Raw genomic sequence first — 72,089 nt, 5'->3', positions numbered from 1 at the left:
ATTCTCCTGCAGACCAGACCAGCTGCTCACCTTATTATTATTATTATTATTATTATTATTATTATTATGTAGCATAATGACACTTCATTGGTGATCATTTAAAATTCAATCTATAGTTTGATCAGAGGAGGATGGGTCCCCTTTGTGAGTCTTGGTTCCTCCCAAGGTTTCTTCCTCCAGCCTCGAGGGAGTTTTTCCTTGCCACTGTCGCCTTCGGCTTGCTTGCATTGGGCTTTTATTTAAATGTTCTGTTTTGAAACTGTGAAGCTGCTTTGTGACAACGTCAGTTGTAAAAAGCGCTATACAAATAAATTTGATTTGATTTGATTTGATTTGTTACATTTAGGACAGTAGAATCTAGTTTTGCATAAAGTTTGATCGTTGTTTGAATCGATCACTGCTTTGTTTATAATAACAATACTGTGATCTACAAACCCTTAGACAATCTTTGCCCATGTCCAACCTATCGTTTTAGGTTGTTTAGGACAGTCTTTGTCAAGACACACGTTGCAATGAAAATCACATTTGTGATATTGTTAAACCCAGTGGAACAGTAAGGGCAGACATGGGATGTACCTAACACCCCTTTAAGATTTTTTACCCCATAATAATGGTGTTCATGCAAGAACAACTAAACTAGGCATGTTGGTGTTCTGAAACAAATACCCCTTCTTTTCATCACTTCGGTACAACACTATGATTTTGCAGTTCAAATGTTGCTCAAAGCGTGCAATGTGTGCAAAGCTAACCATTTCATTTGTGGATAAACCTACATCATGTTGCAATTGCCTCACTATTTGTTCTACTTGAAAAATGCTTTTATCAGGATTCTATATTTGAGAATATTTATTCTTATTATTATGCCTTATTTGCATAAGGCAAAACAGATGTTATCTTTGTGAAAAACATACAGGTGTTTCAACTTTTTCTGAACAAATTCTGTGTTGAAGATACCAATAGATTTTTTTTCCCTCCACCCTGAAGATCGTGCACAATCCAAATAACTAATTGTTTCATCGGAAAGTATTTCAAATTTATTCTGAATGGCGTTTTCAAACAACAACAGAAAGTAATTCAAGTCGATACCCCCATCATTTATCTGAACATGTGACAAAACATTGAGCCAATTTCAACAAATACAGCATCACTTGGACCCCCCATTTCATCATTAGCAACATTGAGCATTTCATTTAAAATCTCAAGAACATAATTGTAAAATTCAGCAAAACTATCAACATTGTCTAGTGAGGAAAAGTTTATCCTTCTAATTTCTGTGGTGTTGAATCTGTCTAAGCTATTTATATTGATATTTGGGTCAATACCATTTTCGCATTTGTACATCAGATTTGTACATCCACATTTGTCAGTTGGAGGAAAAATGTCATTCAGTTTATCCTCTCTTTCAACATTAGGTGAATGTTCGTTACTTGGATCATCATCATGATCAGGACTGGTTAATGAGTTTTGTGAGACTTGACTTAAGTTTATCAGATTATTGTTTAATCTCAAAAGACTTTGATTTAGTTCAAAGAAAGTCAGACAAAGTTTAAGGTTTATTTGGTAAAGGTTTATACTGAGGTATTAACAGGAGATGTTAAACAATCAAAGTTTGGGCTATGATTAGGAGGTTCTGACAATCTGTCATTAAGTTGGTTTACAGCGTCTAATAGAAAATTATTCAGAGTTGTACACGTACTGTGTTCAATTAATGTAGTTTGTACTTTTGAAAGACTTTGATTTAGGTCAAAGAAAAAATCACGCAAACTTTCAGGTGTAATTTCTACAGTATTGTTAGGAGATGTTAAACATTCAAAGTTTGGGGTGTGATTATGAGTTTCTGACAAACTGTGATTAAGCTGGTTTACAGCGTCTAATAGAAAAGGATTCAGAGTTGTACACGTATTGTGTTCCTTCAATGCAGTTTATAATTTTGAAAGACTTTGGTTTAATTCACTGATTATCTGAGTGCTAATTAAAGCATGTGAAAAAGGACTGATGTTAGACTTCTTAGCGTCATTGTTAGGGCCTTTCTGTGCCATTTGACTAATAAAATATTTAATATACAATAACACAATGAATAAATAAACATTAAAATAAAATATGTATTACATTCTTCAGTCAGCAATCAATGGCTCTTCACAGATAACAGCATTCGTAGAGAGTAGCATCCTAATAGTGCAATAATGTTTTTACTGAAATCTAAAGATGAAAAAAAAAATTTCAATTAGGACTGGGAAATACACAAAATTATAAATTACACAATATATTAAGTAATATAATATATTTTACTTAAAGGGGAAGAGCTTCATCATAAGTGGATGTGTTCAAGTAGGAGGAGTCTTCAGTTCATAACTGATTAGGACACATGACTGAAGAGATATAAATATTTTCATGTATAACATTATGAAATATATATTTACTTACTCTAGGACTTAGTCTTGGATCAGAAATCTGTATCATTTTTCTTAATCTAAAAAAAAAATAAAATAAAATAATTATTTTTAAATGAAATATAAAATAATATTCCTAAATTAAACTTATTGGTGGTCATGACCGTGGTGACTGTTATAAAACAGTGTGTGCGTGTGTAAATAAATGTATGGAGTGTTATCTATTTGTGTGGGTATGTGTTTGTTTATGTGACAAACGTTTGATATCTATATAAGTATGTATGTGTGTGTGCGAATAATCAATAAATGTTTCTTATTGGTTAAGGGGAAAGGGCGGGAATTCCGGTTAAGATACACGTTTATGATTGGTCGAGGGGAGGGCAGGAATTCCAGTTACAATTCTCGCTTATGATTGGTCGAAGCGAGGGTCGGACTTTTGGTCAAATAGATGCTTCTGATTGAGCAGGAATTCCGGTCAAATAGACGCTTCTGATTGGCAGAGGGGGCGGGACTTCCATACCAAAAGGGGACGGAGCATGATGACGTGGCAAACTGATTGGTCCAAATGACCTGTAAAAGTTACGTATAGTGCCTCATTCTCTCTCTAACAGTCATTGGGATTGTCAATATGTTAAAGTCGCCAGCAATAACAAAATGGTCAAAGTCGAATGTAGAAATAAAAGACAGCATCTCCGTAAATTCATCAATAAAATTAGCACTGTACTTCGGCAACCTGTAGACAATTACAAGTAATATCCGACTCCGTTGACACCACATTCATTTAGTCTCAGTTAAAAATATAAAATCAAAATCATTAAGTGTGATTTGTTTGTGAGAGATCTGATATTAAAAGAGCTTAGTAACTTGTGCACTTTGCCACAGAATCTCTGTCTCACATTTATATATGCTGTAGATTGGTGACATTCACAAAATCTGACCTGAACTCCCTGTTCTTTCTCTCTCTGATAAGTACTGGAATGGGAGAGATAACGGGCACCAAGGGACCAAGCTTGTTTGGAAAACGTGTTACTGCTGACATCATCACTGCAGCAGCTAGGACCAAGAAACATCATTTTTCCTCGCCCTTATCAGCTGACGAAGCTGTGTGGAGGTCCTGCTGGCGATGGGGCCGTGAGAGAAGCTGAGATGGAGGATTCCTCTTGGGGTTTTGGTGTCTCTGGCAGCTGATAGAATTGGTCATTGCTACTCAAGTCCAGTGTCTGCTGCTCCCTCAAGTCGTCCTCAGTGTGGGGAGGATGTCCAGGCTCTGACATGGTGTCATCAGCTTGTACAGGAGAGTTCCTGGACGTTGGTGCTGATGTGCCACCACCCAGAGAAGGGGATAAATTGCACACTGAGAAAATGATGTTGTCTGTCAGAAGTTTAACACCCCTCTTTTTGTGTCAGGTCCATCTCTCCTAAAAGTTCTCTCTTCCCAAAGAACAAGTTAAAGTTGTCAATGAAGTTCAGTCCATTTGACCTGCAACTGTTCTGTAGCCAGGTGTTTAATCCCAGTAACCTTGAGAACATATTGGTGCTTCCTGAAGGTAGAGGTCCACTGATGACAAATTGTATATTGAACTTGCTGAGTGTGTTAAAGAGGTCATTAAAGGCTCTTTTTAAAACTTCAGACTCCTGTCAGTGTCATTCTTTCCCATGTGTACAACAATCCACTTCACATTCTGTACTCTCTTCTGTGCCAGTTCAGGGACTGTGATGTTTGGCTCACATCGCTCTGTGAGTTTTGGGTTTGTTCCCCATTAACAGTGTCATCTCCAAAGATCAGGGTGTCTGCTGTAGGTTTGTTAGGGTTTTGTGACCTTGTGGCACTGCGTTGTGTTCACTGCGTTTGTGATTGCATGCCCTTCATGAAAGTGGTTCAAATCTGTTTTTCAGCTGAAGTGAATAAGACTGATATTCTGGTCTGGGTCTGTGCTGTGCTCTCTCAGCAGCAGTGTGAGGTTTAGCAGCTGAATTTCCTGGACCAGCTGTGGTATCAGGAGTAGAAGACAAGATTACAGAGCTATACAAAGCCTTGTGTTTGGATCTAGCTGCAATCTTTACCCGTCTCTAGCTGTACTCACGGCAGTGTTGCCATCCACTCGATCCTCTGGTCTGGATCTGTGTCCCTCCACTTTCCGCTGCTCTGTTACCCGCTGTCGGCGGCCCGTACTCCCACTCACTGTTACTCCTCGCGCAGCTCCAAATGCCAGTCCTTAAACTCTGATAGCAGGTTCAGAAAATCCCTTTTCAAAGATGACATTCTCTGTAGAAGTCCGTAACAATTCTGACAGCACATGATGAAGCGTTTCACAAATTTCTTCTACTGTAGCCTGTTGAAACTGTCCTGGTTGTTGGAACAGTCCTGGTTCCTAGAGCAATCACACTACTTTAAAAAGTACCAAAAGCAGAAAATATCCAGCTTAGACATCGTCGTGCTGCTGACATGTGTATATTTAAAAGCTCAGATACTCTATCACAGAAAAACAAGTTGGTTTTGAAGAAAGAAATAAAAGGTAGCAGAGCTAAGCAGCAAGTGTCTGAACGGCAAGGAAGCAGGAAGCAATACATAATTCTGTGCTCTACAAATCCTTAGACAGTCTTTACATTGTACAGGGCTTTTAGGATGTTTGGAACTTTGTTGGTCTTTGATTAGCATTATGATTTTTAGCATTAGCATTATGATTTGATTATTATGCAATGGGAATCAGTTTTGTCATGGGGCATCTTGTTGTTCTGAAAGAGTAGCCTTTTTTTTCCAAGTGTGTAGGTCGTACAGTTTGACAAGTAGATGATTTTCTTCAGTTCTTGCTGTGGAAGTGTGTCAAAGGCCTCTAATCTTTCTTCTGTAGCCATCTTTTGTTCTTTATCAGCCATGACAGACTGGATTTAATAATGTTTTTTTATTTTTTGTCTACTTTTCAGTTTTGTTGTTGAAATAGTCTATAAAAGAATCCCTGGTGTGAATGGCTGGGATCTGTGGGTCAGTAGCTGCCTCATTTGTTTACAAGCTGGAGATCACACTAAAGGGTACTCTAGGATTGTCTTCTATATTCTATAAGGCTCTTTCCAGTCACAGTGAAATACTTCCAGTTTAGTTGACTGCCATTTCCACTCAAATTTCCTTTTTTTTTTTTAAGGTGAGTGTTTGTTAATTATACCATGGATTGAGTTCTTTTTCTGAGTCGTTATGCTTAAGTGGTGCTACACCTATCTAAAGTTGATCAAAGTATATTATCTAAATAGTCAGTTAGTCTGTCTAGTGCCAATGTGTCTAATGGGCCACTGACTGAGGCCAATTAATCTGTGATATTTTAAGTAAATTTAGTGGCCTGAGACTGAGGATGACTGAGGAAGTATAGATTTTTTTTTTTTTGCCCAGTGTAAGTGTGTGATTACAGTAATGTCTAGGGCCTGATACATTTTGGGTGAAAGCAGCAGTCTATGATGTGAATGCCTTTTTAGTGGATCATCACTTTTTCTCACAATTAATGACAACGCCTCCTACATTTATTACTTTATCACAGGACACTGCTAATTGGAGCCCTGGTGGTCTGTAACTATTGATTAAATAAAGTGTGTTCTTATTTGAGGCTGGGTTAGTTATGTTAATTTAAGGAAGTGAATGTGTAACCAAGTTTTTTTGGTAATATCTAAAGTATTTTTGCAAATTCTGTTGAAATGATTTGTGGTTATATTTGTGTCTACACCATTCCCCATTTGCACACCGTCATTGTGAGGTAAAGGAGAAAAATCATTCAGATCATCCTCTCTCATTCATTCATTCATTTTCTGTAACCCTTATCCAGTTCAGGGTCGCGGTGGGTCCAGAGCCTACCTGGAATCATTGGGCGCAAGGTGGGAATACACCCTGGAGGGGGCGCCAATCCTTCACAGGGCAACACACACTCACACACATCTATGGAAACTTTTGAGTCGCCAATCCACCAACTAATGTGTGTTTTTGGACTGTGGGAAGAAACCGGAGCACCCGGAGGAGACACAGGGAGAACACACCACACTCCTCACAGACAGTCACCCGGAGGAAACCCACGCAGACACAGGGAGAACACACCACACTCCTCACAGACAGTCACCCGGAGGAAACCCACACAGACACAGGGAGAACACACCACACTCCTCACAGACAGTCACCCGGAGCGGGAATTGCATTTATCATTGCATTTATTTTTTAGTTATGTGCACTTTCTTAAATGGTGACATTGATTATTCACTCATTCATTCATTATCTGTAACCCTTATCTAGGGTCGCGGTGGGTCCAGAGCCTACCTGGAATCACTGGGCGCAAGCCACGCAGACACAGGGAGAACACACCAAACTACTCACAAACAGTAACCCTGAGGAAACACACACAGACACAGGGAGAACACACCACTTTCTCCCCAGGTCCCTGGAGCGGTGTGACTGCGACACTCCATGCTGCTTCACCGTGCCGTCCCGGTGACACTGATTATTTTATTCAAAAAGAAAACCCTTTTTTTTTTTTCCCCTTCTGAAGATTCTGAAGAAATTCTGAAGATGTTTCCTCACCATTTGTCGCTCTCAGCACTATTTGTGTGTTCATAACTTGTCCTATTGTTTTACAAAGCCCTGTTGTCTGTAAATGGGTTAAAAACAAATAGATCTAATAATGCCTCTGTTTAGGAACCACTGATATAGTTTGTGGACTCTGGTGAATAAAAACATTTGAAGAAAAAAGTGAGTGAAAAATGCCATGTATCAGTCTTTCAAGGTCTCCACATTGGTTAGGATTTTGAAAATCTTGTAGCATGGGCCAGACGTTAGTGAGATTCCAGACAACCATCAAATAAAGAAGGTTTAGGAAACTGTATGAAGTGGATCCAGGTTCTATACTGTTATGGAGCATTATTGAAAACGAAGGAACACTGGACTGATTTTTTTTTTCTTTAGAGACACATTATCTAGCTCCTACTTGTTCTCATCTGTTACAACATCATGTGCCATTTGTTACATTTCCACTGTAGGCTCAAATCATCATGGAAGGAGAGTACTTGGACACCTGCCATTAAAGCTGCAGTACCTCAACAACTTCATCTGGACACTGTTTGGTCCAAGACTAAAAGGGGTCTAATAGAGAATAATAGAGTCCAGGACACATCTGCCAAACCGAACAATTTTCCGTCTTCTGTAGCTCATCATCATTAAGATGCCTCACCCCTTTCCCATGTTTCTTACCCAGAATCTCCACAGACAGGACACAAGCAGAGATGACTTCTTAAGAAACTAATATTTATCTTCAGATTCCTGCAGAGTAACAAAGTGCACAGTATAGCTGATGAACCCACCCTGGAGAGTTGATGCTTATTTACACAGTTGAATAAGCCCTGGATTGTGGTTCTTGACGTTGAATGATTATTTGTTCATTATTTGAGATGGAGCATGAACAAAACGGATTAAATTGGGTCATTTAACATGATCTTAACATGGTTAATTAACACTTCATTTTCAACCAAACATGAGAAGTCACTGGGATGCTAATCTCCTGCCACTCAGTCGCACAGTGACATCAGCTGTCACTCTGTATATTCAGGTTCCTACAACTGGACTTGAGCTGTATAAAAGGTGCTAGCTGGGAAATGTGAACAGGCATACAGTTACTTCAGACTTGACTTTTATTTGCATAGATTTTTGACTCTGTAAAGAGGCACACACTTTAATTTTGACTATATATCTGCCTCTGATGCTGGAATTTTGGTAGCCCTGTGGTCACAAAAATGACTGCATGACTAATTGGTTATTTAAGTTTTAATCATTATATCTCTGATGACAGAGCTTAGAAATATGGCTCAAACATTTCCCTACCAAAGATCACTTAGGTAAATGGGTCCTTGATGGCTGAAACAAGACTGTGGGTGTAAAAATGTAGCAGGACAAAGCTGAAAACGCTGTGTTAGATACTGTCCACTCTACAGTGTGGTAAAGATTCATCCAGATCACTTCTATAGTAAGATTAGCTTTAAAATGTTTTTCCACTACGTAGTTTTTTCAGTTTTGTTTTGTTAAAATTAATATAACATAGTGTCGCAGTCACACAGCTCCAGGGACCTGGAGGTTGTGGGTTCTAGTCCCACTCTGGGTGACTGTCTGTGAGGACTTTGGTGTGTGCTCATGGGTTTCCTCCGGGTGCTCCGGTTTCCTCCTATGGTCCAAAAAACACACATTGGTGACTCAAAAGTGTCCATAGGTGTGAATGTGTGAGTGTGTGTCACCCGTCGAAAGTCTTGGTGCCTCCTCAAGGGTGTGTTACTGCCTTGCGCCCAGTGAATCCGGGTAGGCTCTGGACCCACCGTGACTCTGAACTGGATAAGTGGTAACAGACGATGAATGAATGAATGTACACCATGTCCTAAACACAAGCGAGTATTTAAATGTAGTATTGCACAGCATCACAAAACCTTCAGTTTATTTATACCGCAAGCATCAGTTCTGTGCACCAGTTTAGACTCAGGAAGTCCTGTGACACTCACGTTCCGAGCTGAGGTTATCAATAGGGGAAGTTTGTGAGTAAATACTGAGCTTGTCGGATATGTTTGTCCATCTCCTCTTGGTGTGAAACTGACCAGTGCGCAGGATTGGCTTCTCACACTGTATCTGAGATACACATGGTGGCATGCAGAAGTAGTTTACTGTGGTGATAATTGCAGCAGCACTTTTAGATTTAGAAGCAAAGATAAAAGCTTAAGTGCCTAAGGGGTTTGATTCCTGCTGTGGAGGTCATGCTCTTTACACGTGCTTCTAAAAGTAAATTTAACAAGAAATAGAAGCCCAGAGGGGTTGCAACATAAGGAGTGTTAAAAACAACTGTTTTTCAATTTTTCAGGCCAAGAGCTAGAAGATAAGAAGGAGCTATTAAACGTTCAGCTCAGGTTTATATGAGATTCATATGTTGGACTGGATACTGTTCCTGAGAAACAGTTATGACAAGACAAGGGTAAAAAAGGCAAGAACTCTCTAAGGAAGATTAAGTGCTTGAGAGCTCCTACATCTGGTGTGTGTGTGTGTGTATGTGAATGTGTGAGAGAGAGAGAGGTTAGTGCTTTGTTAATCAATGTTTATACATCCATGGCTAAATACAAACAGTAGGAATGCGACTGTATTGTGTTTATGAAGTCTTGTTTATACAGACTGCTTCAAGAAGGCTTTATTTGTGGCATGTTGCTTGCATTCAGACTCCATCACATGGTCCAGCTGAGTGTCCTTAAACAGGCCATAGGCCAATATGCAGGAAAATGCAAGTAGGGAACACAGTGCTTACCCTTTACATTGTGGGGCTGTTTTATGGGGAATGTAGCAGCAGAAATGTAAGAGAATTATTATTATTATTATTATTATTAATAGAATCCCCAAAAAAGGTGAACACTTGTTTATCCTAAATCTCATGCTCATCCAAAACAGTCTCGCTGTTTACTCTAACAGTGCTTGCTGCTCAATGAGGAGACCACATAGAAGTGCCAGGTTTATGCTGTGGCTGCGTGCTATTCTGCGAGGCCACTGCAAGGTTGTAGGATCTGCTGTGCCGAGGCTGCAGAGACAGCGTGGTATGCTATGGGCCAAAGTGAGGCACGCTAGGAATGCTGTCCTTCTCACAGCAAAGCTTTCTAACAGAATATGGATATGGGGTCAAAGAAAGCAGCAGCAAACATGGATGATGATTTGGAATCGTTGTCTGTTAGAATCACACACACATGTGCACACACTCATGCAAAAATACCTTCTACAAATTCCTCGAACCACAAAAACAAATGGTAAAAGTCAGAACTGATGATCTCTTTAAGGATGTTCAGGAATTGAAGGCATCCTCGTCTATTCACAGTCAGAAATATAGGCCCTAAGACTTCATCTGTGGCCGGTCCGAATGCATTGAAAAACCAGGGCAAATGACATTGAGAGTGCCTGGATCACATGAAAACACTCAGCTAAAACAGATTACTTAATGTTCTTGCAGAAACAACATCAAACAAAAAGGGTACATGATGTAAAATCACAAGTGTCGGCCGCCAAAGTAAAGAAAAACACACTGACCAGCTAAAGCTCGTTGCAGATCTGATGTTTGTTTGACACCAGCTTTCTGAGAGTGATTGTCATTAATCGTATGCTGTACAAAGACAAAATAAGTGATCAAAAGCTTTCAAAGGTACAAACATTTGTCAGTGAATATATCTCGGATGTGGTGTGTTTGAAAAGACAACAATGAGGCACATCGGCAGGGAAATAAACAGATCCCGGATTAGCTTTCACCAACCCAATCAAAATGTGCAGTAGCAGTCTGATTTTAAGGTTTTCATGGAGTGTAGATGTTGTTTACACCATCCACTAAGGACTCATACACACCCTTAGATCACTTCTCCAGGAAAAAAAAAAATGCAGCTTTTAATATATGCTCTGATATTAGCCCTGATCTTTCAGCTCAGTCTAGCAGTAATGTAATTAGAAATGCAAATATATAGAGAGACAAATATTTTTAGAATATGTGATGAAAACTATATTAAAGAAAGCCGTCAGAAAGAAACACAAGAAACAATTGTCACTTCCTTTACACACAATTTCATATTAATCTTCAGAACACACTTTGAAAACTTAAGCAAAAAATATTGTCGTAATAAATTCAAAAGAGCCCGAACTAATACGAAGACCACGGCAAGGTATCAATGAATTCACAAATGTCACAAACATAGAAATAATCACTGTGGTCTTTGCTGACCTGTCTAAATCACTGAATGCAGTTAATCACAGCGTACTATTACAGAAATGACAGCTTTATGGTATACACAATATGGAGTTAGAATGGTTCAGTAGCTATTTATCACGTAGAAAATTGTGTATCAAGGCAGAGCTCCTGTTTCAAATCAGTAAACTATAATATTCAGCACTAATTCAAAGAAAACAAGTTAATAAAAACTTATCATCATAAGAATAATCATCATGTGATATTTAGTCCAAAAAATATGAAGGATATTAATTAACTTCCACCAGTGCATATGGTCAAACACGCTAAACCCATTTGTCCATTGTACAAAATCTTGGAATTGTCAAAGATTACAAATGGTGCTGGAGATAACACGTTACTGTAACTGCAAGCAAAATAGAAAAAAAAATGATTGGGTAATCAGAAGAGTAAAATTTTCCTGCTATCAATACTAATCAACCTGTATCTCTTCTCTCTTACTGTAATATGTGGGCCAGTACATTTAAAAAGTACATCAGTTTTTACATACGTACGTGTGTGTGTGTGTGTGTGTGTGTGTGTGTGTGTGTGTGAGAGTGAGAGAGAGACTTTATTAATGATTTAGTTATATAACACTTTCTCTATTTGATCCCTTTTGTTGTTGTGTTTTGTAGAGGGAAAACTACTTCATACAAAGCCCTCTGGGCTTTTCTGTGCATTCCCTGCCCATTATTTTTCTCATCACTGTTATGCAGTGACTATAGTTCCTTCTTTTGTATCCTGTGCAAACAAACTAATAAATACAAATCACAGCCACTGTGTATTTTATTTCTGTGGAAATGGACACACATGGGCAGCACTGTGGTGCAGCAGGTAGTGTCGCGGTCACACTGCTCCAGGGACCTGGAGGTTGTGGGTTCAAGTCTCGCTTCGGGTGACTGTCTGTGAGGAGTGTGGTGTGTTCTCCCTGTGTCTGCGTGGGTTTCCTCCGGGTGACTGTCTGTGAGGAGTGTGGTGTGTTCTCCCTGTGTCTGCGTGGGTTTCCTCCGGGTGACTGTCTGTGAGGAGTGTGGTGTGTTCTCCCTGTGTCTGCGTGGGTTTCCTCCGGGTGACTATCTGTGAGGAGTGTGGTGTGTTCTCCCTGTGTCTGCGTGGGTTTCGTCCGGGTGACTGTCTATGAGGAGTGTGGTGTGTTCTCCCTGTGTCTGCGTGGGTTTCCTCCGGGTGACTGTCTGTGAGGAGTGTAGTGTTCTCCCTGTGTCTGCGTGGGTTTCCTCCGGGTGACTGTCTGTGAGGAGTGTGGTGTGTTCTCCCTGTGCCTATGTGGGTTTCCTCCGGGTGACTGTCTGTGAGGAGTGTGGTGTTTCCTCCGGGTGACTGTCTGTGAGGAGTGTGGTGTGTTCTCTGTGTCGGCGTGGGTTCCCTCCCACAGTCCAAAAATACAGGTTGGTAGGTGGATTGGCGACTCAAAAGTGTCCGTAGGTGTGAGAGTGAATGTGTGAGTGTGTGTCGCCCTGTGAAGTACTGGCGCCCCCTCCAGGGTGTGTTCCCAATGATTCCAAGTAGGCTCCGGACCCACTGCGTCCCTGATCTGAATAAGTGGTTTCAGACAATGAATGAATAAATGGACACACTTTAATTTGTATTTGTTGTTCAGTGAAATTTCAAAAACTGCCTCAAAACTCATTTGCTTTGAGGTTCTTATTACCTATATATATCCTTGGGGAATCGCTGGGAAACACAAAAATACAGAGTAAGAAGAGCGAACATAAAAGGGCAGGAGTCTGAGGCTGTGCCAGACAGCACTAACTCTTCAGTCTGCGTATTACTCCAAGAATGCAAACACATCAACCTGAATAGATGAAGACTTCAAGCTGCTGTGTGAATTCAGGAACACAGCCTGTCCAAATATGTACAGACACTGAATGTAACTACTGAATTCTGCTACTTTAACTCTGCTTTACTGTGGACAGACTAGGACAAATGTTCACAGACAGCACATCTCATAAAAAAAAGCACTGCAATTAGTAAGAGATATATTCTGAAGCAGCTGTACATGAGTCTAAGGTCACCAAGCTGGAGAGATGGAAACCTCCCAACACTGGGCTGTGAAGCAGTGCAAATGGAGCTATGGGGATACATCCAGTCTTATTGGGATGAGCTTGAGTGGTGGTTTTGTTTCAGAACTATGTGAATATACGTGTTATATATATGCATATGTAGGCTATATATGTGGGTATTTGAGTAGCAGTGTAAGAGTGTGTGTTAGGCCAAACCACTGAGGAGTGGCTCCATGGGGCATTTAAGTTCCACTCAGATGAGACAGTGTGCTCCCCTCAAGCGTTGGGTGGGGCTCTCACTCTCTATATCTCTTTCTCTTTCCATGCATCTCTGTCTCTCTCTCTCTCTGTCTCCCACAGACTGACCACTGACCTGGGTGAGTATACTGACATTTAATATACGCTGCTATAGTATTTATTTACTTATTTACTTTGACAGTATTATGAAAGAATACAATGCATTCTTTTAACTTCATAAATAGTAAATATGATAACAATCATAATACCCATAATATCACATTTTAGGACAATGCTTATTGGTTGATTTGTAATTAAAATGCTACATTTTTAAAATCAAAAATGGGGAAAAATGAGATACAGAGGTTTTGTAGAGGTTAATATTTTTAATTTTATTTAGTTATGTGTCATGTTTCTATTGGTTTTAATTTATTTGTTTATTTTAATTAATTATTGTATTTTTTTAATAGTATTTGAATTGTACTATATTGTTATATATCAACATGAACTGCTTAAGAATGTATGTATGATCACTGTATCACTGTATGATATTTTCCATCCATGCAAAAGCATGTGCATTGATTTGTTCTGTTCTTGTGAAAATATCGTATCCAAAAGTATGTGTACGGTTTGGTTTAGACGGTTTTAAAGATGGTGATTTTGACGATGTTACATTCACAAATACTTTTTTAATACTGTATCCTGCCACTGTCGCCACGGTGACAATCACCTGGGACCTGGAATTCTGTACTGCTGCTTTGTGAGAAATTCAGTTAACTTCTCTGTATATAAACTTGAATGAAATGTAAATGAATTTATTCCAGGGCAGTAGGATTGACCAGAAGATGGGGGGGATTCATGGGTGGCTGCGGGTCTTGCTCATCTCATCGTGCTTTCTTCTCAGCCATGGCCAGGAAGTTGGTAAGAAGCAGTGCCAGTTATACGCTTGATCTATGGAATATGGAAATTAAATAATACAAATTATGTTCAGCATCCACATACATGATTAAAGCAGGGCTGTTTCCATTGACACCGGTCAAAATTGAAATGATCGACTTTAAGGTGAACTCATTGTCAACACACATTTTTCAGCTGTACATAGGCCTTGTATAATCTCCTTAGAAAATGGAATGCTCTGGAACAGCTGTGCACGACTTTAAGGACACCATGTGCGCTGCCAAGTGTTTGCTAGTAGGTTATACGCATTCTGTCCAACATTCTGTTCACTGCTCAATACCAGTGCAATAAACTCTACTGCAGATTTAATCATCCACCCTCAGAAACTGATTGGTTAATATTGATATTATGGCTAAATGTGATTAAATCTTCAAGATAAATACCAACAAGTAGAAGACTAACTATAGCAGAGAGAAAACAAACATCTTGTTAACACATTTAATTTAAAATTTGAGTTTTTGCCATTTGGTTTAAACTGTAAAAACACGTTCAAATATTTTAATTGATTAAAGCACAATTAAAATAGTATTTTTGCCTTTAATGTACAGTTTCAAAATAATTTTGATGCTCCACTGACCTGAAATAGTGAGATTAGAACCTTTGTTGTTACTATACCTGTGCTCAGCACTGCAGAAACTGCACTATGTAACCTTTATGTAAGTGTAATGAGTGAACCAGGGAAATGGAGCAAGTGAATATACAAGAGACTGTACAAGAATAAATTTACTGCTCAATGTAACTTACAGTGACTGCTGAATAAGAAGCTCTGGCTAGCCATTAGTGTGTGCTAAAATAAATGGAGGTACCCAGGCTAGTGGTTAGCGAGTGCTAATATCCACTGAGCGACCCAGGCTAAAGGCTAGCCAAAAATACCAGTTATTACCTAGCTCAATTGTCTTATTGTACCCTTTAACATACTGAGTAATTTGTCATTACAATCATTCATAAACCTTTCCGCCTTGCAGTTTGCAAACAGGAAGCCGTGGCTGATATAGTTTTCTTAGTGGATGGCTCGGCCAGCATTGGCCTTAAGAACTTCCAGGAGATCCGGGAATTCCTTTCCTCATTAGTGTCCAACTTTGACATCGCTCCTAATAAAGTGCAGATAGGAATGGTCCAGTACAGTGATACACCTCGTACTGAGTTCCTGCTCAACACGTTCGAGGAGAAGCATGATATTCTTGACTATATCAGTAGGTTACCATATAAAACAGGAGGCACCAACACTGGCCTAGGACTGGCCTTCCTACTAAAGGAACACTTTGTTGAGAAGGCTGGAAGTCGAGTCAAACAGAGGGTACCTCAGATTGCGGTTGTCATCACAGACGGACACTCTCAGGATGAAGTAGAGCCATATGTCGAGGAGCTGAGGCAGAAGGGGATCATTATCTATGCCATTGGAATCAAAGAGGCAGATGAGACATTTCTGAAAAACATAGCTACTGAGCCTTATGACCAGCATGTGTACAGCGTATCTGACTTTGCTGCCCTTAAGGGCATCTCCCAGAATGTTGTAAAGGAGCTATGCACCTCAGTGGAGAGGGAGATCCTGCTAATGCCACAAGGTAAGCACAGTCCACCCAGTTGATGCCTGCATGTCCCCTGGTATTCTTTTAGAGCCATGGTCCAGAACCTCTTGTGAATTTTTCGCAGCTTTCCCCATCCAAAATCTACATTGCAGGGCAAATGCCAGAGGCCATGCTTCAAAAACAGCAATTTAGTCAATTGCCTTTCCCACAGCTTCTAGTACACTACTTTTACCTCTTCAAGAACAACAGGGAATTTAACTGCCATTTTCTTCCTATGTTACAGATGCACCTCAATAAATTAGTATATCATCAAGTTCATTTATTTAAGTGATTCAATGCAAGAAGTAAAACTCATTTATTCATTACAAACTTTTGCAAGCATTTATTTCTTTTTAAATATTAATGATTATGGCTTACAAACAATGAACAGTGTTTTGTGTTGATTATTCTAATTTTCTGAGATAATGACTTTGGGGTTTTCATTGGCTGTAAGCCATAATCATCAACATGCTGTATATAATCGAAATATATCACTCTATTTGTAATGAATCTGTATAATATGAGATTCACTTTTATGGATCAAGAATGGATGTCAGGAATCCTCAGCAGTTAAGGCTAGGGACAGCTGTTTTTGAATAGCTCTAGAGTACTATTTATTTAATGCAGAAATCATTTGCTTGCGTTAGCAACACTACTGTGAATGTTCTACTGACTGCAAACCGAAGTGGAATTATATATTTTTTCTTTCCTCCTAGAATGCCGTGAGGTTGCACCCTCAGACATTGTGTTGCTTGTGGAGTCATCAGACGCCATTGGAGAATCCAACTTTGTGGAGATACAGCGATTTCTTCATGCCTTTGTGGAGAGACTGAATATAAAGCCTGACAAGGTGAGAGTTGGTCTTGTCCAGTACAGTGATAGTCCGCATCAGGAACTCCTGCTGGGTGAGTATGTGGACCAAGTCGATCTGGTGAGGAAGGTGGACAATCTCAGATACAGAAAAGGCAATGCAAACACTGGACTTGCCTTAGACTTTATTCGAGAGAACTACTCCAGCCAACTTCGAAAGAACGTGCCCCACATAGCCGTAGTGATCACAGATGGGGAGTCAGCAGACGCCGTAGAGGAACCTGCTCAAAAACTCAGAATGCAAGGAGTCATCACCTTTGTGGTCAAGACTGGAGAGGCTAATTTAATGCAAGTACACGCTATTGCTAATAGTCCCAATGAAGAATTCCTGTTCAGTTCTGACAGTTATCAAAAGCTGCAGGAACTGGCTGAAGACCTCCACAGAAAAGTATGCATTGCTGTCGATGACCAGCTGCGAGGTAAATATTTTTTTCTTTTGCCTTAATCCAGGTATATGGCTATCATAACAGATGCTCTTATCCAGAACAACATGCAGCTCTGATTACAGTAGTAGGTGAATTTCATTTGGAGTCTTGCTCTAGGACTCTTAATTTTTATGCACTTTCATGAGCAGGGAAGTGAAATCATGTGTTCTGCTTTAGCTGCTACACCAATACAATATTAGCTTAACAAAACTGTTCGGGCTAGCTGTAAACTCATCAGAGACTTAAAATAATGTTCTATAATAAATTTTTTGGGCGGCACAGTGGTGCAGCAGGTAGCGTCGCAGTCACACCTCTCCAGGGACCTGGAGGTTGTGGGTTCAAGACCCACTCCGGGTGACTGTTTGTGGGGAAATGTGGTGTGTTCGCCCCGTGTCCGCGTGGGTTTCCTCCCACAGTCCAAAAACACACGTTGGTAGGTGGACTGGCGACTCAAGTGTCAGAGTGTGTGAGTGAATGTGTGGGTGTTGCCCTGTGAAGGACTGGCGCCCCCTTGAGGGTGTATTCCTGCCTTGCACCCAATGATTCCAGGTAGGCTCTGGACCCACCGTGACCCTGAACTGGATAAGCGCTTACAGATAATGAATGAATAATATTTTTTTATACTTAGCACATTTATGGTTGCTTCACTGAGTAAATAATTGTACATTTTTCAGAAATTAATTTTCATTACTTGTTTTCTTATTTTATAAATGTAGCGTTTATAATAATGCCTCTGATAGTGACTTGTTAACTTTGTTGTAGATCTACAATTTATTCTATAATGATGTTTTCTTCCTTAAATATATCCTGTAAAAACAAAACAAAACAAACCAAAAAAAAAACAGCTATAGGTTACTGTGGAATTACGGCAATGGGCAGTATGTATTAATACATCGCACATTCAAAATAGTTGTATTTTCAGATGAAAATAGCAATTATATTTGCATAGGGATTAGTGTAAAATAAGGTAATGTAATATCATTTAATAAATTGCAATACTCTTTTCAAAATGATATGTAAACGCAGAAATCTTACTTATTTTTAAATTTAGATTACAAATTCAGTTGCTAAACATTTTGTAAATAAAATATTATGTAAATATAACACTTTATTAACTGACACATCTTTTACAGGGTAGGAAACTGATAAAAAATTAGTCAGAATATACCTCAATGCTGTCCAAAATGGTGACTTTACAGGAAGAGGAAAACGGTATATAGTGTAAATTCATGTAAAGTTTTATTTGATATAATTTAATTAGCATTTTAATTGATCTGTTTATCATTAAAGAGCAAAGGACAAATTATGTATTCAAATGTGGAAAGATTAAAAAAAGAAAACAAGTATATGTTTTTCTTCTCTAGGGAGTGATGATATTCAGTTTTGACTATAACTGTAAAATTCCTCTCTTTTCCCAAATTAGCGGTTTCCCTGAAGTATGCAGATGTCTTTTTCCTGGTCGACAGCACAGCGAATAAACAAGAGTCTCAACAGATCAGGACTATGTTGACCAGATTGGTCAATCAGCTGAATGTGGGGAAGAACACTAACCGTGTTGGCCTGGCACAGTTTGGTGAGGGTGTTCAAGAGGAGTTTCTGTTAAACACCAATAAGACTAAGACAGAGATTGTGTCGTCCATTCGGAATCTGCAGCTGAAACCTACAGGGTTACGGAAAATTGGGGATGCCATTGAACATGCTCGGAAGCACTTTTTCAACACTGCAGTGGGCAGCCGCATCACCCAGGGCTTTAAACAGTTCCTCCTGGTGGCAACTGTAGGCAAATCCGACGACAGTGTCATCCGTCCAGCCAGAACGCTCAAAAACGAGGCTGTAAACCTGATCGCTGTTGGAGGTGGTCAGTCGGAAATGGATGAACTTCAGGACATTGCCAGTCCCACATTGAGCTACAGGTTAGATGCAAGAACCCTTCCTCAGTTGCCACAGAAAGTCAAGGCCATAGTGGAATCAAAGGAGCCACTCCCTATCCCAGAAGGTTAAATATGTTTTATTTTTTATTATTTATTTAAATATATATTCACAAATGACCAACTATTAACACTTTCTATCACCATGTCCAGGGCAGTACAGTAGTGCAGCAGGTAGTGTTGCAGTCACACAGCTCCAGGGACCTGGAGGTTGTGGGTTCAAAGCCCGCTCCGGGTGACTGTCTGTGAGGAGTGTGGTGTGTTCTCCCTGTGTCTGCCTGGGTTTCCTCACAAGGCTCACAAGGGGTGACCTATCCTGCTCTGGTCAATCTACTGGTAATAATAGTTAGGAGTTCATGAGAACATGTGTAGTGTAGGGGCAGCTCCAAGGCACTTGTTGGTTGCTGAAGTGTGGGGAGCTGGTCTGAAGCGTGGAGGAGGATCTTGACAGTCATCCATCAGTGTCCAGATGGACAGTTGGGCAGTTGTTTACTCGGAAAATGGTAAAGGGATGGAATTAGTTTTGAACTGTTTGGTGTTTGTAAAGCAGAAAATGTGAATATTTGCAGAGTGTGGCTAATGACTCTGGCAGATCTGACTATAACAGCTTTAACTAAAAGGAGAGAACCAGAAGGACACACAGACACTGGAGCATCCTGAAGCACTGGCATCCCTCCGCTCCACCGTCAACAAACCTGAGATCGCGTGAAGCGGTGGGACGACAGCACCAGTGTCCATGGACCCCCCGGATCTGCCACCTTTATCTATGGGGGAGCATTAACTACCAAAAGATAAACTAAAAAAATGAGTTTTTAGCCTAGATTTGAAGATTGTGACTGTGTCTGAGTCCTGAACATTTTCTGGAAGATCATTTCATAGTTGGGGAGCTTTATAAGAAAAGGCTCTTCCCCCAGCTGAGGCCTTCTGAATTCTGGGAACAATTAAAAAAACAGTATTCTGTGATCTGAGTAAACATGGAGGCTCATAATAGGAAATTGTATCTTGAAGGTATTCAGGAGTGAGCCTATGTAGAGCTTTATATGTTAGTAACAAAATTTTGTAGTCGATGCGGAATTTTACAGGCAGCCAATGAAGTGATGATAGAACTGGACTGATATGTTTAAATTTTCTAGTTTTAGTGAGGACCCTAGCTGCAGCATTTTGAACTAGTTGAAGTTTTCTTAAATTGCTGCTGGTGCATCCTGACATTAGTGTGTTACAGTAGTCAAGCCTTGAAGTAATTAAGGCATGTACTAATGTTTCTAGTGATACTGCCTATGTGTTGATCAAATGATAAATCCGAGTCAATTATGACACCAAGATTTTTTGCTGCTGAACCAGGTTTAACTGGAAAGTCAGCGAGATTTAAAATTAAATCTGATAATTTATTTCTTGCCACCTTTGGACCCAAAAGCAGGACCTCTGTTTTGTTGCTGTTTAGAAGGAGGAAGTTACGCAACATCCAGCCTTTCACGTCTTTTACACAGTCCTCTATTTTCTTTAATTTTAGTTTGTCATCGAGTTTGGCTGAAATATACAATTGCGTGTCGTCTGCGTAACAATGAAAGTTAATGTCTTGGTTTCTTGTAACTGTGCCTAGCGGTAACATGTATAATGTAAATAATAATGGTCCTAAAATAGAGCCTTGCGGAATTCCAAATCTTACTTTAGAATAGTTTGAATTTAGATTGTTTACTTTTACGCATTGATAATGTTCCGTTAAGTAAGATTTGAACCATAATAGGGCTGTCCCTGTAATTCCAACCATGTTTTCTAACATTTCTAGTAGAATATTGTGGTCTATTGTATCGAAGGCTGCGCTGAGGTCAAGAAGCACCAACAGGAATACATGGCCTTGATCAGAGGCAAGAAGAAGATCATATGTTATCTTGACTAAAGCTGTCTCTGTACTATGATGTGGCCTGAATCCAGATTGGAATTTTTCATATAAATGATTCTTATGTAGACATGAACTAAGTTGTTGGGCCATGGCTTTTTCTAAGATCTTGGATAGAAATGGCTGATTAGATATAGGCCTGTAATTAGACAGTGTACTAGCATCAAAATTTGGTTTCTTGATCATAGGTTTAATAACTGCTAGTTTAAAAGCTTTGGGTACATGGCCCAGGCTAAGGGATGAGTTTACTAGAGTTAAAAGAGGATTAATAATAGCTGGTAGTACTTCTTTGAGTAATTTTGTGGGAATTGCATCACGTGTGCAAGTTGTACAGTTTGCGGAGGTGATAATCTTCTCTAGTTCTAACTGTGGGAGTGGGTAAAAGGTTTCAAGTCTTTCTTTTACAATTACATTATGTTTTATATCAGTCACATCGGATGGCAGCCAGGTCGGATTTAATCCTGTGGCTTCAGTTTGTTGTCTAATATTCTCAATTTTATTATTAAAAAAGTCCATAAAATATTTACTGGTGGGAGTTGCTGGAATTAGTTGTTCGGAACCTGCTTGATTTTTTTGTAGTTCTGGAAAACACACTAAACGGTGCTCTCAGATTATTTTTATTATTGGAGATCAGCGAGGCCAGATATGCTGAGCGAGCTTTAGTGAGGGCATTTCTATACTCTATAAGGCTGTCCTTCCAGGCAGAGTGGAACACTTCCAGCTTGGTTGATCGCCATTTCCGCTCTAGTTTCCGTGATGTTGGTTTTAAAGTACGGGTTTTATCATTATACCATGGTGCAAGCTTTTTCTGTCTTATACTTTTACTTTTAAGTAGTGCTACCTTTTCTAAATTAGATTGACAGGTATTTTCTAAATAGTCAGTTAGTACATCTAGCTCCATTGGGTCTGATGGAGTGGGAACTGGTGTTGATATTTCTGGGAGGTTTTTTATAAATTGTAGGGCGGTAGATGGTTTTATTATACGCTTTGTAGAATAGCGAGGGGACTTGCATATATTATGTAAGCCGTAGCTCATATGAAATTAGATAATGGTCGGAGATTGCTGAGGATTGTGGTAAGATATTAATTTTGTCAGTGTTAAGACCTAGTGTCAGAACTAAGTCTAAAGTGTGACTGCAGTAGTGTATAGGCCCTGTTACATTTTGAGTAATACCAATAGAGTCTAAGATTGAGGTAAATGAGCTGAGCTGAGATGATTTAATATTGATTAGGTTGCTGAAACAGTCTGATTTTGTTTTTCTACTTTTACATTTAGTTCAGGGGAAAATAGTTGTCACTATTAATAATACACATGAGGTACCATAAAATGACAAAAGAGAGAAAGAATGCTTGAAGTTTATGATTTAATGATTGTATGTTTTTGATTTAAAACTCACTTGTACACCATATATTTACTGATTGGTCAGTAATTGATTTACATTCATATTTACATACACTTGAGACTTATGGTATAAATAAACTGGAGGTTTTTTGATGCAAAAATGCTTTAAAACTTATTTACACACCTAGTGATTTCAACTAAATATATCATTCAACTAAGTATATCATTAAATCTCCAGAGACACATCAGACATTCACGTAAATAGTGCTCATGTCACATGCAGTGAGGACATGGAGTAAGAATCTGTATCCTTTAACCCCTGTGGCATTGAACAGCTCACCACACACAAACACATGCACATTGTAGTAATTGGGGACAGTGAATGACACATTAGCCTTGGATTTGAGGGAAGAGAAGGTGCTGTTCCTTCAATTCCTTTCTCCAAGTTTTCCAGCTGGTGTATACCTTTCCTAAAGTTTAATGAAAATATTTTAAACAGACTATAACAAGATGTAGCTTTGCAGTGTTGTTATGATGGATCATGATGTTGCAATATGGATCATGACTTTATGAAGCCCATGGGTTGTGAGGTGTAGTGCATATTGTGTATGTATAAATATTATTCTACTTTTCCTTGAAACCAAAGGTCTTCTACGTTTTTCCAGATTGTCGGTCTGCTGAGGTAGCGGACATTGTGTTTATTGTGGACGAATCTACGAGCATAGGTTCTGAAAACTTCCAGATTGTCCGTAACTTCCTCCAGAACACCATTTCAGGGCTGAACGTGGGTCGGGACAAAGTGAGGATAGCCATCGTCCAGTACAGCGATGTGCCAAGAGCTGATGTTTATCTGAACACTTTCAGTGACAAGTCTGAGATCCTGCAGCATGTTCAGACACTGTCCTATGGCAGAGGAGGGACATTCACGGGAGCTGCCCTTAAATTCGCCAAGGACCGTATGTTCACCAAAGTGAGAGGAAGTCGGGCTGATGAACACGTCCAGCAGATAGCGGTGGTCATCACTGATGGAAAGTCTTCGGATAAACCCAGCGAACCGGCAGCAGAGCTCAGGCGCTCAGGGGTCACCGTGTTTGCTCTGGGTATCAAAAACATCAATGTAGACGAACTGAAGGAGATCGCATCATATCCACCCAGAAAGTTTGTTTTCAATGTGGAGAGCTTTGCTAAGCTCAATGCCTTGTCCAGCCTGCTGACCAGAAGCCTTTGTGGGGACATCAATGATGCCTTTATACCGCTGCTGAAAAACATCACTATCCAGCAAGGTCAGTAAGCTTTTTCAGATTCCCTTATTTGATGATACACTATGCACATGTGTTTGTGGATACCCTTTATGAGTGGAATTAGCTTCATTAGTGCAACAGGAAACATCACGGCCATATAGCTCCAGGGCCCTATGGATCTGTGTTCGATACTCACCTCGAGTCACTGTCTGTGAGTAGAGGATCATGGTGTGTTCTCCCTGTGCCTGTGTGCGTTTCCTCCAGAAGCTCCAGTTTCCACCCACAGTCCACAAATACACTTCAATTTTCTGATAATTTGAGGCTAAATACAAAAATAGAAAATTGGGTGTAAAAATAGGTAATTTGTTTGCTTGGTGTATTAAGAATAAAAATTAATTTGTAATATAATTCATTTTTTCAATTTTCTAATTTTTCATTTCTGCTCCTAAAAACCTGAATATTTTTGCACTTACTCCTAAATGGTCAAAAAACATAATTGATCAGTGTTACAGGGACAGTCTGTGTGACAGTGTGTGTGTGTGTAACTGGGTGAATTTAAAATTTTCCACAAGTGTAAGTGTATGAGAAAAAGTACCTATTAAATTGCATGATATGAGAGAGAGAGAGAGAGAGAGAGACATTGTATAAGCAGAAGCCAATCTTTTGTCCATATATTGCATCAAAGATGTAAGTTTCATCCCATTAATTTCAGGCTGCAAGTTCACGGCTGAAGCAGACATCTACTTCCTCCTGGATGAATCTGGGAGCATCACCTATGATGACTTTGATGACATGAAAGCTTTCATTTTAGAGTTTCTCCACATGTTCCAAATTGGACCAGACAAAGTGCGCATTGGCGTGGTGAAGTTCGCAGACCTCGCCACCATCGTCTTTCGTTTAAATACTTACGACTCCAAAACTGCGGTGGAGAAAGCAGTGAAAGCTCTCTTTATGGAGGGAGGAGGCACCAACACCAAACTGGGACTGGAGGCCATGATCCCTCTGTTCCAACAGGCCAAGGAAACACGCAAAGACAAGGTGAGGGAACTGCTGATTGTGATTACGGATGGGAAGTCGCAGACGCCAGTGAAAGTTCCAGCTGAAAAGCTGAGGAACCAGAATGTCACCATCTATGCAGTCGGAGTGAAGGACGCAGATGAGGCAGAGTTGGAGGAAATGTCCGGCAGCCCCAAGAGAACCTTCAAGGTCAAAAACTATGATGCTCTGAAGCTCATCAAAACCAAAATGCTGAAGGAAATATGCTCTTTTGAAGGTAAACATTTATACCTCTCTTGTTTGAAATCAGCTATACCAGTCCACCATAACATTAAAATAACCTCCTTGTTTCTACACGTATTGTCAGTTTTTCAGTTTCACAATTATAGTTTGTTGTCTAGGTCTTGCTCTGCATAATTTGTCAACATCAATCACCCTGTTCTTTAATAGCCAGAACACACAAAGTATCACCACAGAGCAGGTATGATTTTGATGGTGTGTGTGTAGCACTCATATGAGTGGATCAGACACAGCAGTGCTGCTCAATTTTCTAAACTCCTTAGTGTCACTTTTGGATTGAATTGTCCACCAACCACAGATATCCTTACAACATTGTCCTGTGACCACTGAAGGACTAGATTATGACCAACACAAACTGTGCAGCAACAGATGAGCTACTGCCTCTGACTTTACATTTACAAGGTGGACCAACGAGGTGGGTGTGTCTAACAGTGGACAGTGAGTGGACACAGAGTTTAGAACTCTAGCAGCACTGCTGTGTCCAATCCACTCATATTAACACAAAAGACACTAACGTCACTGCAGTGCTGAGAATGATCTACCACCCAAATCATACCTGAAAGAGGAGAGACAGATCCTTAGAAATATTTATTTATTCATTTATCTATAGGATTATTGCATAAATTGACCACAGAACCAAGGAACATGTATTTTTTAATGCATTGCCTTTGTCTATTAAAGCAAGAAATGAGAATTTAGTAAGTTGTTTCCTATTATAATCTTGTACCCATGCCACCAAGTTGTTGTTTATTTATGTTTGATTATGGAGGAGGGGCTCCTTACACAACACTGAAATGACTTACGCTCTTATTTAATGTTTTACAGCGTGCAACGATTTCTTGGCAGACGTTGTATTCCTCATTGATGGTGCAGATACAGTGGACTCTGCAGATTTTGAGGAGATGAAGAAGTTAATAGAATTTGCTGTAGAAAAACTTCCTGTCCGAGAAAACAGGGTTCGGGTTGCCGTGCTTCAGTACAGCAAGGAAACAAAAGTGGAGTTTTCTTTGAATGCCCATTACGATAAAGAAAAACTCCAGAAACATATAATGTCCATTAAGCAGATGAAAGGCAAAGCGTTCACCGGGGCAGCACTCACTGAAGTGTCCAGTGCCTTTCAAAAGTCTAGTGGGGGGCGCTCCAATGTGCTGCAGGTGCTGGTGGTCCTTACAGACAGCTCATCCAAAGACAAAGTAGTGGAGCCTGCTAAGAAACTCCGGGAAAATCACATCAACATTTACGCTGTTGGCATGGCACATGCGAACAGATCTGAGCTACTTTCTATCTCTGGATCTTATGGCAGAGTTTACCTGCAGAATACATTTGGCTTCCTGCAGGACTTGGGCAGTGAGGTGGTCTTTAAAATCTGCAATACTGGTAAGTGTATAAGATTTTAAGGAAGCATTTGTCAAGTTATTTCTGTTCATCTGACACATGGATATCACTGAAGGTCTGTTAACAATTAGAACCTCATGAGGTCAATAGCGACCCCACTGGGACACCAGTGATAGATTCCCAAACCCAAAAGACAACACAAACAAGACACAAGATAAATAGGCAAAACAAAATGAAGGAAAAGAGACACTCACCCTTTTGTGTGTGACTAAAGGAACATTAAGTAAGATTTGGTAATCTTGCTCCTGGGCTCCCCCTTAAGTTGCAGAGTTTAATTCACTTTTACAGCACTGTGCTTAAATCAAAGGGGAAGGGTGGTGGTGGTGGGGGTGGGGGCTTCCTACCCTCCAAAAGTTACAAAGTGCTGTTTCTGCAGTGCTGGGGGCAGAGTAGTGACAACTGAGGTGCTATTCTCCCTTCAGGTCATTGAAGAATCACAATTTGGAGCTGAATTTCTTAGGTAACAATACTGCCTAGTGTCGTCTAATGATATTTTGAGACACAATTTTTACGGCCTCAAGAATTATGACATATATGAATGCATTTTAGTACAAACTATTGCACAAGCTCTTTTTGTTAATCTTAAAATCTCAAATATGATCCAAACAGCCCCAGAGGAGTGTGGTCTTGACAAACACTCCTTATAACAATATAATGTTAATTAGCAGTGTTCATCTACTTGAAAACGAATGGGCTGATTGAATGAACCCCCTCTCCAGTGTCCAACTTCTAGGGCATATTGTGTGGGAAAAGGTTTCCACAACATCAAACTAGACTATGTCAGGCCAGGTGGGTAGGGCTTGGTAGCATTCTAGTACAGTAGACTGTACAATCCTAGCACAGGAGGAAGGCTTACATTAAGAGGTGGAAAACAAAACCCCAGAACCCCCACCCTGTACCGTAGTAGATAGAGGATACCCATAATACACAGCAATGTTTGGTAAAAAAAAAACTGCATGAGGTAGTGTCAGAGTTTGTTCGCCACTTTTCTGAATTCATTTCAATATAGTAGTGCACTATATAGTGAGTAATATAGGAAATAGTGAAGAGGGAGCCATTTTGAACACATCTTATATAAAGCCTATACATAGAAAATTTGTGTAGCATGGTTATAAAGTTATTCCATATGGTCCATAGAAATTAATGGACAGTGAATGTCTCATTAACTTCTCTTTAGACAAACTTGAGTCAAGTTACTTCCGGTGTCTAAAATGGCAGGGTATTGGAAAATGTTTGCTGCAGTGATATTTTCTTAGTACTATGTTATCAAATTTCCACACTTTATAATATCTTCACTATTCCCCAGAGTGCAAGAGACCTGAGCTATTGGACATAATCTTTCTGGTTGATGGAGCTGGTAGCATTGCCAAGGAAACATTCCAGAGCATAAAAACCTTCATGGAGACTGTGGTGACCAAGACAGAATTTGGTGAAAAACGAGTTCGCTTTGGGGTCATCGTCTACTCTGACCGACCTCAAATGGAGTTCACACTGAACCAGTACTACAGCAAGGCTGATGTCCTGAAGGCCATCTCGGAGCTCCAATCTCTTGGAGGACGCAGGAACACAGCCCAGGCTCTGAAGTATGCACTGTCCTACTTCTCTGCTGCACATGGAGGGCGCCATTTCAAGGAGGTACCCCAGGTGCTGCTTCTCATTACTGACGGTCCAGTTGCTGACTCCTTTGGTCTCGGAAACTGGCCTGGACTTCTGGCAGGTTCAGGGGTTAACATGTTTGCTATTGGAGTAGCAGGTGCTCGAGAAGCTGACCTCCAGACCATCGCAAGAGACAACCAGAGGGTATTTTATGTGGACAACTTCCAGGCCTTAGAAACACTCAGCAAACCTATCACCCAGCAACTCTGCCCCATCTCAAAGCTAGGTAAAACTGAATGTCCAGTAAGTATGTTGTTAAAATGTTTGGTAACCCTTTACTGTAGACTTTACTTAGGCCTGTGCAATAGAAATGACACAATACCAAAAGTGTATATATTAAAAATATAGCTATATATTTATTGGGTGCATGTACACTGACCATTCAGTTTTCATATTCAAAAAGGGAAAATGGAAACAGGAAACAACCTGTTATCTTAATTTAAAACAGAAGATCTTAAGGAAATGAAAACAGGATAATGCTCTGTCTGTTTTTGGGGCTGTGGTCAGGGTTACTCTATCTACGTGAGTTGATGCTCACCAGGATGACTCTAGAACCACACTTAGAAGTCATATTACAAATGGCACAAAGAAAACACTGAAGTATCTGCCACCATGTTGAATGATTATGTGGAAGAAATAGGGTTTTTATTTGAGAGTAAAAAGATTTTGGTTTGAAATGGCATTCTTCCTGATAGTCCTGTCACATAGGGCAGATATTGTTCTGAAATATCCAAAGTGTCAGGAATCACGAGGCGGACGCACTTGCTAAAAAACAGTGAACTTTAATTTAGGAAAGAATAACAAAACAGAGAGATAACCGAGATATAAAAAATAGACGAAACCGAAACACGGAGTACTAAACAGACTAAATCTAAACACTGAGTGCTAAACAGACAGAGAAACAGACTCAACCGAGACATAGAACTAAATAGACAAACCTGGACACAGAGCTAAACAGAGACCTGAACACGAAGAGCTAAAAAGACTGAATGGTATTGACAACGAGAGACACAAGGAAGGAAACAGACAGAGAACAAACTGAAGCGAGGGACAGACAGACTGGACTGAGCAACATGACAATGGAAGCAACAAGACTGAATTGGAACGAGAACGAATGACCGACAAGAGGCAGTGAGACAAGGGGACTTAAATACTTAACACAGACGAGACGCACCTTAGACAAGTAATGAGGGGGAGGAAGAAAGGCGGGACATGGGCGGAGACATGGACAACAACAAACAGAGCCATGTGCTGAGAGAGCACATGGCGAGGAAAACAGACCTGACAGGACGAGGGCGTGACACAAAGTTACTTTCAGGGTATGGTTTGAAAGATCTCCCACTGAGCAGTGCCTCTGTACACAATAAAAACAAACAGAATAATGTAAAAGTATATGGATTTAGTGAAGAGGAGGCGACTCCCAAAGAATCAGTTCTGTGTGTGTCTGGGAGATGGGATCAAATCTTGGCCAGTAATTTAGAGAATTGAAGCTTATGGAGTTGGCTCATGTTCTGTATGGTATTGCCATAAAAAAGTGCCTTTGTCGTATTGGTAGATGTGTGTACAGTTGTATTTGTGGTTGTATCTGATAGGTTGGCCAGTGTTGATTCAAGCCTACATGACACCTGTATAAGATTTTCATGGCAACTACCATAATCTTATTAAAACATCTAGAAGAGCTTATTTCATCAAAACTTAGAACAAATTATGCTTTGTGCAGGGTGCTTCTTGTAGACATCTATATACCTTCATGTCAGAGGTCTAGAAAACCTCATGTAAGCCTTAACCTACCTAATATTTGATGTTGACTAATATTAATCAAGTGTCCTTATCTTCTGTTTAGTGTGTGAAAAGGAAATAGGAGACCTTGTCATCTTGATCGATGGGTCAGACTCAATCCATGACAAACATTGGGAAAGTTTAAAGAAGTCGATTATCAGCCTCGTCCGAAAGCTGGAAATCGCCCCAGACAGATGGCGCGTCGGTGTGGCTCAGTTCAGCGACATATTCCAGAGCCACTTCTACTTGGACAAATACAGCAATTTAGCTGGTGTGGAGCAAGGCATTCGAGACATTTCCCAAAGGAAGCAAGGCACACACACCTGGGCTGCCTTGAGGTTAATTCAAGAATACTTTAAACCAGAGCAAGGCTCCAGGATCAACCAAAAAGTTGTTCAGTATTTGCTGCTGGTCACTGACGGCAATGCCGGTGACAAAGAGGATCTGGGTGCTCTAGCAGAACTCAAAGCTAAGAACATTCAGATATTTGTTATCGGTGTCAGTGATTATATAAAACCCCAAGAGCTGTTAAAGATAGCAGGCTCAAAAGAACGGGTTTTCCGTGAGAATTTTGAGAGCCTTCCTCTGAACGCGACCATAGACAAATTGCTCCATTTTCTTTGCCACAAGGTTGAAATTCCAGATCCACAGGGTGAGTAAGAAAGTTTCTATTACTGAAATTCCTAACTTTATATTCTAATATTATTGATGGCCACTGTTAGATGGTGCCTAGATAAACCCGTGTCAAAAGCTAAATTCAAAAGTAAAGGTTTCATTCACTTAAATGTGATTTTTTTCTTAATGTGACACAGATCTGATTTTTTCAGGACTGTGTGAACATGTGAAATCAGATTTTTTTTTTGTTCAAATAAAGTTTGAAGCACTTTCATATATGGCCCTAGACAATATACATATTCATTTCATGGGCATGCAACATGCATGTGAATGGTCAGGTGGGATGTCATGTTTCGTTCTGCTTATATGCATGGGCTTAGTGCTGCAGCCTGCAGCCTGCACTGGCAGCATGGCAAAACAAAATTGGAGGAAAGGCTCAAACTGCTTCTCAAATAGTGCCCTACTCCTTACATAGATTCATATAAAACTAAACCTACTTCACATAGATCAACAAAAATTTCACATAAATTGTATCAAAAATATAGATGGTTTTATATTTCTACACAGAACGCATTGTTGAGTGCAGAAACTATTATTTTATGACCTACGCTGTGCACTGGTGTGGAGCCAGCACGCTGGCTTCTTTTCTTCTTCTTATCCTTCTTGTCCTTATCATGTACAGTCAACAAGGTGTTTTCTGTACTTTCGGGAAAATGGCGATGTGCACATGAGCTACAAACACGTCCGTTTTTCCAGTTTTAATAAAAAATCTCATCTCACAGATAGGGTCTTGTTGGTTACAGAAGCAACATGCAGATTTGTTCACATTACAGTCTCTTACATTATGACTGTGAACCCTCAAGACAGTGAAATCTGATCTGAGCAAAAGAAAATGAAATTGTGCTACATGCAGTGTGAATGCAGCCATGATTTATACACGATAATTAAATACCTAGCTATTTATACAGGGTTTTGTCATCAGCAGACCTACACTGTATGGCCAAGTGGTTGCGGACACATTCTCATTTGACAATTCTTCTGAAATGAACGGTATTAATCTGTTCGCTGATTACATCGTTCTAGCTGATACCTGGCAGTGAGCATTGACACCTCAAGCTCATGTGCTTAAGATCCATTTATAAAGCTTTTCCGTGTCAGCAATGGCTGCATTATAAACTAGTGCACCCGTTAGAAAGTGTGTCGAGAGATTTACCACTCCTTTAGTCTTATAACATTTGTTACCACTCTGCAAGTATATATCTCCTAGGATTATCTTCCGTAAACACATGCAGACATCTAAACTATGGTGTTTCTCACTGACTTATGGATCGAATGATTGTAGTCCATTCTTTCCCTCTTTCTTAGGTTGCACTATTGACATCGGCATTGGGTTTGATGTATCTCACAGAAGAAGCTCCCATCATCTTATAAGCTCTCACATTGAGCCACTTGTTGCTGCGGCTATCCATCAATTGTCTATAGTGGGAGGACTCTGCTGTGTTCCTATAGACAAAATCGAGACTAAGATTGGTTTCCGACTCGTTTCTGGACAAGATGGACATGTTCTTGATGATTTCAACTTTGAAAAATATGATGAAAATGTGGTCAGGAAAGTGCTGGCACTACGGCCTACAGTTTCTACAGCTTTTAACTCATTACTGTTAAACTCCTTCAGGGATAAACTCAGTAAATCTAAGGCCGGAGTGAAGGTGAGGAGCCCTATGAATGTCTGCAGTAGTACACTACAAAACAATTATTTTGCTGTCATCTGGGCTGCACTACATTGTTCAGTAGTTTTACTGTTATTTAACATTCTTAAAATCACCAATGGTGGAACACACAGCTGGCCCAGTTCACCCCAGAAACACTGACCCAACCTCAGTTCATCACTATAGATACTGTGGTATCCCACCCCCCACCCCCAACATCTTAATTTTCAATTATCTGTAATGCACTTAACATCAACACAGGAATATTATTCATGCAATATTGCATGTTTTGTGCTAATCTTGTGGATGTTGTGTGCCTAAATTTAGCCAACTCTCACAATTCACAGCAATAACATACTGCTGTTTAAGAAACATTTGTTGTATTTTTAAAAATTGCATTATAATTTAATGCATAATATTAGAGCAGTTATTTACAATACAGAATACTCCTGCAAAATATCCACAGAGGTTTTCAAATGAGAAAACAGAAAAAAGCAGCAGAAGTGGATGTAAATAAATGATGCAGGATACGGGAAAATCATACAAAGCAGTGGACCACACAGAAAGTACTGATCCAGTTATTAACAAGTTATTTTGTTGCGTAATAAATTATATATATATATATTTGTTTTGCAGGTGGTGGTCCTCTTCACAGATGGGTTTGATGATACACTGGAACGTCTAAAGGAGAGTTCCGAGAGGCTCCGGGAGAGTGGTATGATTACACTCTCAGATGTTTTGGTGACAAAAAATGGCAGAAATATTGAAACTGGACAAAACCCAATCTAATCATGAATTGTAATCTCATATTTAAAAAAATTAATATTCTGCCCTTGCCTAAGGGCCCAAATATATGGATATCTACCTGGTGATTGTTACCGTTAACTTCATTTGTTACAAATGTAGCACTGAATGTAAAACATGATCATAAATATGCAGAAGGTACAAGCAGATAAGCAAATATAAGCAGGTTTTAAACATTCAAATTAAACTTAAATTGCTCATTTTTTAATCTGATTAATCTGATGAACTAGTTTTGTTAAGAAACACGAAACTCTCTGTGATTGAACTGAGTGTTGTTTCATGTTCCTGCTCCAGTACACTTGAAAACTTCTTATAGAATGAAAATCATCAAATATCCCTCACCTTCCTCCATTTTCCTTCACATGTCTACCAGGTCAATGTATATTGGCAGTCAGCTGTCACTTATGACAATAATAATCTATTCAAATCCACATTTGCATTCTAGACTGGCATTCTGTCAATGTAGGGACACTTGTGACCTTTACTCACTAATGTGATGTATGGTCAGATTTTATCATAAAATTGGTGCATGCAAATTTCAGTCTGTTTTGATATTCATCAATTTCACCTTGGTGTATCGCTGTGATCAATACTTGTGTTTTAAGGTGTAACAGTTAAACTTAATGACAATGTTTGATTTGCATTTGAACTATGAAATATTTCAACATCTATATTAGCAAAAAAATGAAGAACAAAAATAGAAAATAAATATAACAATAATAATCTATTCTTTTATTTCATACACTAATAGCATCTCAAAATTTATGAATTGCCACTGTAATTACACATTGTTTCCATCTATTATTTTAGGAGAATAATCACTATTACATCTTTCTACCGCCTTAAATCTTTCCAACATGCTCTGTTTATTCAATTGTAGATTTTTTCAGTCATTTTAATTCTAACACTCTAGACTCCACCTACGAGCACCACCCTTGGCTCAAGATCTTTTTATTGGCTGAAAGAAACATTGGTTTAATTTAGTGTGCTTATGCAAATGTTATGTAAATCAAATGAGGTAAACTGGAGCTCGATTTCATGCACTGGTGCTATCCATAAAATTAACTGCGCTCAAATCACAGCTAGTTTCCACATCATATAAGAATCAGACAAACAGTGCACTAAAATCTGGGTTTGTTTTATGGAGATTTGGTAAATAAACACATGTATCTTGTGCTATCTTCCCCCGCACTTTTAATATAATACAAAAACGCCACTTGGTCTAAAATGCTGAATAAATATTTGACTGTGATGCTGTTTTCATATAAACGTTATCTTAAAATATATATATATATATCTTCTAATGTTGTGTTCTAGGAGTCAATGCCCTGTTGATTGTGGCCCTAAGTGGAAATGTGGACTATCAGCAGGTGGAGTTTGGTCGTGGTTTCAGCTATAATTGGCCTCTTTCCATCAACATGCTGAATGTGGGCTACTCTCTGCATAAACAGATTGTGAGTAAACAAAATCAGTGATTTTGAAACCAGAGCCTTCTATAAAGGTAACTCTAATCTCAACGGTGTGAACTCCTGTTTCAATGATTTAGACAAATAAAAATGGAAAAATGAAAATGTACAACACTTTAAAAAGGGATTTTTAACAATAACAATGATAGCAATTAATACTAAGGTGTTTACAGCTATATGAAACACAGGATCCGATGTCTCTCTAACATTTTGTTTTTTTTACTTTTCTCCACATGCAGGAGGCAGTGGCTTCACGAGAATGCTGCAAAGTGACCTGTTCGTGTAGTGGCTCTGTGGGCTTCCCAGGACACCCTGGAGAGCCAGGACCAAAGGTGTGACACATGTCTGACTACTGATGGCAAAACTAAGAATACATTCTAAGAAAATGGAAAAAAAAATGACAATTAATCTAAATGAATTTGTAATTTGATGATATCCATTTTCTGGTGCAAGTAATTACCTTTTTTTTAATGTTTTTAAGGGCCCTCCAGGGTTAAAGGGCTATCCTGGCTTCCCGGGTGATGAAGGAGGCTCGGTCAGTGAAACTTGTAATGTTTTTTTTAAATATGTATTAGTGGGGTCTTACAGTAAATACAATTTTTAGGAATTTATTAAATACATCATTGCTACTACAAATCATGTTTTGCCTGTTAACATGATTCTAATTTACTAAAAAAAATAATTAAACGAGACATTTCTCAATAAATATATTTCTGATGAATCCTGTTTCCTAAGCAACCACTCCCTTACAGCTATCTGTTACTACATTGGTACTAATTCAACCAATCCATTGGACATTTCTATACGAATTATGTTTGATCTGCGATGGAAGAGCAAAAAATAGAATTACAGAACCTAACAGTGTAAAATCTTACAAACAAGACAATCTCAAAAGCTTTACACACTGACTGGATCAAACATTTCAGCCTTATCTGAACTGAAACAAGTGGCTATTTTTACTGAACATTATATTGAGTATTTCTATAAATCTAGATGAGAAAAAGATGAGATTCTGAGGGAAATATCAGATATAATTTTAATACACAATGCATATTAATATTTGCACTATTTCACCTCATATTGTTTTATAAAAGCAGCAGACCTTACTGTGAAGCTTAATGACCTTTATGGCCCTTATCAGAATCCTTGTCAACGTGATGAATTAAAGGTTATGTTTGCTGACACAGGGAGGAAGAGGTTCACATGGCCCAAATGGAACTCAGGGACATCAGGGTTGCCCTGGAAGAAGAGGCTTCAAGGTACAACAGAATTTAAATATGAATACCTTCAAATCTAGTTTGATGTTTAAAGCTGGTACAGACTGTGATGTCATCATTACCCTTTATGGATACAAACTTACAATTAATCATTTATACAGCAATAGAAATATAGGAAACTAACATTTAAAAAGTGTTTATTTATTAGTTTTGCATTTGTTTTCCTATAAACTGTCATAAATATAAGATGAAGGTAAGACTGGATGGAGAACTGCTTCATATAGTCACTGAATGAAAAAGTTTGTGATCCAAAATGTTATTACAGAATCTCTGATACAGCCAGGCCACAAGATGTCAGTATAACTAAAGAAGACTCATTGTCTGATTGCTAATATATATCGCTAACATGTATGCTTTGATGATTTCCACAGGGGTCATTAGGCTACACTGGAACTCGAGTGAGTAACTGCATTCTGATCTAATCCCAATGGGCCGTTCTTTTAGCTTCAGCCATACATTTCTCTTTCCTATAATTCCGTTATCTGTTTGACAGGGGGAAGAAGGGGAGTTTGGTTTGGATGGTGTGGATGGAGAACTGGTACAGTATCCTGCTGGATTCAAATGAACTCTTTCTGTTCCACTTGTCCATTATTCGCTTATTCATTCTGATGAAACATGGACGTATCTGATTCACTGACTTGCTGTATTGACTCTGTTTTTAACAGGGTACGACGGGCATTGAAGGGGCTTCAGGACCAAAGGGAGAGCCAGGACGCTCAGTAAATACATACCACCACATGATCTTTTTTCAGATCAGTTACATCCACACGTTAAATCTTTTACTGTCTTTTTCATTTTAGAAGTAGATTTGTTGACATGTGAGAAGTTATCTATCCATTTCAATATTTTAAAGAAAAGTACTCTATTGTTTGAGGAAAATAAACTGACCGTAAGCATTATAACCAGTGGGGGGGAAAAACCCAGAAAAATCTGTGTTTTAACAATTGAAGCCAAAAATATCAATGATTAAATGGACTCAAGAGTAAATATGATGGCACATGTATCTGAGGCTGGGGGTCAAAAAAGTATAACTGGCATCTGTCCACTCATAAACATGATTCTACCCAGTATTGGTGTGTTTTAGCTCTTGGCAGTTTATGTTGTCTTTATGTAAGCGTTTTGAAAAGAAGTGGTGGAACTTCACTATTCCTTAGAGGACGCTTGTGCTAGTCTTTACTTTCCCAGCTTGGTAGGATCATGTGAGTAGAGGAATACTAAGTAGTGCATGGAACCCGATTTTGGGGGACGTTGTGAAACCCTTAAAACTGAGCAAGAATCAGTGCACATGGAACTATTGTTTTTCTTGGAAATTTAAGTTTCGTTTCAGTAATAAAATAAAACAAGCTTCAGAAATAAGACTAACATATTAAACCTGAATTTCCCTCTCTGGGATCAATAAAGTATTTATCTATCTATCGTTCGAAAACAACAAAGTACATATTCCCCACTTCTGTAGAAACAGTTTGCCACAAGTTCAAAACAGAATTATATATTACAATAATATTATTTTTATTCAGATATTAAAGGATTGTTACCTCAAATATTTGTAAAAAAAAAAAAAACACCACATATTTATTTGTTTGTTTGTTTGTCTTTTTTTTTTTTATCAGACTGCATCTTTTGGGTTGGAATATATTTAATTTTCCGGATTGTCAACACTACAATAAAGAACATGTTTAAGTTTACTCCTACCGTCATAACACTGCAAAATGAACATTACATTTTTCGTTATGAAACATAACTGCGATAATTCAAAATAATAATATTCTTGGTCTTGTTTACTTCTGTCCTGTGTGTTTATAGGGGTTTAAGGGAGTTAAGGGAATCCATGGGCCTAAAGGAGATCGTGGTGTGCATGGAGATCCAGTAAGATATAGTTTCATTGAAATGTATTATATGTCTTACAATGCTAGAAATATATGTAACAACTTTGCGTGTTTATTAGTGAAATATAATAAACATGTTATTGACCTAGATTATTATATTCTAAAAAGTAGTATGTTCTACTTGTCCATCACAGGGAGCAACAGGTCTGGACGGTACCATCCGAGGGCCAAAGGGAGAAGCAGGATATGCTGGCCCTCCAGTAAGTTTTGTAACAAAACCCCACATATTAATATTCTATATTCTTGCATATAATGTAACATTATCTTAATGTTCACTGGAGAAGCTGTCCCTGACTATATACCCCTCATCATTGGAGGAGTGTAACTCTTTTCTCTGGAATGATGGAGCTCCATCTGTTTAAGATCAGTTGAACTAGTAAACTAGTGTAATCAGAATGCCCAAATATTCATAAGTCTTATTACATATTAACATTATATTCATTATATAGTGTCTTCAATTTTGGACATAAATCGAAGCTGGCCTTTTTACATTGACAGATAAATAATATATATTCAAAAACTAATTGGAAACTTTTTTTTTTCTTCAACTAAAAAGTTCTTTTTTCTTTTATTAAAAATTAAAAACATTTCCTTTTGAAACCTTGCTGTTTTGGAAATTAATTGCACGTCTTGTGAAAGCTGCGGTAATATTCTTTGACTAAACTCATTTTCCAATTTTCAGGGTGACCAGGGTCCAGATGGAGCCTCAGGGACCCCAGGGCCATCTGGAGAGCCTGTGAGTAATTGATAGCTCTGAAATGTCATCAGCTTTAGTTTACATTAGACGTGGTTTTCCACTAATGCACTAATGTTTAGTTTAAGCTTAACGGAGCCTGACTCTGTTCTGGCCGAAAACTTTGGCCTTGTTTCTGTGTTGGAGGCTGTGATGTTGTCTGTTGGTCTTGTCATCAGCTAAGCATGCGTCTGATTCAAATATTTGGAGTTGAAGTGTACTTTTAGCCAAAGTAATTCATTTTTCACAAAGTTGTCTCATTTTTTTTGCTTTCACAGGGCCTCCCTGGAAAGAAGGGTCCAGAGGGTCTCACAGTAATAATTTCAGTGTTTCTTTTAATGCTTAAAATGTGTTCTTAAATTTTCAAAATCATACTATTCAATACTAGAATAGAGGTCAGACATTTTTAACTCTGTAATAAGATTTTTTGTAATTAATTTTCTTCTTTTAGGGTGTTAAATCCACTGTCAAAGGAGAACCAGGACCCCAAGGACCTCCAGGATATTCTGGTTTGCGAGTAAGCCCTCCCTCCCCAACCCTATATATAAATATAAGTTAATTCTCTCCATCACAGGATTAACCTGAGCTAATGGTCTAATTGTTTCCTGCCTTGTTAGGGCAAACCTGGTTCAAACGGTGCCAAAGGAGAGAAAGGTGAACAAGGTCTAACTGGAGTTCAGGTATGCTTTCAGTCTTCCTCTTTCTGTGATTTTCACCAGCTTTATCATCACCATCATCATCTTCATTACTATACTTTTTATGATTATTTCATCCCACTGTAAAACGTATTTGTAAACTTTTATTGTAGTTTGTTTAATGTGAGTCCATGCAGTATTATGCTTAATGGAGTCAAGAACTGACAAATCTTCGGGGAAAGCCTCTGAAAGATATGCAAACATAATTCACATATATCTCTGTCAACATGGATGTGTGGATAGCCAATCAGAAAGCCTCTGAAAGTTTAGCAGTTTAGCATGTAGGAAATATCAAAGACTCCATGTCTCAGTGAGTGGAGCATCTGAAGCTGAGACTGCACTTAAATCTCCAACAGTAACTTTACAGGAGAAATGTTTCTTTGAGTGTTTCTGATGCAGTAAACTCAAAATCTGATGGAATAATAGAAATTATTATTTGTTCCATGAAAATAACAATAAAAGCCAAGGTAAAATGTTTTTAAGCCAGATTATTTTTGCGTTTGTTTACATAAAAAATAATTAAAATTATCTATGTTTTTAGTTGAGCATGTTCTTTTGGGGAAATAAAAATAGCACTGAAATATCTCTATTAAAAATTAAGACCAGAAATTGTCATTTATTAGAATTAAATACATTAAGTTATGGTCTACACACTTTTCAAAGCCCAGCCATCTTAATATAAATATATATATATATATGAGAGAGAGAGAGAGATACTAAATTCACCAATTTTTCCTCAGGGACACTATGGTACAGTTGGAGATAAAGGAGCCAAAGGGAACCAAGGACGGAGAGGGCCACTGGTATGTAATTCACAATCACTCCTTTACACCAGCTGTTTTAAAGTCCAGTGAACCAAATTTCTATGATTTTAAATGTCATTTATACACAATGAACCAACGTTTGTGTAAAGGTATGTGTATGATTTTTATGTGTAATGTCTGTGTGCAATTTTTCAGGGTCTACCTGGTGACATGGGCAGTAAAGGTGACCCTGGACTTCAGGGTTTCAGAGGAGCACCGGTCAGTATGTCCCCATAGTAAATAATTAAATATATTTCCTGAGATTTTAATGACGATTTTCTAAGCATCTGAACTGAATTGAAGTGTGTACCACTTTTTATTTAAGTGTGTTCCCTTTCTGGACCATTTTGCTCTAAATAAAAAAGCTCCAGAGAGTGAGTTATGTGACCAAATCACAAAACAGCACAGCATCAACACACCATCGCACTATGTGACAAAATTATATGGAACTGGGCAACACAGGTATAGTTGCTGCCACACAGCTCCAGAGTCCTGGTGTTGTAGGTTCAAGCCTTACTTCTGGTTACTGTTGGTGAGGAGTGTTCTCACTGTGTCTGCATGGGTATCTTCCTACAGACCAAAAACTGTAGGTGTCCATGGGTACATGTGGCTGGGTGAATGTGTGAGATTGTCCACAGGTGTGTGTGTGTGGGTGAGTGTGTGATGCCCTGTGATGGACTGGTGCCCTTTGCTGGTTGTGTTCCTGCATATGCTTTGGCTCCAACATGAGTCTGAAGAGGAAGATGGATGAATGAATGAAGGGATTGGACCTCAGTATAAAATAGATTACTGTACTCACTACCATACTTGAGTAGATGTACTAAGTAGGATTCCTAAATGAAGGAAACCATATGTGATAAATGCCTTTTTCTTTAAACAGGGCCATGTGGGTGCTGATGGTTTTGGACTTCCAGGACACAAAGGACCCAAGGTACAGTTACAGTTCCTTTATGTCCAAATATGACAGTGTCATATGTGATGTCTATTTAAAATAATGCCCATATGTGTACTGTATTTCAGTCCTTTTCACAATCAGAGATGTTCCAGTTGATATTTTTATACCTCAGTGTGTTCTTGTGTTGTGGTTGTGTTGAGTGAAACCTGTTCTCTCTCCAGGGACCTCCAGGCTTCCCTGGTAATCCTGGTCTGATTGTAAGTTTAAGCTAATTTCTAAAACTATGGATCAATAAGTCATTTTTTAATACCACAAAATTAGTACATAATATTTGTCAGAATGTATTACATGAGATATAGAATCAAAATGTAATTCAATGTCAATTCTAGGGTGAAGATGGCAATAAAGGAACCAAGGGTGGAAAAGGATCCAAAGGATACCCAGGAAGGCTGGTAAGGTCTTAATGAATATGTTTTGTATATTTTCTATGATAAGGGATAATTTAACATATGATGGTATGAGCAATGTAATTGTTATATAGCCCATCATAACTCATACATATTCATGCTATATTCATGTGTCCAGGTTAAACATGATTTTGGTTTTTGACATTTTACTTTTATTTATGTACTATATTAGTTTCTTGCAGTCACCTGCTAATAGGGCTAGCACTTAGACCACTGAACCAATCAGGGGTCCCAGTTAATTAATATAATATACTGTATTTCTTTTGACCTGTTTAGGGGAACCGAGGTCATCGGGGACCACCAGGGGTTGCTGGAGAGACAGGGCATGATGGACACAGGGTCTGTAATTCTTGTATTTCAGTGCATGGTCTATATGGAAAATGCTTAATTTGTAAAAGGCGGAAGCTGTAATGTAATTTGTATAATGTAAATTAATGTAATGTAATGTAGGGCGGCATGGTGGTGCAGCAGGTAGTGTCGCAGTCACACAGCTCCAGGGACCTGGAGGTTGTGGGTTTGATTCCCGCTCCGGGTGACTGTCTGTGAAGAGTGTGGTGTGTTCTCCCTGTGTCTGCGTGGGTTTCCTCCGGGTGACTGTCTGTGAGGAGTGTGGTGTGTTCTCCCTGTGCCTGCGTGGGTTTCCTCCGGGTGACTGTCTGTGAGGAGTGTGGTGTGTTCTCCCTGTGTCTGCGTGGGTTTCCTCCGGGTGACTGACTGTGAGGAGTGTGGTGTGTTCTCCCTGGGTCTGCATGGGTTTCCTCCGAGTGACTGACTGTGAGGAGTGTGGTGTGTTCTCCCTGTGTCTGTGTGGGTTTCCTCCAGGTGCTCCGGTTTCCTCCCACAGTCTCAAAACACATGTTGGTAGGTGGATTGGCGACTCGAAAGTGTTCGCAGGTGTGAGTGTGTGAGTGAATGTGTGTGTGTTGCCCTGTGAAGGACTGGCACCCCCTCCAATGTGTATTCCTGCCTTGCGCCCACTGACTCCAGGTAGGTTCTGGACCCACAGTGACCCTGAACTGGATAAGTGGTTACAGATAATGAATGAATCAATAAATGAATTGTAATATACTTTTGCTGAAAAAATCCTGATCAAATAAGTTTTAAAACAATAATATCATTTTGTTATACTGTCTTTTTTAGGGCCCTAAAGGAACACCTGGAACCAGCTCAAAGACAGTATGTTATTACACTTTTGATACCTATATTTGTTATGCTAATAATTTTGAGAGTAATCGCTCACCATTCTGGGATGTGTAAATGTGTACAATACTTTTGAATGTGCGAGTGCTTTTTCAAGCATTGAAGCGATTTAAGTCACATGTCTCAGACTCAAGTCTGGACAGATCAGTGATCACAGCTCTGCAGAGTTTGGTTGTGTACTTTTCTAAACACACACTTTATTTATTGACAAGGCCTCTGAGGCGAAGTAAACGTATTAGAAAATGTAAAAGGTTAATATCTGCATTGTAGTATTGTGTAAAAAAGAAATAAAAGCCTGATTTGTCACCATTAAGTGTTTTATCCTGTCCTTCACAGGAGTGTGAAGTAGTGAATTATGTCCGTGAAAAATGTGGTAGGTTTGTGTGTTTATTGTATAATGTATAGAAGTTATATAACCATGTTTACTTATCATATTAAATGTCTAATTTTGGTCTATCTTATGTCAACAGCTTGCTGCGCAGGTAAGCGCAGACTGTCTGCCTGTTTACATATCTTTACAACCTCCTACAACCACCAGAGTTCTCGCTCTCTAGAGTTTAACATTGCCTCATTAGTGCTCTCACCTAGTCCTCATTACCTTCCGTCTTTGTAAGTTCTCCAGTCACACAGCAACCTTGTGAATGATTGTGATCTTTGGCCTTGTCCACATGTAAACAGTGTTTTACACTGTCAGACATTTTGTCACTGTGGTGGTATCTTCTGCTGTCTCTGTGGTGGTACCCTCAAGGGTACATTTTTGTACCTTTTTATTTTTTGTACCTATTCATTTTCATATTTGGTTTCATCTCCAGGACTTTTTTTTAATGTTTTTTTTTTTTATTTGACACTGCTCTACACCGAAAGATTACAAACATGTACCTCTCCTTCTGGAGAAGAGAATGTAATGTACCTTTAAGGAACACAACTGGACTTTTAAACATTGTTGTACCTTTTAAAGGTACATTTCCACAGTTTGTACATTTAGTGACCAACATTGTACCTCTAACATACCTTTTTTCTAAGAGTGTAGGTCACTGAAAATGAGCAGTTTCTGTACTCTGTCCAGGGTGAGGATAAGTGTGAGAAAACTGAGTTTGAGGCTTGTAGTGTGCACCGTTATCTCCTTTGTTTGATGTGTTTAAGTGCAATGTGGTCACACTCTGAATAGCTCTGGTTTTATAAGGCTTCTGAGTGGTCAATACGGCGTTGTGGTTAAGGATTTATCGCCTCCTGCTGGCTTGGTATACCCTTGACAGTGAGTAATATCATGTTTTTCTGTTTTCATGTGGATGGAGATATTATAAAAATCAGTGTTAATGTGGACTGGGTCAAGCATAGGTTTGTTTTTAAACACTCCTTCTGTACATGTGGAGAAAATGCCTTTGTAACCTGTTTTTTTCTGTGTTTTCCAGTCCTGGCACTTGACTATTTTTGCCTGCCCATTGACCTGGACGCCCTCTTGCACTCTTTTACCTCTTCCTTTTTTTGATCTGCCTAAGCTTTATTGCCCCTAGCTATGCCTCTTTGTATATGCTTTTTGGTTCTCTCTGTTTGTTGTTGTTGTTGTATAATTAACTAAGCAAATGGATCCTAACCCCACCTCTGAGTCTGCCTCATCACATATATTTAACTGTCTAAGTCTTCATATGATCTTTGTGTATGTGTGTTTTTTTTTTTTTTCCCAGGTAAAACTCAGTGTCCAGTATACCCCACAGAGCTGGTGATCGCTCTAGACACTTCTGTGGATGTGACCCCTCAGTTGTTTGCACGAATGCGCTCAGCAGCTCTGTCCCTATTGGAGGACATCGCTGTGACTGAGACAAACTGTCCAGCAGGAGCTCGGGTCTTTGTGGTCTCCTACAACACCGAGACCAGCTACCTCATCCGTTTCTCTGACTATAACAAGAAGAAATTGCTGCTGGATGCAGTGAGGGCGCTCTCTTTCCAGAGGACAAGGAACAGGAGGAACATGGGCCAGGCCATGCGCGTCGTCGCTCAGAACGTATTTAAGAGGGTCCGGGAAGGCAAACTGGTCCGGAAAGTGGCCATCTTTTTCACAAACGGGCCCTCAGAAGATGCGTCATCTATCAGCGCTGCCATGTTGGAGTTCAAGGCTCTAGACATCAGTCTGGGAGTTCTTACTTACAGTGATGCTCCAGATATCAGTCAGGCCATCCAGGTACTGCCTTTTTTGGAGCTTTTGGAGAACTGACAAAGAACCTCTCTAGACCCTGAGACAGTATACTTACAACATGAATTTCTTCTTCTCTGTTTTTACTGCTTTTCAGGGTGATGAAACGGGGAGCTTCATGGTAGTTGATGCTCAGAGACGCAGTCGGATTAAGGAGTGTGTCATCTGTTTCGGTAACTTGTCCTGTACATTTTCAACCAATCAATGGCCCTCGTTCATCAAAGTTTGTATATGGTCAAATTTGATACATTGGTCTATGCAAATTGCACTTTTAATTTTGATATTCTAACATGGAAAAAATTTTTACATAGTGGCAGGCCTGAGGCAAAAAGATGCTTCCTTTGAAACATGGAAGAACAAAGAGGAATGCAAACTGCCCAGATCTGCCTCATCAGCTCAAAGATGTGTTAGCTATCAAAATGAGTGGTGATGGGGAGAGGGTGCCAAGAAGTAATGGTGCTCAATTATTTTCTGAGAAAGTGTGTGTTGCCTTCACTGAAAAAAAGATTAATAGTGTATAGTGAGGCTGTAAATCTATAATTTGAATGAGGACACATTGTGTGGAGTTTGTCAAGTCTTCAGTGGGTTTCTAAGATAAACAAAAAATTGACTTCTTCTGTCCATAGATCGCTGCAACCCAGACCCGGCTTGTGGCATAATCCTGAACCCTCCACCTGAGGAACTTGACATAGACCTGACTGTAATGATGGACGCGTCCTATGACCTCCCGAATGATCAATACCTGGGCGTGAAGGAACTGTTGGTTTCTTTGTTGGAAGAAGTTGATGTGAGCACTAATCCCTCCAGGAATGATGGGAAGGCCAGAATCGCTGTCTACCAGCAAAGCTCCAGCTACCACAATTACTTCAAGGAAGAGTTTGGTTTGAACACTTTTAGGGATCGTGCTCAAATGAAGAGGCACATTTCTGAAGACATGAAGCAAGTCGGAGGGGCATCTCGCCTCGACATCGCTATTGGGTGGATGATAACCAATGTTATTTTGAAAGAGAGAGCCCCCAGGAAGAAGCAAGTGGTCCTGGCGATACTTGCTGAGGACTCTGGGTGGCTGGACAAAGATGAGCTGGACTATGTTTCCAAGCTCTGCATGTGCAAAGACGTAGTGTTGTTCACGCTGACCGTGGGAGAGAAGTTCAGTTGGACTTATGCTGAAGAACTGACTACTCCTCCGCTGAGGCAGCACATTGTTCATCTGGGAAGGCTAGCCCTGAAAGATTTGAAGTATGCCCAGCGCTTCCTCAGAGCCTTCCTTCGTCTGCTGACCAGTAAGTAAGCTTGTATAATTTCTAAACAATAGCTGTGGAGTGTGTTCATGCCTCCCTCCATGACGGTAACCTCCTTCTTGCTTCCATGTGGCTGTTGCTTTTGTTAGTTTGCTGCTCATTGATTTAGCCATAGTTCTGCCCTGAGTACTGTCCCACATAATCCACTGATAAAATTCACTAATTCTGCTTTGATTTAGTGAATAAAAGTATGTGTATTCATAGTATAAATGTATATTTCCAGATATATTTATATATCTATATGGAAATATCAAGATGACTTTGCCATATCACTCACCACTGCAATATACTTTGTTCATCTGTTTCCAGGAGACTTCTTTCCCAAACCTTCATCCCATAGCAGTGAGTGCAGCACATTTGTACCCAAAACTTATGGGAGGATTGGTCCTGCCATTCTACCGGGACGGTAAGGAAATTACCCTAAATAGTCTCCGTCATATTGGTAATTTCGAGACAGACTAGAGTTTCGACCTAGCATACTGACTCACTGACCCAAAACAAAAAATTAGTTGAAATGCGCATGATATCTGGCTCTTGCCACAGCTGCAAACAGCAGAGCTAATGAATCTTAGGTGCTTGCTTGAAATATTATTGTAAAGGAAAGATATTCAGTGGAATGAAACCAAGTTGTCTTGGTTTTAAAAAAAAAAAATAAATCAGTTGCAACTGTTTTTAAGATCCGCTAAAATATGTTTTAGCTTGGTGCTTCCTTACAAATACCAGCTTCAGTTCACACTTTATGTGGGTCCTAATGAAGTTTGAAGCTCGCAGCCAAATACAAGCTCCAATGAAGTAATCCAAGCATTCCAGTATTGAAAATGGTTGTGTAAAATGGAATGAAGCTGAGATTTGCTTTTTAAAATGTATTTATTTATTTTTATTGGAATGAAGCCGTTCCACTTTAAATGACCAAAACGTAACTAAAGCTAAAGCTCAGGTTGGCCAAAGTCATGACAAGAACTATTATTGTAAAGGGAAGTTGTGTGAAGATACACCACCGTAAGAATGCATTTGTCAAACTCAGCTGTCTTGCCTTTTAAGTAAGTGCTTATACTGAATAAAAAAATAGATGTGATTCTTTGAATGACATTTGTTCTTCTGTTTAAAAACATCTAGAATGAATTTTTACATAACATAAACAAAGAAAAAACTTTGGTGTTATGTATACGTCCATGTCCTGCTGAATTCTTAAACATGAAATGCCTTACCATTTTTACAAAGATTAAAATAATCACACACAAACTTTACAGCTATAACTCTGTGGTACTCTTTTCATTTCTATATTTTAGTTCTGCACTACATTTTCCTGAACTACAATATCGCATAAAATAAAAATACACGTAAACAAAGACACTGATATTAACCTCCAGAGCTTCTCAAAGATCTCTAATAAGGAGGGTCTGTATTCTGGACCCTACCTTCTCATTGTTGAAATGCCAGGAGACACCTGCATGACAAACATTATGCAGCTGAAAAGCAGGCCGGCAAAACTTAGGATTTCCTGGTCTTGTTTTTAATAACCCCCTGCTAATATAAATAATGGATGTATATTTTGTTATGGCTTTGTTACAAACTGTTATTTCTGTGTCAGCCGCCCCACCCCTCCTCCACCCACCCTTCCTGTGACCACCATTGCTCCAACTGAGGAGACTACTGAAGAGTTAATCAGAGAGTCCCACATTGAGATTGAACACCATATAGAGACCTCCACGGATTTCTATTCTGAGCTGTACGAGGACACGTATCCCAATGACCACGCAGAGCAATACACACAGGGCACACAAAAACCAGGGACCACTGAGACCCCCACTGAGGAAGAGCAAGGACAGAAAGAACAAGAGGATATAACACACCAGATTGAGCCGGCTAAATCTAAAGGTATGTAATTGTGAATTGTGAAACATCTGTCTTATATCACACAGACCAACCACAAGATTAAAACTACTGAGAGCTGAAGTGAATAACAGTGATTGTCTGATTACATTAGCAACTGTTGAAGGGTGGGATACGGCAGGCAGAATGTGAACATGGAGCTACCATCGTTTGTTAGTGGGATTGAATCAGTTGGGCATTAGTCTTCACTCCCCAGGTGATAGTCTGATCATTACATTATAGCAATGGCGTAGATTTGCTGTTGACACTGGTGGGGACCTATGAAAGTTTTCCTTCCAATTTTGGCACTGCTAACAACCAAACTACACAGACTCATGTGACAGCAGGGAAAGGCACAGCCAATCACACTGGTCATATGTGTTATGAGGAGGTAGGAGTAGAGTATGTGATTGAACCCTCGACTCGACACGGCTCTTTTGCTTTTACACTGGCCAAATCTGGTACTTGGTCCCTGGAACCGTGTAGGTTTTCAGTCCCAGCTCCCCGTGGTTCCAACCATGCTGAGTAGGTACTAAATTGTGACGTGTAAACCCTGCGGAGCACTGATTGGCCAGAGCCATATCAATCACCACGAAATGCAGAGCTCATTCAAAACTAGCACAAACTCGCTGCTTGTAAAATCAACGACTGTAGTGTCCAGTCGATTAGAGCTGGACCTATTTGAGACCGACATTTGAGAGCGATTGCGTCGCGGATTTTTCCCACCCAACGCATGCAACCGTTGTTTACTTACCTCAGCGGCTAGTGTCGCCTCAGCGATTCAGCGCGGTGGCTTCTACTCTTACAGTTTTTATCACAGTTTTAATTATTTTTGCTCTGGGAGGGGAGTGAAATAGACGGTAGTTGTTCTTGTGTTGCATCATGGGATTGCGTTCGCGGATGAGGAAGGGTTTGATGCTGTTTTATTCGGCCAAATTACTACATCTTAGTTGGCAGCATAATGAGGTATCTTAGAATTGGGACAGCCTTTGTGTCAGGAACGCGCACACTGTGACATAAAATGCTCTCTAGTTAGACAGCTCAATGTGACCCATGATATATGTGGTTGAGATCATATATTGATACATAAATATAATAATAATACACCACACCAGTAAGAGTTCTTAAGCAAAACTCTAGCCTACATCTGTTACTTGATTAAAATTGTAAGCTGTTCTTGTCTGCTAAATGTTTTGAATATAGGCATATAGCTGTAGCCATTATGAAGGCCATCCCAGTAAACAATTAGCCGTTGATTCAACATTGAAATAACGTAATGACTGCCGTCTAATCAACGTTCTCTTAAGGTTGAAAATGAAAGTTGAAAAGACGTCCAAACACAGACATTGAAAAGACGACTATTAAACGTATTTTGGACGTCCATTGACGTTATTAATTGGTCTCGAAATAAATAACTAAAAATGCATTTTGGACATCCACTGACGTTATCGATTGGTCACCACTTAACTAACTTATTAAGATGGATTTTGGACATCCATTGACATTTAAAATATGTCCTTGACGGACAGACTACTTTTAGATCTATTTTGAACGTCCAGGGAGGTTCCTTGTTTACTGGGATATAAAGATACAAAAAAATGTCTAGAGCAAAACTCTTGTTCAAATGCACACTTTGGCAGAGAACAAAAAGTGTATTTATTTAAATTCTAATCAAAGAGAATTGTTACGCAATTTAAGTCCTTCGTGTGTTCTTTCAGCTCACTGTTTGCTGGAGAAGGACATAGGCACTGTGTGCTCCAGTTATGAGTTGCGCTGGTTTTATGACCGAACCACTCTGACCTGCGCTAACTTCTGGTACGGTGGATGTGATGGGAACAGCAACCGCTTCCTCACACAAGCCGAGTGCATGGAGGCGTGTGCAGAAGTGGGTAAGTCACCAGCAGCTGGGACAGTCAGCTAAGACAGGGTTAAACAATAGGAAGGCTTCAGATTTGGATCAGGAATATGTACAGACAGACCCCATAGGACATCTCTCTACAATCTCTACACGTTTATAAGTTCTACATCTATAATGCCAACACTTGGCATCTATGTCTTCTACATAGATTTGTGAGTGACTGTTTTATATTCAGATAGTTAGCATAGCTGATGACACCATAACGTTGAATAGAGATGGGTTCAAATCCCTGGTGGTTTTTTTTTATAATGCATTTGTCTGCTTTAAGAAAAACTCAGCACTAAATTTGATTTACAGTTTTCTTTTCCCCTTCTATAAAATTCAGTTTATATTCATTTCGCCCTTTGTTCAGAACATGGCTCTGACTTTGACTGACCATTGCTTTTGCTTTGTATATTAGTGAACTTCAATGGCTAGGGTTTAAAGGCATTAATTAAGAGTTCTCCCTCCTTACTGCAGCTTCTGCTCTTCTGAGGAGGCACTGCACTGGATATTAGAACATTTCTGTGAGGATTTGATGTAATTCAGCCATGAGAGCTTTAGTGAGATCAAATACTGATGATGGATGTTTAGTTGTGAATCAAAAACACCTCTCCAACTCATACCAGACGTTTTGGATTGAGGTCCAATTCTCCATAGAATATAATTTCACTGCTTGTTAACTGTGGGGGCTGCTCCAGATCTTAAAGTAGCTGTATTCGCTCATTACAATGGGTGTCTACACATGGTTTAGATGTGTGTGTGTGTGTGTGTGTTTTAAACTGACATGGCTTTGCCATATATCTCCACAGAATTTCTTCTCAACGATGAGCCTCCAGCACCTAAAGGTACACACACACACACACGCATGCAAATAATGCATTTACAAACACAAGATTAACTCTCTGTATTGTGGGGACCCTATATAGACTTCCATTCATTTTGTGGACACTTACACTTACCTTATCCCTAAGTGTTTGCAGCATAAACCTAATCCTTACCCAAACCCTGATCCTTAATCTAAACCCAACCCTGACCTTAAGTCCTTAAATGTACCTTATAACTCGGAATATTATTGGAGGAGCCTGGTCACTACAGGCTGAGCATGGACATGTTGGTGTATGTTCAAAGGGAAAGCATTCTATTTAGTGTAATTTATTCTTTGACCTCTGTCCAGATGTGTGCCAGCTTTCTCCAGATATGGGGAAATGCTACCAATTTTCTCTGAAGTGGCACTTTGACGCGTCCAAGCATGAGTGCACGCGCTTCTGGTACGGAGGCTGTGAGGGCAATGGCAACAGGTTCGAGACCCAGGAGGAGTGTGAGGCTCGCTGTCTGAGAGCTGGGAACACACTCTGAAAACTGATGCCAATGGGAACAAAACCTCATACCTTTTCCAATGCTTGTCATTTTATTTTTCTGCTTTTTAGTATGTGTGGCCCTTTTATGAATAACAGAACAGCAGAAGTAGTCTAACTGGACTTCTTCCATTAATTTGCTACTCATATATGAGAAGATTTGTTTATTCTCAGGTAAAGTTACCATTCTGGAGATATGAGCTGAATTGACCCTGTAGTTGAATTAATGTGTGATTATTAATTGGTTGCTTTTCACCATAACTATTATTAATTGGCTAAGTTTGATGTTGTTGAGTAATTATTGTTACAATCAAACCATGACTTCAGTGTAAGATAAAACCAGAAGCAGTTGTCAGCTGCTTTAATCACTGTCTGAATATGTTTGTTGAGTCAAATATATGTACTGTTATATTCTCAGTCAGAAAACTCATTGCAAGAAAATAAATGTGTAGAATGAAAGGGAAAAGAGTTGAATTATTCAACCTGGACTGTGTCTTAGTTCATTATAAAATACAATATTTATAATGTTCGGATTTGTATAAATTTAAATTTCATAAACTTTTTGGCTTCATCTCTTTTGTTCTCGTTTATTCAGAAGTGTGTTGTTCAAAGAGGCTTTTGTCTTTTGAGCCTGAATGACTGACATTACCAAGGAGGTAATCTGGCCAGGGAAGGGCAAGGTGGCGATATTATGCTGGGGTGGTGTATAAAAGGAGGCATCTGACATAGCAAGTTGTAAGCACCTGTGCTGTGTTTGGATGGAAATTGATGCCATTGATGGTTGAGGGATCACTGTAAATGTCCTGGGCAAGGCTTTCCTGGCCAGTTGTATTTTACCACGGTAACATCTTATTTCCCACTCTGGTGGATATTAAACTGAACTATCATTCTATAAACTGTAATATATTTCTTACTGAGTTAATGATTTTAACGCTCTAAAATTTAATGACTACTTCTCTGGCAGTCTCATTCAATGCTCAATCAGAAAACAGCTGGATGAAATACTAATGCCTCTTTGGAAAGTGGTGTTCGTGAAACTTAAATTATTTCATGAACCAATCATCTGCATTACGATGGTCCAATTTAGGGCGACACGATGGTGCAGCAGGTAGTGTCGCAGTCACACATCTCCAGGGACCTGGAGGTTGTGGGTTCAAGTCCTGCTTCAGATGACTGTCTGTGAGGAGTTTGGTGTGTTTTCCTTGTGTCTGTGTGGGTTTCCTCCAGGTGCTCTGATTTCCTCCCAAATGTCCATGTTTGTGAACGAATGTGTGAGCGCCCAGTGGTTAGAGACAATGAATGAATTGTCCTAATTTAATTTTCTCTATAAATACATGTAGATTCCTGTAAATTTAAATCTATGGTCTACATTTTTAGACTGAGAAAAAAGTCGTGTCCTTCATTAGGCAGGACCAAATGAAATGTTGCGTGACACATAATAGCAGAAATATTTATGCCATTTTTATGCCACAAGACATTTCCCGTCAATCTGAATTACTCCCCATGACATCTATTAAGAAGGTTGAATGTATTCAGACACACAGGACTGCCTCTATATTCCAGAAATATCAGCAAGGCTTGTGACAAAAGATTTGCAGCTGATGGCGGTCCAGCAAAATGACTTATTCAGGCTTTTACAATAAGTTCATTGATTGATTCATTGATTCCTTCCTTCCTTCACTCATCCACCCATCTTTCTATCTTCAGTTACCACTTCGCACTCATCCAGTCACTCACAAACTCACTCCAGTGGACACACCACACCGACACATGGAGAACACACCAATCTCCTCACAGACAGTGACCCAAGGTGCGTATTGGACCACGAAGCTGTGGGGCAGCGACTCTCCCCTTAGCCCCACCTCCATGTAAATGTAGCAGGTGAAATCAGTTTAGATTTAACAAAGAATTTCACTGACTTTCCAAAATCTGATCACCTGAAGTTGGCATTTGACCCAAGGAGGTGGCTAAAGCAGCACATAATGTTAATTTAATTGCTTCTTAATTGTTGGGAAGGAAGCTCTTGGAAAGATGTAATGGATCGGGTCACTGTTTGCTGCCATTTCTCAACTCTCTCAGCTTTTACTGAGGATAATCACAGATTAAATTCAAAGGTTAGTTACATCCTCTGATGATTGCATAAATGTGATGAGTGGGCAGTGATATTACAGAGAGGGGGAAAAAAGGTCTTAATTCTTTCTGGAAAGAAATTTTAAAAACAATGAATTACAAACAAGTGGGGACAAAATGGAAACTGAACAACATATAATGGGAAAAACAATCACCTGTTCCCAAACACTGTGAAATAAGACCTCCCAGGTGGGTTTTGTGGGCCGCCTAAATCTGAAAACATGGGATAATACAAGGCATTCGGACCACCTCAACTGACTCTACCCAATGACAGCACTGGACCAATGTTTATGTAAGTGCACAAAGATGATGTTAAACTGAGCAAAACAAACAAGTGTTGAGAAATAAGAGCACAGAGTATAAATGGTTAAAACAAGAATTGAGAAGAAAGGAGCTGAGTGTAGACTGATATAAACGACTGTTAACTCTGGGTGTGGTGAACAGTGGCTCATTGTCATTCTTGTTCTGAACAACAATGTTCACGCTGCCGTAATCCTAGCAGGCCAAAGGATCCAAAATATGTCAAAAATAAAACCCCAGAGGAGTGGGTAAAGAAATATAATATCCCTTTTAAGTCACAGTCCATACATTGCCTGTCCAAAACCACCAGACACCCATTAGCAGATGCATCTACTGTATATCCAGCTTGTAATATCTCATTAGAAAATTATGGCCCAATAAAACAGTATGTTCTGGAGCACATGTACATGCACCTAAGTTACCCCCAGCATGGACAGCTGATAGAACGATGGCTAATAAACATATGTCAACCACAGTCATTATGACACATTATGTGTCTACCGCATGAAAGTGCTACAAAACGTTCTTTGAACAATCCCATTGAAGAACCACATTAGGTTCCATTAAGAAACATTTTTGCTAATATTTCTAATTTGGTAAGGAGCATTGACATCAACTGAAGAACAATCTTTAAACCATTAAAGCCATTATATATTTCTCAAATGACCCTTAAAGCGTAATTTAATATTTCACTATACATCTGCAAGTTCCAGCTACAAAAGAAGGGTTTCTGATAAAGTGGACAGAAAATCTTGTGTTTCAGGTAGAGTAGACCCCTATAGGAGTCCTCATCAGTTCCTCATAGTAGCAGTGTAATATATTGGAGCATGTGATCGAATACAAGGCTATGATTAGACCACCCTGGACCAGCTGAAAACTGCTTGCATGCAGGTCTAGTCAATCTCCTGCAGATTGCTGTGGTATTGCATGGAGCAGTATCGCTGCTTGGGGCCTGTGGGTCATTCTCGGAAAACCCTGGAGTGCTCCAGACTCAGCAGCAGCCAGACGCAGGACTTTTTTAATGAAAAACGTGAGCGGGGAGAACATGCTCTGCTCTGTGGACTCAAGGGTTGCCAGGAAACCAGGTTGTTGCGTCTGATAGCAAATACCATTGGACATTATACAGCAGTGTTGAAAATGTGACATTGTCTGTATGCCAAATTGTTTAAATAACATCAGTAACCCAGCATGCAACAAAGAATGTTCAAATTTAGTTGACCCTGTTTGTTTGTATCCCACCCCACCTCAACCCCGACACCCCACTTTGTTGTTGCCACATCTGACAAGCTGCAAGATTTTAAAAGGCAATGGAGCTGTTTTTTTTTTGTTTTTTTTCTGATGACCTCCAGCATTAAGGTCCTCAGTTGTACAATATCTATTGTTGGCCTGCTATTGTGAGGTCATAAAGCAGGCAAAACAAAGACACACAAACGTACACACTCACATTCATTCATCTTCTATATAAGTGCTTCATTCTGGTCAGTATCACAGTGGGTCTGAAACTTACCTGGAAACACACAACTTTGTCTCCATGCTTTGTGGGGACATTACATTGATTTCTATTCCCATTTGTTTAGGGATTTACATTGAGATTAACATACATACTATTTTTCTAACCCTAACCCAAACCTTACATTAACTCTGACCCTAACCTTTACTTTAACGATACCTTGTTACATGTCTTAACCTCACAATGTAATGTTTTACATAGTGGGGACCAGCACAAGAAAGCGGACAATTCCACACAATACGAGTGTGTGAACAGATTTTGGTCCACACAACATGTGTAAAACACAATCACACACACACTCACTCACACACATACACAGCATTACACTGCATCACTGCTCAATCAATGAGACTACATTTACAGCCCTTCTCTCTGAGGTCAGTGGAGACCTGATATGCTTCAGTGAACTGTAAGAGTCACTGTAGGTTAATATCTGCTGAGTAATACGCTGACTACAGCAGTGGAGTACAGTCAAGAATAATCATTTTTAATGTAGGGAGATGATCTCAGTGTACGTTTGCGGTCATAAGGGAGGGTCAGCTCATTTTCATTGCTGGTGTGCAACACATTTAATGTACACAGCATATTCACCAGTGTTAAATCAACACTATTAGTGTTAAATTAACACTGTTAGTGTAATAATTTAACACTCTCAGTGTTAAGTGAACACTAATAGTGTTGATTTAACACTGGAGAATTTGCTGTGTATTGTGAGGTGTTTTGGAGGGAATCTATATCAAAACAATGAACGCTAATTAAACACTGACTCTGAAAAAACAAAAGACACAAATCTCTCTGAGTCCGTTCACATTTAAGTGGAGGAGGTTTCTCACCAGGTCTGTTATCTGCCTTTTCATTATGACTGCAGATTTAGGCCGATCTTTTCTTCAGACTGTCCAGGAGTCAAACCTGCTGGACACTGGATATGACTCATCCATCTCCACGATCACCTCTGTCCTCTGTAGTTTATATAACAAAGTCTAGAATTTTGTTTATATGATTATATATTGTTTACATACCCCACTCTCTAACTTTCTGCTCTCTTGCTTGCCCCTAGTTACACCTTTTACTGTCAGGAATCACGGAGCGGACTGACTGAGGCGGACGCATTTGCTAAAACGCGGACAGTTTAATAAAGCAAAACAAAGACAAGATACAAAGGAAACAACAAAACACGAAATGAAACGAAACTATCACAGAGACAGACTAGACTGGGAAACGAAACGACGACGAGGGAAACTATGGAGACAGACAGATAACATGACCGACATGACAAAGGAGAAATGAGAATGTGAAATGAACGACAAACAGGACACGAGACAAGAGGGCTTAAATACTAACACAAACGAGACACACCTGGACAGATAACGAGGGGACGGGTTAACAAATGACAGACGAGGCGGCGGAACAGAGGCGGGACGAGGGCGGAGACAAGGACATAAACAAAACATAGCCATGTGCTAAAAGCACATGGCCGGGGACAACAGACATGACAGAACGAAGGCGTGACATTTACACTGAGGAGCACTGCCTCTCACTGGGGGAAGGCTCTGGTAGCTTCAGCCAATAATCTCTGGCTTCAGTAAATTCACCAGTGTTCAATCAACACTATTAGTGTTAAATTATTACACTAACAGTGTTAATTTAAGTGTAGTGTAAAACTTTATGGCATTAATGCACTGTTAAAGCCTTGAATTTTACATCCCTATATATATTACATTTCTCTCTCCATCTTTTACTAAGTTTCAGTTTCCAGGTTATGAAGGTAAGGCTAATTATCAAATTAGCTTGATTTATGACAGCAGGAATGTAGGTTCCACCTGTGCAGGCAGCTGATGTTGCCAAGGGGCTACTGTAGGTGGGCAGTGGGCTTCATCACAGCAACATCATTTATTTTATGATTAAAGAAATGATGGAAGGTGGATGTAGATGTAGGCCACACCTGCAGCAGCTGGCAGTGACCTGATTTTGAAGATTTAGCTGTTTACATTGTATACTGCTCACATGAGTGGATTAAATGTTGTTCACTATTGCGTCTGGTCCAGGAGAGTCCTGATTCTGCGGTTACTAACTAGAGACATGGTCCCACTTTTTTCCCCACAACATACTCCCCTCAAACAATTGTCATATTTACAACCATGGGTTTATTAAGAACTATTTCTATTGTCTATGTGGCACCAAAAAGGGTTCTTCTATTGTCAAAAGACAGTAAAATCATAGTAGAACTTTATTGTTGCTGTGTAGAACCATATAGTACACAATCTTCAATAATGTAAAGTACCATTTCAGCTTGCACAGAACCATCTAAACAGAACCAATGTCTTTAATCAAGGACCCTTGAAGAACCATCTGTTTTAAAAGTCAAAATGGCCACTTGAGTAGAAATCTCTACGTTGCAATTCTACTCACAGGTCACATGATTAGAAATGCCTATAGGTGCTTAATATAGATATATAACAACAGCAGCAGTGCCTCATTCATCTTCATCATCTGTCACTTTCTGACCACAGGAACACTGTTGTGAGAGAGAAAAGTCATATGCTGCAAAAGTGATTGCTTATACCTCTCTCTCTCTCTCTCTCTCTCCCTCTCCCTCTCTCTCTCTCTCTTGGGTTTTGTGGCCACAAATGCAGAAGGTACGGCTGCTGAAATGGAGGTTTATCGATCACACCGTCCAGCGGCTACAAATGAGGAAACGACAGAAATCAGAGAAAGAAGGAATTAATTATTCCTCCCTACAGCACTTTATTGATCAACAACTTTGAAGCCTTCTCTCAAAGTAATAACCTCGCAGACAAGGCACTGTGGTGAAGATTACAATGAGGGTGAGAGAGAGAGAGAGAGAGAGAGAGAGTTGAATTGGCGACTGTAAATTCTGTTTATGTTTCACTTTCCCTCTTTCCTTGCTTCTGTTAATGTGAAGCTTTAAATGACTCTCCTATGAAAGGTGAGATGGACTTATAGAACTGAGGAAATCATTTCAGGACACTCTCGCACACACACACAAAAACAATAAATCCCCATACATTTTCACAGGGCCTGCTCTCCTACGGTACTGGCTGGACAACTCCATTAATTAATGACCTGAGACAAGCTATGAATAGAAATGGGGCATGTTATTTTGAAACGGCTGACCACCACTGAGTCATGGCCGGAGTGTACAGAACAACATTTTATTCGAGAGCTTGCGGGGAGTTGCTTGCTCGGGTTGTGTATGTACATGTAAACAGGGGTCAGTTTATGTCCTTCCCTCAGAAAATAGCACTTTGTAAAATGCTTTCTCTATAGTTTTTAATGAACATTACACAAGTTCTAGGAGGAGAGAAGAGAGTGTATAAAGTTCATTCAACTTGCCCCCATTAAAAGAGCCGTATTGGTGTAAACAATAACTGTCCGGAACCAGCCAACTGTAATCTGTATGTCATTTGTCACGTTTTTACTGCTCACAAAACCCACCCTAATATCTGAGTGGGTGTCCACATTTCCAAATCTCATTCTTAAAATGTATAATTTAGTTAAAAAGCAGGGGTTCCAAAGTCTGGCCCCAAGGCTGAATGTGGCCCGCTGTAAGATTTTAATTGGCCTGCGGCATCACTTTTAAGAATACATCATTAGTGGCCCGCTAGCACTTTTTTCCTTTCACCTGACGGTGGCAGCAGTGCGCAAATGTGTAGGATATTACACCACTGAGTTAATGAACTAGGCTAAATTTAAACAGCATTCCTTTCTCTGGACCAGCAAATTAATTCACTGACATCTGGTGATGGCTGCAGAAAAAACACAAAGTTGTCAGTGAGAACCGGCGACTTCAAGAGAAGGAAGTGTTTGCAGTAAAAGGGGTTTACACCATTTTGATATCCTGCAGCACGCTGTAAACATTTTTTTTTTTGTAAAATTTACAGTAAAATACTGACAGCAAAGTTCCCAGCCATTTACCGTATTTTTACAGGCACACTACTGTATTTCAAATTTACAGCATATTACTGTAATTGAATGATACAATAATTTACTGTAAATACTGTGATTTACAGTAAATTCCTGGCAGCAGATATCCCAGCCATTTACCGTATTTTTACAGTAACACTACTGTATTTCAAATTTACAGCATACTACTGTAATTGAATAATATAATAATTTACTGTAAATACTGTGATTTACAGTAAATTCCTGGCAGCAGAGTTCCCAGCCATTTACAGCAATTTTTTACAGTGCAGTTAATGCTCTAAATGAAAAATAAATAATAAATATAAACTGTTTTGCAAATTTGTTTTTTTATATTTTGAATACACTGTTATGAATAATTTATAATTAATATAATTGGAAAGAAAAACTGGCCCTTAAGAATGTTGATATGATCCAGTTGTGCCCCCCTTTAAAAAAAGTTTGGACGCCTCCGTTTTAAAGTAATTACATTGTAAGTACATAATCATTAAATATAACTACAATCTGCTTGACACCTCTGCATGCATAATAATATAAATAGTAACTTTAAAAGATGCCCTCAATTGAAAATCAAGTAATTAATCCGTGTTTATATTTGTATGTTGTTGTTAATTGTTTATTCATGAGTGAAATAAGTGGTCAGCTTGATGACAGCCATAAATGGGTGGATTCCGATAGCCAGGTTTTCTCACATCATAAACCTAAAGAACCAATCGTGTCGTTTCACTGGGAGGAGCAAGTGGTAGAGGGGTGATTTACAGTAAGGGTTTTTATAGATGTGCAAACTGAATGACAGTGAAGGGTTAAATGTAAATCTAATCCACCCCCAGGCACTAGGGGGAGGGTGTTTATTGTGGCACATGTCATCAATATATTGTAATTCAATTGTAACAATAGAAAATTCCAGCTCAACGATGCCCTTTTATAAACCTACTTCCTGTACTGATGGGTCAGGCTCTAGATCCAAATAGCTGCACTTTAAAAATGCATTCGTTTAAGGATTCAGTGAGTGAAACAAATCTGGGTCAGCTCTCAGATCTGTGGGAGTTCGTCAGTCCGGTGGTTATAAACACACACACACACACACACACACACACGCAAGCACTCACTCAATTAAAGCACACGCGTAAGCAGCTTTTTGTTTACATTAGCTGGGAGTGTGTGCGGTGCTGTCGAGTTTGGAGCGATCCATTTTCCCGACCTGCCGTCCACACAGAACAAATAGAGCAAGGAAAGCTGCCTCCATCTCATCTATTTAATTAACGTGGGGCTCAGAGCCGCTCCCCATTGTCCATTCATTCATCAGCCGTCATAAGCCACCGGCGCAGCCCTTTAATCTTCGCCTAAATACCGCCGTCTTCCTTCACACCACAACATCAGCAGTTTTCTTCAGCCTCCACAACAACAGGCAACAGACAACTGCAAAGTGCTCTGAAACTAAACCAGACGCTCGACTCCTGCTGTGCTCCACTTTCCTCTTTTTCTCTATCTTTCTTTCCCATCTTCCTTTCTCTCCCAGACTCCCTCCCTCTTTCTGTCTCCCACCCTCTCTTTCTCTCGCTTCTGTTTTCCTTTCTCTCTCTCTCTCTCTCTCTCTCTCTCTCTCTGATGTTCTCATTTACCCTCTTTTTTCCTCTCTCTCCTTCTTTCTCCAATCTCTCTCTGATATTCTCTTCCCCCTCTCCCTCTTCCTCCTTTTCCCTCTTCCCCTCTCTTTCTCTCACTCTTTTCCCTTATCTGTCTCTTTTCCTCTGCCTCTCACTTTCTCTCATTTACTCACATTCTCTTTGTCTTTCCCTTTCTCTTTACACTGTCTCTCTCTCTCTCTCTCTCTCTCTCTCTCTCTCTCCATCTCACCTCTCTGATTTCCTCTCTTTTTTCTTTTTTTTCTCTCTCATTTGCCCTCTTTTTCTTTCTCCCTCTCCCTTGCGTGTGTGTGTGTGTGTGTGTGTGTGTGTGTGTACTTCTCTCCAGGCTTTTGGAAGTGTTGTCAAACTTTTCACTATATTTTTAGACATCAGTTTTCACACATGAATCCACCATGCCCCGGTACACAGCCTCAGCCCGAGAGGAATAAACCCCTACAGCACCGGGCTGTGGAACAGTGGAACCGTGTTCTCTGGAGTGATGGAATAAAGACCAATATAATTAGAGCAGGGTGGAGTGATGTTCATGATCCAGGACTTCAGTGTCGCTCAACTCCAGCACCTGACTTCACTGAAGCTCCAGAAAAGCCGGGGCTATTAGGGCAGTAGAGGGGTGAGGCTTAATCAGAGCTTTAAAAAGCCAGATGTGTCTCGGCTGATTGACTGCGTTTGGAGAATCTGAAACGTTCCTCATCAGAACTTTTTCCAAAAGTCCACAGCACAGTTCTTTCTCACAGTCCCAGAGTTTCCTTCACCTCACTCTCTAAAGCCAGTGGAGCCGCTGACCGTGTCCTGCTCTAAGAGCCAATTACCGCCGGACACTCCCTCAGGCTCCTCATCAGGAGGCATGAGGAGGAGAGTTGCCCCGTCATTTCGGCTCCAGACTGACGTGAATGTGAGATACTGAGCAGCCAGAGGCAGATGCACGAGCGTGAGAGAGTTTCACTCCGGCATTTCAATGAGTGGAAAGTGAGACCCTTCACTGATTTTATTTTGAGTCGAGTAAAAGCTCTTCCTTTTCTCCAGAGGTATCTCTGAGCTGAGAAAAGATGATCCACAAGAACAATCAGGAAAATAAAACGGGAGATCACAAAATGATTAAAACATGGGGTTGAGTTTGAGACCCCTTACAACCGCGGGACCTGGTCTCACACCAGAACTGTCCCCATCCACTAAACAGCACTTGAGAGAGTCACAAATGTCAAATCCACATGTGTCCATCCTTCCACTGCAAGAACACAAGTACAAAAATATGGGTCTGAAAGGATGCGGAGGTGTCAAGATAATTTTTACTGAGAAAAAGAGAGAAATAAAAGAAAAATGTGTGTGTTTACTGTCCTTAGAGTGTGTGTGTGTGAGTGTTGCAGGAAAATGTGCAGTTGCAGTGAAGAAATGCAGACAAAGAAAATGAATAAATGAAGACAAAGGAACAAAGAAAATAATAAAAGAAAGAACTAAATACAGAAAGTAAGAAAAGAGAAAAAAAGAAAAAAATAAAACAAATAAAAAAGACAGAAAATAGGAAAAAAGAAAGAGAAAAAGAAAGAAAGAAAGAAAGAAAAAAAAGACATGAAAACAAATTAAAATGGAAAAGAAAGGTAGAAAATAAAGAAAAGATGAAAGGAAAGAACAAAAATAATAAATAGAACAATTTTAAGAAAGAAAAAGATAAAAGAAAGAACGAAAAGAAAAAGAGAAAAAGGAAAAAAAGTAAGAAATGGAAAGAAAAGAAAATAATAGAAATAAAGAAAAGAAGAAAGGAATAAAGAAAAAAATGAAAGACATGAAAATGAAATTTTAGAAATGAAAAAATGAAAGAAAGAAGGAAAGAAAAAGAAAAGACAAAGAAAGAAGGAAAGAAACAGAAGAAAAGCCCTGGGGAAAAACAGAGCACATGTCTGAGGATGAGGGGATAGAGAGGTAGAAGGGAAGAACGAGAGGAGGCTGTAGCTGGAGGCAGAGGAGAGGGTGATGGAGGGATGGAGACTGGAGAGCTGGGATTAAGACTCAGTGGAGAGGAGGAGGAGGAGGAGGAGAGTGATGGACAGAATAAAGAGTGATGTTGTTTTCAGAGTGCTGTGTTGGACCTCTTTGCCACGTGGTTAAGGCCTGCAGTGAAGACAGTCTCCTTGTCAGTTACAGAGCTACACACTGTGGTCTGGGTCTAATCACTTCTTCTGATAATAGCATGGTTAAATGAGCCCCATTCAGCCGTAACATTGAGACCATTTCCCTCCTGAACATCTCGGACTCCACGAGTTCTCTGAAGCATCCTGTGGGGTCTGACACCAAGGCATAAGTAGCAGATACTTTAAGTGCTGTAAGGTGTGAGGTGGGACCTCCATGTGCTGGAATGTGTCCGTGAAGGGGTCTACTGTCCAGTCGTCCTTCCTTGGACCAATGTCAGCAGGTACTAAACACCCATGACCTGGAACACTGGAGGTTGTGTGTATGCCCGTGTGTGTGTTTGTGGACCATTCTGAAGACTGGAGAAATGTGGATCATGTCAACGTGGCTCAGAACCTTACACTTTGACATGCTTCTGGTGTCCAAGACCTTCAAGGACTGACAGGTCACGTGACGTATATGTGCCCCCCTCCTCAACAAGGGGCTGCCGTCACTGGAAAATCAGTGTTATTCACTTCACCTCTGTCACACCTCCCTTAAACATGACTGAGCCTTTAGCCGTTCCTGCCTCCAGAGACTGCATTTCCCAGAACTCCCTGGGAGATCATGTGACCCAGGAGGTCTGGTCTTCAGCCTATCAGCGCTCTAGTTTGTCAGAATACTAATCATGGCCACTTGTAAGCCTCTGTATATCAACCCAATATCACGTCAGAAACGTAAACAGTGTAAGACCATACCTACTGTAACATATTCATTTGTACATAGTTGTTGCCGTGTGCCCCTGGGGTATATTGACAACCAAAACACCAGAGGGACATGGCGCCAGTGTTGCCATGGTGCTAATTATTTGTTGATGAAGGTTCAAAGGTAAAAGGCTGACTTTGAGATGCTGACTTGTGGGTTTCTGAATTCATCGGTAAACAAGTAATAGTTTTGCACCTTACACTAGCTAATAGTTTCATATCCTTGAGTTCATTCAACATCTAGCTTTAGCTTTAGCTCAATTTATACCTCGTATGTCGCTACTCTGAGCTGTAAGTCATGTGTTTTTAGATGTGCTTGTATGTTTTATCGTAGCATATGGTGAGTAGTCGAGTAGTTATCTGACCCTTAATGAACTGCCTAGCGATGCAAATTGACCTATTTGTCGCAGGCTTAACACGTATTAGTATTAATAAACTGTTAAATATCTAGCTACGTCCAAATAATGAAATCTCTTTATAAGTTCATAGACAAGCAAACGTTCATTGTTATTATATGTTAGCCGGATTATATACACATGGTGTATCACTTCATTGCAATGCTTCTACTTGAATGCTTTGGTTCATCATGCACTTTTCTTAGAAGCTAGGGGGCGCATATGAAGTTTAACGTAGTTAACTGTACGTTTTAGCTGGTGTGGTGTTTTAGTAGCATAGGCATGTTTCAGCCATGATATCGGGTTGCTGTATATATCTGTTTGTTTGCACAGCCTCTTTATGAGGTAAAGAGTCAATACGGAGTCAATTCACTGATTCAATTCTGAGCCTTTTTCCGCTTTTGCCTTATCTTCCGGTTTGTTCCGATTTTTCGATTTTTGTTCTCGATTTTTGTCGGTATTTTGTCCTTTGTTTTTGTCCTTTGTTTTCTTTTTGGCCTTTGTCTTCAGGGTTGTTACTTGGTTTGGCTTGTTGCCCTTATTTTCTCGTTAGCCTGGTTATTTCCTTGAGCCTGTTTTGCTATTTTTTGGATTTTGTGTTTTTCATTAAAATCCTTTTTTTCAGTCTCTGCTGCACACGTCTGATCCATGCAGATATCTAACAACCGCTCTGTGGTTCTATTCTTGTTGATGTGATTAATAAAGCAGCGTAATGCCCAGCGAGAGAATGATTCACACCCTAGTGACCCTAGAAGCCTGCAGTGAGACTCAGTAGGGAACGGGTGTGAGTGAGTGAAGGAGTGAAGGAGTGGATGCCAAGAAAGAGAGAAGAGTTCTGAAAAGGTGAGATCACACCTGTTCACTCTGAGCTTCACTCTCACTAGCACTGTCCATACTTCCATTTACACACTACTTCTCCTGTCATATTGCCCTCTCTCTCTCTCTCTCTCTCTCTCTCTCTCTCTTTCTCTCTCTCTCTCTCTCTCTCTCTCTCTCTTTTTCAATCTCTCTCTCTCTTTTTATCTTTCTCTCTCCTTTTTCCCTCTCTCTCTCTCTCTCTCTCTCTCTCTCTATCTCTCTCTCTTTCTCTTTCTCTCTCTCTCTCTTTCTCTTTCTCTCTATTTCTCTTTCTCTCTCTCTTTTTATTACTCTCTCTCTTTCTATTTGTATTTCTCTCTCTCTTTCTCATTCTCTCTCATTCTTTCTCTTTCTTTTCTCTCTTTCTTTCTTTCTTTCTCTTTCTCTCTTTTTCTCTCTCTTTTTCTCTCTTTCTTTCCCTTTCTTTTTCTCTTTCCCTCTCTCTTTCTCTTTCTCTCTCTCATTCTCTCTCTCTCTTTCTCTTTCTCTCTTTCTCTTTCTCTCTTTCTTTCTTTCTTTCTTTCTTTCTTTTTCTCTCTTTCTTTCTCTTTCTCTTTTCTGTCCCTCTTTCTCTTTCTCTCTCTCTCTCTCTCTCTCTCTGTTTTATTTTTTTTCTCCTCTCTCTCTATTGTTTCTAGGTCCTTCCCTATTTGTTTCTCTTTATATTATTTTCCTTTTATTCCTCTTCCCCCTTTTCCCCTTTTCCTTTCTCTCTCTCTTCCTCTCTCACACTACTTTCACAGTCCCCTCTCTCTCTCTCTCTCTCTCTCAATCCCCATTTAATCCTCTCTCGCTCTCATTCTCTTCTTTGCTTTCCCGCCAGCGCCTCGCCCCTTATTTCCATATCTACCGTTCCCATTCCGTAAATCTTCCCGTTCCCATTCCTTTTATCCTCTAGGAAACGAGAGACAGGAAGAGAGGGATGGCCGCTCTTCCTCTCCACTGTAATCCTGTTCTCTCCAATTGAAAAAGCAGCGTCTCCTTTAGCCCTTCAGTAGGATTACGGCGCTGAAAGGACGCTGTTCCGACCCAGTTATAAACAGCCTTAAATATATGTCCACCAATCGCAGCTTTGCTTTGCTCTTAAACGTCTAATACAGGCCTTTCCGCTGCTGTCTCGGCTTCAGCCTCATTTCTGCAGCTCAGTGTCCCTCAAAAGCTTTGTTCTTTTGTTAGTTTGGTTCTTCAAAAGTTGCTGTGAAAGAGTGTACGGCTACGTCTCAATATTCACTGCAGTGCATTTCTGCACACGTCAGTGATCAAGCCTCATAATAAAAAGTGTTCAATTCCTTTTGTTTGACTCACACCTGTGGACAATTTCACACACTCACAGTGGGTCCACCGGCCTTGCCTCCTGCACTGCCCCATCTGCTCCACCTGTTCCTCAGCTTCTTACAAGCGCTTTCCCAAGTGACTGATAGCTCCAACTTTATGTGTCCTGAAAAAATGACCCTGTTTTGGTGAAGTGTAGCTGCAAAACTTCAGCTGGTTGCCGAGGCCCACTCCAAGTCGGTCTGAAGCTGTAGTGCTGAGGCCAGCTCTTGGGTAAAGCTGAGCTGCTCTCCATCCTTCACAAAAGGAGACAGTCTGTGTGCAGTGAGTGTCTGCTGGATGGAGAGGATAGCTCTTAATATTTTGTAAAAAAAAACATATTTATCTTTCAGTGTCCAGTCAGTGTAATAAGATTTTATTCCAATTAACTTTGGATCATTCCTATTGGTCCATTCATTATTAAATAATTATACAATGTTAAGGACAGCTGCTTCTAGAACAGTTGAAATCAAAATAATAGAAATCAACAATGTTTTTAAATGCATTCAGTTTTTTAATCATGTCTGTTATATTTTATGAAGTATTAATGTTCATAAAGAGTCCCACTCCGGGTGACTGTCTGTGAGGAGTGTGGTGTGTTCTCTCTGTGTCTGCGTGGGTTTCCTCCGGGTGACTGTCTGTGAGGAGTGTAGTGTGTTCTCTCTGTGTCTGCGTGGGTTTCCTCCGGGTGACTGTCTGTGAGGAGTGTGGTGTGTTCTCTCTGTGTCTGCGTGGGTTTCCTCCGGGTGACTGTCTGTGAGGAGTGTGGTGTGTTCTCTCTGTGTCTGCGTGGGTTTCCTCCGGGTGACTGTCTGTGAGGAGTGTGGTGTGTTCTCCCTGTGTCTGCATGGGTTTCCTCCAGGTGACTGTCTGTGAGGAGTGTGGTGTGTTCTCCCTGTGTCCATGTGGGTTTCCTCCGGGTGACTGTCTGTGAGGAGTGTGGTGTGTTCTCCCTGTGTCTGCGTGGGTTTCAATGAATGAATAATGCTTATGAAGTTATACATGTGCTCAGAGTACACTGAGATGAAGTAAAAATAACTAAAACCAATGCATTCCATGTTCTAGCCGAACTCTTCATCAGAACCTATTCTGAGACACATTTTGAGATCCCATGTTCATACTGCTTTATGAATGCTATATAACATGTATATTACTTCCATAATATTCCATTAATAGTGTCACGCACACTTCCACCCTTCTGCCCCTCTCCCAAAGCCCATGACCCTGATCCACTCTATTATTACAAGTTATTCACATTGCAATACACATTAAGAGTGTTGCCCAAAGACTCTTACTGCTGCAGTGTCAGGAATCCAACCCTAAGCTGAAGGGCAGTGATGTTCTTCACTACCAAACAAGCCTTTAATGCTTTGACTCAGCTGTGATGGAAGTTGAGATAAAGCAAAGATGTAGGAGTAATCTCTGGGGGACTACTTTAAACAGCACTTCCCTAAATAATCTGATGTGTGAGGCTCGGAGGAAAACCTTCTGCATTATTCAAAAGATCTATACTATTGAACCCTCAGTGATGTGTACAATTAAACCACCAATAATCAGTACCACTGAACTGCCAATGATCTATAACATCGAGCCACCAGTGATCTATATCAGCTTCCACCAATGTGCAAGCCATGAGCTCTCATTAGCATTTACACCCAACACCCAATTATCCACTCGTATATAATTTCTAGCACGTAACAGGTGTAGATGGACCCACCGCCAGAAGAGTCTGACCCAAGGCCTTCTATTGGTGTAAGCCATGAATTGAACCCCTGTCAGTCATGTGGAAGGCAGCGGTGTAACCCAGGTGCTCATTTCATCTCACACAGACATGTATTATTGCTTCAGCATTGTCCTTTAAATGCTCCCAAAGCAATACAACAAAATAATAATAAAAATAAATAAATAAATAACACCCCTATAGCAACGACAGCTCACATTACGCAACATTTATGAAATTAAGCCTCGGTCCTTTGGCTTCCCGGAGCGGCTGAGTGACTTCGGCAGCAGCCCATTAAAAAGAGAGAGGGGTAAGAATGTATGTGTGGCGCTGCACTTTTCAGACTATAAATCACACACTTTATTCCAGCCGCCTGCCACTGAGAAAGCTGCTCTAAATGTAAATGTGCTCAGGTTGGAGAGCTGTTTCAAACCCTATGGGCAGGAGTGTGTGTGTGCAGAGAGGGTCCGTATACAGGAGTTCGGACACATCTTTCTTCTTCTTCTGGTTCTGATTCAGACACAAAAGACAAAGGAGAAAACGGTAGATGAAATTGAACGTATAAAAAATAGTGTGTGATAGTTCATTGTGCTGTAAATAACAACTGCTGTCATTAAATGACCTAGAAAACCTTTAGCACCTTATGGATCAGTAATAAGGGAGTAATAGGTATAGGTTAGTAATAAGGTTAATTTATGAATAAATCAAATACAGTTGGAATAAATGCAGCTGTAGTGAGGGGTGCGATATCAGCGACATTCCCCCAATCACAGGGTGGATTCGCTGTAGTGATGTGGTTTTATTGAAATGCTTCTGCTTTGTTTCTGACCTGGTCTCTTTCTTGAATACAGGTATGAGATCTACAAAATAAACTCCCTTGATGCGTCTCTTTTGTTCATTACTAAGTCTCACATCATGTGACGTCATCGCCTCAGAATAATGAGGGTGTTGTGTGTGGCTTGTTATTTAACAAATCCACAGCCTTCTTGGGTTCTATTCTCTGCTCAGGTAAAGCACAGACCTGTAGGAACTTATGACAAGGTGTGATTACTTGTGTAACAGTGTAATACGTCTATTTAGATGATGTGGCATATGACTGAAAATATTATTTAAAGTGTACTCTGAATGAAGTATTTAACCTTCCTCCTGTGTTCACTTTTTGTTGCCATCTCTTATGTTAATGGGTCAGTTTTGACCCGTGTCTTAAATCAGCCATAAGACCCCCTAAAAACAATTAATTATCAACCAATGTGTTTCTTCCCTCTTGTTGAACTTGTTATTCTTCTTTATCCATGAAAGGATTGGTTTTAATTGTTCATTGTTGCAGACTGTAAACTGGAGATGTACACGCTACAAAACTCTAACTCTAAACTGACTGGGCCTTACATGTCTGGACATGTCTTTCCTTGTTCTGTGAAACAGACAAAGATAGAAGCCCCTAACTGAAGCTCGAGTGGTTGTAGGAGGAGCCAGCTGTAGGCTGTTGGTGTAAAGTGTGTTTATGAGTCCAGTTTTGGCACTTGTTTTTGTTTTCTGATTTAAAATGATACCTGAGTCGAAATTGACCCTAACAACAGAAAAGCCATAGTTTTAACAAGAGCACTTTATAATTTAGTAAAGAAATGTCTAATATTTTATTTCAATAGAAGTTCCTGACAAAGTCAATAAGTCTTGATACAATAAACACATTTATGGAGCACTTGTACGCATTTAAAGCCTAAAACGTGTCGGTCAAGACCCTGACACAAGAGGAAGGTTAAAATCTAAATACGTATGGATAGGACTATTACGGTACGGTGAATATATAAACACACACTTCCCAAAGTTCAGCAAATATGTAAACATACATAAATATGTAAGATCTTTTTACCAACGTCTAAAGAACATTGATCATTCATCTCCCGCTTTGTTAGGAAACTGGAAAGGAACAATGCCATGGAAGAGAGCGAAAATATCATGATAGGGAAGAGTGGTAATCTGTCAGTGGAGAGAGGGAACAAGAGAGAGAGTGAGAGAAGAGGTGAATGGAGAGAAAAAGTGAGTAAAAATGGCTTAAGTCTCCAAGTATAGCAGCAGGAAGCGAGGGGAGAGCGATGAACTGTGGAATTAAATGATTAATCGTTACTATTAAACATTGCTCCACTGCTGCAGGTAACAGGCCTGAGCTCTTTGCAGTTTGATTCCTCTTCTCCAGTGAAGCCCTCAGATACCAATACGTTCCAGCCTTTATATAACACTGGGTGAATGAGTGTGTGTGTGTGAATGAGAGTGCCCACCCTCCCATGGTGTGGTGCTTGAAAAGCTTTGTCATATGTTTACTCCATTATTTTCACTGTAAAAATGAAGCTTTGAAAAATGAAGAAGCATAGCTTCTTGTCCAATTAAAGGTGACGTATTCCACCCAGTTGCCAAATGTCTGTGACATGAGCTGCTCTCAATAGCTGGATGTGAGTCCAGCCTGTGGTTGACCTGAGGGGTAGAAACCCTCTGTTTACCTCATATATTACAGTGTAATGAACATATAACATGAAGCATGGCAAAAAGATCATAAAACGTTAGACCTACGTTAGACACAGGAGATAATGAAGATGCCGGTGGGGTTTTGGAGCAGAATTCCTCTGCAGAAGGCGAGGATGACTCAGAGGAAGATGGAGCTGATGTAGTCCTCCCACTGTTCAATGGGCAGCTGGCACCATTCAATCAGAATAAACACCAATCTGAATGAACACAGATTATGTCTGTTTTTTTAAAGAATCGTGCGTCATTTTGACAAGCTATACCTAGAAGCTGTGAACACAGGCTGGGTGGAGCGTTCTCGGCCTACAGGCGCTTTTCAACACCAGAATTCGTTTCCTGAAAAGACGTGCGGAGTCAGACCTGAGGGTGACGTAGGTTTGTAGGTTTTTATAGAACTCTTTGGTGAGGTTCTGTGCTCTGGTTGAATGTGAAGAAGTACTTTGGCTCTTTTAGACTTTAAGCTGAGATTAAATATACATTTCCATAGATTTAGACATTAGTGAATGCCGGCCCTCGTTTTTCACACAATAGAACATTTCCAGGAAGTTCCAAAAAGCGAATTTTGAATTTGGGTTGTACAGAGCACCAAGCTGAATAAACTGAATCAAGTGATGTGCAGTAGATCCCCACATCCATTTCATACCATTTAACATTTACATTTACAGCATTTAGGGCGGCACGGTGGCGCAGCAGGTTAGTGTTGCAGTCACACAGCTCCAGGGACCTGGAGGTTGTGGGTTCGATTCCCGCTCTGGGTGACTGTCTGTGAGGAGTTGGTGAGTTCACCCCGGACATTATTATTTGTTCTGATTAATGTATCACAGTTTGATCACTCAGTGAGGGTTCAGACAGAGGTCTGCTACGGGGCGATACCCATTCTGTACTGGGTTTTTCCTCTGAATCATATTGGACACCTATATAACTTGTGTTGTTTACTTGTAGATGTTTTCTGATGCATACTCAGACCTGAGAACACAGTAGAAGCTTAGTGTTTTCCTGAGAATCTCTGCCAGTCGCTTGTGAACCTCAGTGATATTTGTACGTCTGAAATCCTGAGGAAACTGTAACTGGGAGCACTCTGAAATTATGCCCTTCAATTTTTGCTGTCATCGAGTTGACACGTCACATGGTGGAACTGTGGGGTGGGAAGTAGCCGGACGCAGAGAGGGAAGACAAATGACCAGAGTGGTGTGAATACAGATTAATGATGATCAATTACAGATTAAGTGATGCAGTGATGGATGGAGGAGTCATGGCCTGTCATAAGCTGTAAAATTAGTGCCTTGGATTTCATCACCAGCTTCTGGAGCGTTACGAGCAGGGGATCAAGGATATTGATCTCACAGTAGAGTCCTATCACTCTTTCCTTCTTCTTTCCTCTGGGTGTGAAGTACAACGGGGGGCAGGTTTAAAGTTCTGAGGCCCGTCAACTTTTTGTCTCTGTTGGAGTGAAACCAGCTCCACTTTTAAAGCCTGAGCCCCAGCTAATGTAGATGTGTCAAAGTGTCAAGCTCTCTCTCTCTCTCTCTCTCTCTCTCTCTCTCTCTCTCTCTCTCATTTTAGACTCCAAGACAATCAGTGTGTGTTCATAGCTTTCACAGTTCACCAGTAATGCCATGCACAAAGAATTTACCATGAATTTATTTTAATTCATTAATTTTAAACTTAAATAACCACATTCATTGGTTTTTACCATAGTTCACTTTCACATGTTTGGACAGCAAAAATAAGGTGAATGCTTCAGGGAGGTCTATTAGTTGGTTTGTAGACTTTAAAGTGGGTGCATTATGATCATTTGGGGATCTGGAGTCCACCAACCCACACACTGTGAAACAAGACTATCCAGGCAGTTTTATTATGAGTCTGAAAACTTGTGATGAAACGAGATGTACTGAATTTGTGCTGCCTCTTACATAGAGTGCAGACACTTTAAATTGTCCCGCCTCCTCGTCTGAATCTCTCCAATCACAAC

The 72,089-nt window shown here is 39.9% G+C and overlaps 1 protein-coding gene across 1 annotated transcript; it reads left to right on the top strand.

Moving 5' to 3' along the window:
* The first annotated feature begins 14,240 nt into the window (after window positions 1-14,240).
* LOC136705835 (collagen alpha-6(VI) chain) lies at window positions 14,241-51,349 on the top strand. Its single transcript, XM_066679627.1, has 41 exons — window positions 14,241-14,316; window positions 15,318-15,917; window positions 16,637-17,209; window positions 18,639-19,211; window positions 23,048-23,665; window positions 24,336-24,896; window positions 25,745-26,296; window positions 27,621-28,196; window positions 29,814-30,401; window positions 31,730-32,073; window positions 32,710-32,788; window positions 34,195-34,331; window positions 34,583-34,675; window positions 34,825-34,878; window positions 35,531-35,602; window positions 35,992-36,018; window positions 36,114-36,158; window positions 36,286-36,339; window positions 37,424-37,486; window positions 37,641-37,706; window positions 38,189-38,242; window positions 38,518-38,553; window positions 38,691-38,756; window positions 38,857-38,919; window positions 39,675-39,737; window positions 39,894-39,956; window positions 40,618-40,668; window positions 40,854-40,889; window positions 41,022-41,084; window positions 41,376-41,438; window positions 42,240-42,275; window positions 42,636-42,672; window positions 42,770-42,781; window positions 43,985-44,478; window positions 44,588-44,663; window positions 45,117-45,773; window positions 46,101-46,197; window positions 47,383-47,669; window positions 49,382-49,552; window positions 50,373-50,408; window positions 50,738-51,349. The coding sequence occupies exons 1-41, from the start codon at window positions 14,241-14,243 to the stop codon at window positions 50,917-50,919; spliced, it is 8,394 nt and encodes a 2,797-aa protein (XP_066535724.1). The 3' UTR covers window positions 50,920-51,349.
* Window positions 51,350-72,089: the final 20,740 nt, after the last annotated feature.

The sequence above is a fragment of the Hoplias malabaricus genome, chromosome 8 (genome assembly GCF_029633855.1).
Source record: "Hoplias malabaricus isolate fHopMal1 chromosome 8, fHopMal1.hap1, whole genome shotgun sequence".
Classification (NCBI taxonomy): domain Eukaryota; kingdom Metazoa; phylum Chordata; class Actinopteri; order Characiformes; family Erythrinidae; genus Hoplias; species Hoplias malabaricus.
Note: the sequence above shows the minus strand (reverse complement) of the source record. Positions and strands in the feature narration are given on the sequence as shown.

Excerpts from the sequence above, each read along its gene's own strand:
- LOC136705835 (XM_066679627.1), top strand. The coding sequence starts at position 14,241 with ATGGGGGGGATTCATGGGTGGCTGCGGGTCTTGCTCATCTCATCGTGC. Across the intron at positions 32,074-32,709 it reads AATCTAAGGCCGGAGTGAAG|GTGGTGGTCCTCTTCACAGA; the intron begins GTGAGGAGCCCT and ends TTTGTTTTGCAG. Across the intron at positions 40,890-41,021 it reads CTGGTAATCCTGGTCTGATT|GGTGAAGATGGCAATAAAGG; the intron begins GTAAGTTTAAGC and ends TGTCAATTCTAG.